This window comes from Ursus americanus, chromosome 32, assembly GCF_024610735.1.
Source record: "Ursus americanus isolate L20-20 chromosome 32, mUrsAme1.1.p, whole genome shotgun sequence".
NCBI lineage: Eukaryota > Metazoa > Chordata > Mammalia > Carnivora > Ursidae > Ursus > Ursus americanus.
The window spans coordinates 28,712,351-28,778,494 of record NC_142158.1 but is presented as its reverse complement, the minus strand read 5'-3'; the positions used below and the strand labels follow the sequence as shown (position 1 = coordinate 28,778,494).

The window sequence follows — 66,144 nt, the reverse complement described above, 5'->3', positions numbered from 1 at the left end:
CTTGTTCCACAAGCCACCCTAACATTTAAATGTTTTAACAGAAATGTATTGTTTCTCGCAACTGCACGTTGATTGGGTAGCTTGGCTTCAGTTAGTGTTGGCTGGGGCACTGGGGTGGCTGGATGTTCCAGCCTCATCACTTGGCAAGCAGTTGACACTGGCTTCCAGCTGGAGCTCAGCCACTGCTGGCACCTGGGCCTCAGGTCTCTCAGTGGCTACTCGGGCTTCCTCACAGCATGGTGACTGGGTCCCCCCAGAGGCAGGTGCCAGGCGCCAAAAGTGGAGGCTGCAGATCTCATACGACCCAACCTCAGAAGTTACACATTCACTCCTGCCACATTCTGTTGGTCAAAACAGGTCACGGGGCCAACCCGCACTCAAGGGAAGGGGAAATAGACTGGACATCCTAATGGGAGGAGTGACAAAGAATCTGCTGCCATCTTTAATCCCCTATGCTCCACTGCATTCTGTCACTCACCTTTATTACACTGTATTTTTAAGACTTGCTCCTGCTTCTGTCTCTGTTCCAGCCTCTGTCTCGGAGCTCAGAAACTGGCAACACACTCAAGTATTTCATTTGGTTCACAATGTGCTTTTATGATTCTTTTGACTTAGTTACAACACCCAGAAATGGAGAAATTTTATAGAAAAATTGGGAGTTGTTGTTCTTCTGGAAAAAAAAAAAGCTTTAAATAAGGCAATGCTAGCTCTGAATTCCTACATGGCAACACCCGACCAGGAGCTGCTGCCTCTCCAGACAACCTTGCACTTGGCAGGGTACCTGGGTGGCTCAGTTGGTTAAGCACCTGCCTTTGGTTCAGGTCATGATCTCAGGGTCCTGGGCAAGTCGGGCTCCTTGCTTATCGGGGAGTCTGCTTCTCCTTCTGCCTCCCCCCGCCCCATTCATGCTCACTCTCTCTTTCTCAATAAATAAATAATATATTTTAAAAAAATCAAAACAAAACCTTGCAATTGGCACATCACTTGCCTGGCCATGGCAGAAATGTGCGTTTGCCACCTTTAATTTTAGCTCCTTGAAGGCAGAGTTTGGGGCATCTCAGATGCTGGGCACTCTCATTTCCAGGTAAGGTTCCTTTTTAAAAAAAATTAATTTATTTTTAAAGATTTTATTTATTTATTTGTCGGGGGAGAGAGAGAGAGAGAGTGAACACAAGCAGGGGGAGAGGCAGGCAGAGGGAGAGGGAGAAGCAGGCTCCTCGCTGAGCAGGGAGCCTGACGTGGGACTCAATTCCAGGACCCTGGGATCATGACCTGAGCTGAAGGCAGAGCTGAGCCACCCAGGCACCCCTACATGCAGATTTTTTACTTTACAGTACTATAAATGTGTTTTCTCTTCTTATGTTTTTCTTAATAACATTTTCTTTTGTCTGGCTTACCTTATTGTATGAATACAGTACATAATACACATAACATACAAAATATGCATTAATCAACTGTGTATATGTGGATTTTCCACTGTGCGGTGTGTCGGCAACCCTAACCCGCGCGTTGGTCAAGGGTCAACTGTATTGCCAAATTTCTCTTCAAATTTCTCATAGCTGTTTACATTTCAATCCAAAATGTGGGAGTTCCTATTGTTCCACAATTTTGCCATCCTTGGCTTTATCAGGGCTATTTTATTTTATTTTCAAAGGTTTTATTTTTAAGTAATCTCTACACCCAATGTGGGGCTCAAACTCATAACCCTGTGATCAAGAGTCACAAGCTCCACTGACTGAGCCAGCCAGGAGCCCTTATCAGAGTTATTTTAATTTTGCTGAGTTAGTATGTATAAAATAGTATCTCATGGTTTTGATTTGCATTTGTTCATTACGAATGAAGTTGAGCATCTTTTCATATATTTATTGGCCATTTGGGTTTCCTTTTTGGTGACTTGCCTATTCATAGCTTTTGCTCATTTTCTCCTGCCTTGTCCTTTTCCTAGTGACCTGCAAGAGTTCTTTATAAACCGTGGATACCAAACCTTCGTTAATGGTAGAGGTTGTAAATATTCTCCAAATCTGTGGCTTGTATTTTTATTTTGTTGTGATGTCTCTTATCTTGTGAAAGTTAAAAAAAAATGAAAGATATAGTCATGTGTCTATATTTCCTTTTATTGTTTGTGCTCTTTGTATCTTGTTTAAGAAATCCTTCCCTGCTATGATATCATCAGTATATTTTACAGTTTCTTCAAACAGTTTTAAATTTTGTTTTTCACATATTTAAGCCACCTAAAATTGGTTTTAGGGAGTGTTGTAGTGTAGGGATCTACTTTTTTTTCACTTGGACAGCCAATGAACGAAAGGCAATGTAACGGGTAGTCCAACCTTTGTTTACTGATGTATGTCACTTTCGTCATCTACCGAGTTCTCCGATCTTTGAAGGCGTGAGTCTAAGAAGTTCTGCTCTGCAGCAGGGGTCTATTTACTGGCGCATGTGCCAGGACCACACTGCTTTGGTCACTCTGGCTTTATGGTACAGTCGTGATATATGATAAAGCTGCCCTTTCATATTTTTCCACTTCAGACTCGTGTTGGCTTTTCTTGGCCATTTACTTCTTTATAAGAATTTTAAGAACAGTTTCTCTCTCTCTCTCTTTAAGGATTTTATTTATGTATTTGACAGGGAGAGGGAAAGAGAGCACAAGCAGGGGGAGCAGCAGAGGCGGAGGGAGAAGCAGACTCCCCACTGAGCAGAGAGCCCAACATGGGGCTCCGCCCCAGGACCCTGGGATCACGATCTGAGCTGAAGGCAAACACTTAACCAACTGAGCCACCCAGGCATCTCCTAAGAACAGTTTTTTAAGTTCCATAAAATATATTGTTGGGGTTTTGATTAGAATCGTACTGACATTTATAGATTTGAGAAAAATTTCCAGCTTTATATTGAATTTTTCTCCTCTTGAGCATGGAATATCTCTCCATTCTTTTTTGTCTTCTCTTCAAAATGTTCTCCAATAAGGTTTTATAATTTTCTCCATAAAGATCATACACATATTTTGTTATATTTATTTCTAAGTATTCTATAGTGTTTGTTGCTCTTACAAATGGTATTTTCTTCAAACAAAATCTTTATTTATTGCCATGGTATAAGCAAATTGATGTTTGCATATCCATCTCACCCCCCAAAAAGAATGTATTGTTTATGGGTTCTTGTAAATTTTCTTTGTCACTAATTAATTCTCTATGTATAGTGACGGCTTTATTTCTTCTTTTTCTTATTGTACCAGACCAGCTAGCACAAGTTCAATAGAAACAGTAAAAACTAGGGGACACCTGGCTGGCTCAGTCGGAAGAGTGTGTGACCCTTGATTTCAGTCATTAGTTTGAGCCCCATGTTGGGTGTAGAGATTGCTTAAACAAATAAAACTTTAAAAAAGAATTAAATGTTTTTATATACAACTGATGAATCATTGAACACTTACCTCTGAAACTAATAATATGCTATATGTTAATTAATTGAATTATTAAATTAATTCATTAATTTTAAATCCATTAAATTTAAAAAATTAAAAATGAAAAAAAAAAAGAAACAGTAAAATCTAGTATTCCTGTCTTGACTTTGGAAGTTATTTTCTAATCTTAGTTAGCTAGATTTTTAAAAGATTTTATTTATTCATTTGAGAGACAAAGAGAGACAGAGAGAGCACAAGCAGGGGGAGAGGCAAAGGGAGAGGGAGAAGGAGACTTCCCACTGAGCAGACGATCCCAGGGCCTGGAGCTCATGACCGGAGGTGAACGTAGATGCCCAACCATCTGAGCCACCCAGGCACCCAGTTAGCTAGATTAAAAAACATAATAAAATGAATTTCTGTTAAACTGTATCCAATGTGTTCTCTGTACCATTGGGACAATCTTTTTTTTCCTTTTACTATGACAAATTGTAAATATCATTAATAGATTTTTAAAGTACACCGTCCTTGTGTTCCTGCAATAAAGCCTGCTTGGTCATGCGTACACACACATACACACACAGACTTGCACAAACTCCGCCAGATTCAGTTTGCTGATATCTTATTTAAGATTTTAGTTGGTTTTTTTTTTTTAAGATTTTATTTGTTTGAAAGAGAGAACGGAGCAGTGTGGAGGGGCAGAGGGAGAGAGTCTCTGCTGAGTAGAAAGCCCCAATGCAGGCTGATCCCAGGACCCAGAGATCATGACCTGAGCCGAAGGCAGAGGCTTAACTGACTGAGCCACCCAGGCGCCCCTAGGATTTTAGTTTTATAAGTGTGATTGTCCTTCTTTTTCTGTTGTCTGCTACAGTTTGTATAAGCAAATAAACAAATGGTTTTTAAGAGTTGGCAGAATAGGGACACCTGGCTGGCTCAGTCTGTGGAACATGAGACTCTTGGTCTTGAGGTCGTGAGTTCAAGCTTCACGTTAGGTGTAGAGCTTACTGAAAAAAAATAGTTGGCAGAATAACACATCTATAAAACCATCTAGATAGGTGTGTGTGTGTGTGTTTTAACTTGTCATTCCATTTATTAGAATTTATAGATCCATTCAGGTTTTAGTTAATAGAACCAGTTCTCTCCCAGGCCCCTTCTAGCAACCGTTGCCATGGTCAGCTTATTCTCTGGCTTTCAGTTTTCTCTTTGTTTCTAGCACTTGGGATTTTATTTTCCTTTTGAGAACTCAGTCATGTTTCCTCCCCCCCCCCTCATATTTTGTCCAGTATTTCCAGGTGATGGTGCATTTAGATTTTCTAAGTCCTCCATCTTGCTCGATTCTGAAGCTGTTCCCATTTTATGGATAAGAAAGCTAGGGCTCAGAGTGAATTTAACAGCCTGATGAAGATCGCACCACTAATACTTTTAACCTACTAATTGAACCTACATATTATGGTTCTGGATCCTGTGCTGTTGCCACATTATTCCATGCTGCCTTCTGAAGCCAATGAGGCAAGACCAGAAAGGGGCATTGCAAAGTTAAAGGGAAGGACGGTCTCACAGGCAAGATGGAGGAGGCCTGAGATGAAGGTGGAACTGTGGAGATGGACAAAGCTAGGAAATACGGAGGAAGTAATGGTGTTAAGAAAATGGCATATGAGACTCCTGAGCCGCAGCTGTTGGAGGGAGAATCATGGCCTCACACCATCCTCTCTGAGATCCTGCAATATGTAGCCCTCTACGCCAGATCCTGGCACGCATGCATCCATTAAACCAATATTTGGATCCAGTTCCCAGTTCCCTGTGTATGACAAGAGTAAGCATCTGCAGTCAGGATCCCTGCCTTCAGGGAACTTATATCCTCCAGGGAGTCAGACTTCCATCAGATAATGAACAAATGTTGAACTGCAACTGTGCCAAGTGCCTCGGGAAAGGCACACCTTGGTGTGGGAACCCAGAAGAGGGGTATCTGACTCAGGAAGGAAAGGCAGGGTACTTTCCTGAGGATGTGGCAGAGACGCTGAGATCTGAAGAATGAAGAGGAGCTAGCTAAAAGAGAAATGGGACAAAGAGCCTTTCAGGCCGACGGCCTGGCTCTCTGCAGGAGGAAGCGGGAAGCAGACTGCAAGTGGAGCCCTCCCACTGGGAGAGTGGTGGGAGAAGAATCTGGAAAGATCGGCAGAGCCACATCTGACAGGGCTTAGAGGCCAGGTTAAGGACTTGGGTCCTTAACCTAAGATCAATGGGAAACCATTGAATGGGTTTAAGCAGGGTGCCTGAAACAATCAGATTTGCATTTCAAAAAGGCCTCTAACTCAGGTGTGCGGCGGGCAACGTAGTGGAGAAGGCCTCCAACCTTCAAGCTCTCCAACTACCGCAGTGACTCAGAGGAGAGCCAGATGGTCCATATGGTGGCCGGACCAGGGAAATGGAGGGATGGAGAAGAGGGACAGACTTGAGAGATACTGTAGTGGATACAACTGATCGGAGTAGAGGTGGATTCAGTACTGAGATGCTCGCCACACACACCTCTGCATCACATCCTTCAAAGGCAGGGGCCACATCATACGCCTGTTTGTAATACCCAGGTCCCAGAGCAGCCCCCGTTAGGTGGTGGACTCAATAGTACTTCCTGAAAAGGTGAAACTGACCAGCGGTCTCCCAAGTGATCCTTTTACATCGAAGGTTCTTTCATTCCTTCTTGCGCGTGTCGGTGATCAGCCTCTCCCTCCGATACATCTGTAGGGAGAACTCTGCCAAATTCTAAAGAGTATACCTTGCGGGTATGCAAGAACTAAGGCCTACCTTATCCTTTAACATGAATAGTAACAATAATCTTACTGTTAGCGTTGCCCAAGGGAGGAACTCCCCCAACAGAACTTTCTAAAAGGGTGAATGGTAACACCACCCTCCTCAGGGCCAGGCTGGGGCCGGAGGCGCCATCTGGAGGGGATGCTTCGGTGGAACTCCCTGCTGACCATTCAAAACCAGTTGCCCAGCACGAGAAGAGGACATTAAGCAAAAAATTTTGTGGACATGAAGTGCTTGTCTTGGAGCTTGACAACACGGGGGAAAGATACAAACTGAAGAACAGATGAGTGGTCTCCCCGGCGACATTTGTACCTGAAGGCGGTCCTAAGTTTTTCTGCGATGGCTCTTGTGGGTATTGTCTCACACGGTGCTCTCACCCCCGCGCTCAGACGCATGATCTGCTATGGTCTGGGGACTGAGAAGCCTGAGCAAGGGAAAAGTGGGAGATGGATGGGTAAGGGAAAGAGAGGCTCCTTTCCTCCTCACCCCTGCACCAAAGACTTTCTTCTTCCCTTTTCATCCATCCTGGCCCGGTCCCACCTCCTCTGTGAGGCCCTTCTCAACCGCCCTAAAGCTTCCCAGTGATCCCCCCCCCTCCAGAGGCGTGGAGCCGCTTCTGCATGGGGGGCCTTGCCGTTCACCCTGAGGACGGAGCTAATATTTACCGCACTGCTTCTCTGCTTCGGTGCACATCAGAATCACCGGGAGCGTTTGTTAAAACACAATGCTCCCCCTTCAGAGTTTCATGCGTAAGGTCCCGCCCTTTAGGTGGCAGGGTGAAGATTTACTCCCAGGTCTCCCTGACTCTAGTAACCTTTCTTTCTCTACCTTGCTCCTTTGCATAGTTAGTTATTCTGCATGTATCTAGTTCAACAAAATAATCAAGTTATTTTTTGTATACTTTGTATCTCTTGCTTTGCCTAACCTATATCTGTAGGCTTAACTGACAGCAGACTGAAGGATTTGGGGGAAATAACCCAGGGAAGCTCCCGGTGCAACAGAATCTGAGCTGCCCCCCACCCCACAACACCTCCTTCTCCCAGCACTAGGGAAGGAGAACACCTGGTCCAGGAGGGTAGTTGTTTCTCCTTCCTGCGCGGGTAAGGGAGACGCCTAGGGCAACCGTTTGGTATGTCTGCCACATGATGTCTCCGAAATAAACAGACACATCTTCCAAGTTCAGTCATGGAGGTAGCAGAGAGGGGACAGCGGCAGAAATGTGAGAAGTGGAGAGAAGGGGAGGGTGGGATGGTGTTGACTGGGGAGCCGAGGAGGAATAGAGGGGCCATGGGAGGGAAGATACAGGGACCAGGGGTAGCTGGCTGTTCCAGGGTTAAGGGAGAGGGCGGGGAACAGAGACAGAAGAGGCTACAGGTCGGTCAGGCCTGGAGAGAACGAGTAAAGGGAGCGGGTGACGCTCCTTGCAGCCCCTGGAACCAGAAGAGAAGCCGGGTTCATTCCGGACTCTCCAATATCCACCTCGGTATCCTTCCCGACTCCTCCGCGTCCGTTTCTCTCTCTCTCTCTGAAATTCCGGGAGCAACGCCCACCTTCCTCCCACCCCAACGTCCCGGGAGCGCCGCAGCCGCTGGATGCCTGGGGTTGGAAAGGAGGGCAGCCAGGATCAAGGGTTCTGGGGAGCGGGTATAGAAAGCGGCTCCTGCAAGGGTGAAGTGGGTGTTGTCTATTTCGGCAGGGCAAGAGGGCTCTGGGGGTGAGGTCCAGGCCGCCTGGTCTGTGGGACTTGCGTGGGCGGGAAGGTGACCCTGAGTCGGTATTGAAGGTACTAGGCATCAGGGGAAAAAACGAGAAATCCCAAGCGTGGGATGGGGTGCCCTTGGGTCTGTGGATCACACCGAGAGGCTGACTCCTCTGCCAGCGGGGCAGAGAACTGAGGGAGCCGCAGGAATTTGGGGCGGATCGGGGTGGGGGAGCGAAGGGCAACGGAAACAGGAAGTGAGGGGCAGAGAGGCTGAGGGGGGGGGGCATAGAGGGAGCATCAGTTACTCCGGGAGAGGCGAGTCTTCCTCCCCTACCCCCGCACAGCACGGGACGCGGCGCGCAGCCGAGCAGCTCTATACCCCGGACCCGAGCTTGGGGCCCGGCCCGCCCACGCAACTCGAGGCCGGGAGCTAGCGGTGGCTTCGCTTGAGGCCCCCAGCCCTCTGCTCTCGGCCGCAGCCTGACCAGGAGCAGAACTAGACCTCCTGTGCGGCCCTCCCTCCACTCAGCCCGCGGCTCGGCGGGCACTGGCTCCCGCACTCCTGGGAACTGTAGTCCCTGGCCTTGCCCGCCTTCTTTGGGAAGCGGCCGGGATGTCCAGCAGGGGGGTTGTCGCAGTCCTCTCCACGTCCCTCCCTCCTGTCTTTCCAGCTATAGAAACCGGCTTCTTGCAGTGATGAGGAATTACTCTGCTTCCAAACATCACGGTCCCCTTAGCATCTACAAACGTGCCTTACTCTCTTGAGTCACTTTCCCACTTTCCCTTTGATACTGAAACCCTGGATTTCAGCCTGGGCGATTCAGGTTTTAGGAGGCAGGTTTGAGATCTGACTTGAGACGCCCCTCAGCTCTTCACCCTGTCTCTCCCAGCTTCACAGATGTTCCCCATGATTTTCGTACATATTTGTTGACTGGGGTTCAGAAAATTGGGATTTACACACCATGAATAACCTTTGACATTTCCTCCCCATTTCCAAGGCTGATTTCCACATGATTTCCAGGCTTGTCTCCCCAATCTTTGTTTTGTTTTTGCCCTTCTCGTATACCCCTGATAAACAGAGACACAGAACTGCAGGTTTCAAAGAGGAAAAGAAGCAAATTTGTTGTTGGTAGGAGGGCATGAAGGGGAGGGTTCTTCACCTTCCCCAACATCTTGTATAGATGGGAGGTTGAGGGGGGGCAATAGAAAAGGCAGTAGATGGGGGCGCATGCCCCGCTCTGTACAATATAGAAGAATCTGATATAGATACTTTGTATAAAAGCCACTTGTCCTCATTTGTGTCCTCTTGCTGGCTAGCTGGGTTGGGGGAGCACTGGGGGACAAAGAAGCTGGGGGGGGGCCAGGACACAGGGACACCCCATGGTCCCCATCCTCTGGCTGTCCCCTTGTGGGGTCACTTTGGATCCTTGGTGGGGGCATAGCAGAGCTCCAGTGGCCGGGACACCTTCCAGAACTTCTCATTCACCAGTTCCAGGGTCAGTGAGCCATTCAGTGTCTACACAGGGGTTGGAAGAGAGAGAGGCAGGGTAAGAAAAAAGAAAGTTGGAGAATAAGGCAGAAAGTGACCAAGGGAGGAAAAAAGAAAGAGTAATAAAAGAGATGGGGCAAGGCAAAGTAGGGGCATAGGGAGTGGTGGGGGAGGAGACAGAGATGAGAGATGCATAGGGAGAGAGGAGGGTGGGCCAGTTAGAAGGTCAGGATCCATGGTTGTGTGTGGCCCCAGGCCACCCTCCCCACCTCTCCCCTCTTACAGCACTGCCCTCAGAGGCTCTCACCGTGAAAGCTCCACCCCCAGGGGCGATGTAGATGGTGTACTGCTTTTCGCTGACACCTTCCAGACTGGGCAAGGCAGGCTCCTCTGGGCCGTCACCTCCTCCGGTACCCCCACCCTCCCCACCACCCCCATCAGGTCCCGCGGCATCAGAGGCGCCCCCTCCAGGCCCTCCTGGCTCCCCGGCCTCTTGCTGCTGCCTCCGCTCAAGGGCAATGCGCAGGGCCAAGTACTTGGAAAGATGGTCCACTGTGGCATTCCCAGTTGTCTTCACATACCTGAAGCGGGAAAGAGGGCAGGTTTAGGGCACAGAAAGCCTTAAATGGACAAGGGAAGTAGGGGACTTTCCAACAGGGCCTCTGGGTTAGGATTTCTTGCTGGGTCTGGGTGAAGCCCACTTCGGGTGGAAGTCTATGTGGTCTCTGGTTTCTCAGAGGTCAGGGGAAAGACAGGGCTCTCACCTAGTCTGGCAGTATTCTCCCTTCTCCACGAGCAGGGGGTGGGGCCGGAACACGAGCTCAATTTCTCCACCTGGCTCCGGGGGACTGGGGGCCCCAGGAGGGCTTGGGGGGCCTAGGGTTCCCCCTCCCAAGGTCCCTCCCCGGTCACCAGAGTCTTCGGAACCGGCGCCCCCACCCACCCCACCAGTGCCACCTCCCCCTGTCCCTACACTGCTCCCCCCTGCGCCCCCACCACGGGGTCGCTTGGGAGCAGGGCCTGGGGCAGAGTCAGGGGCGGAGTCTGAGCTCACATCCTCTCCATCCCCCTCTCCCTCCCCAGGCTCTCCTTCCCCCCCACTCATCGTGGTGGTCTGATCTGACCCGGGCATCGGCCGCCTCACACGCTGGGCCCTGTAGAAGCAAGTGGTTGAGGTTAGAAAGCACCAAGGATAAGGGGTTTAGACTATAAACTTATGAGAGAACAAGAGATCAGGGAAATCTTACTGATGACACCTAATATTTATTAAACACTAACTACTTGCCAAGCACACTGCTAAGTATTTTGCACTGATTGCCTCACATAGTACAAATCCTAGAAGCAGGTGATTATATTCTATTTATGGTTGAGGACCGAGGCTTAGAGAGGTGAAATAACTTGTTTGCAATCACAGCCTCTCCTCATGGACTCCAAGAACCTGTAGCATAGGTTTGTAGAAATGCAGAATTTCAGGCCCAACTCCAGACGTATTGAATTAGAATTTGCATTTTTAACAAGGCCCGCAGGTAATCTGGATTCCTATTAAAGACTGAGCAATGCTAGCTTAGGAGGTCAGTTAATTCCCAGCGGTGTGAATCCAGAGTTTATGCTCAAAATCACTCCACTGCTCTAACTTCTAGAAAGTTAGAGGGCGAGCTATTTCCTTCTTAAGAATAGTAGTGCCAGGTGCTAACTAAGAAGCTGAAGTTTCTGTCTCTGATGTCCAGGCTTCGACAATCAGGCTGTGGTTAGCTATTGCGACACTAAGGCTTAGAGCTGGCAGGCAGCAAAGACAGCGCCAGGAGTCTGACCCACACATCTGTCCTGCCAGCCCAGCTACCGCCTCTCTCCCGGCCCGAACCTGTGCATGGCCTGCATGCGCAGCCCCTCCTCAATGCTGGAGCTCAGTGCCTGCTGGTTGTGCAGGCGGCTGAGGCGGATGAGCACCCGGTCTTGGTGGGCCTCGTATTCCTCCCGGCTGGGATAGATCTTAGAGATCAGGGCATCGAAGTTGGGGTCTGGCCGCAGAGACCGCTTGGATACCAGCTTCTTGCGGCAGGTAGGGCACTCCTTGTTCCTGGGGTGGGAGAGAGGAGGCCCTGAACAGTCAGTCGCCAGGGCATTGAGGCCCCAATTCTGGACCCTTCACCCCATCTCAAACACATCCCTCCTGTTACCCGCTCCGCAGGGCGGTGACAATGCAGTCCGAGCAGAATCGGTGGAGGCACTCCTTGGTGGTCATTGTATTCTTCAGCATGTCCAGGCAGATGGGGCACATGAGCTCTGAATGCAGTGACCGAGGGGAGACCGCAATCTCTGTGCCATCCATGATGGCTTCCTGGAGGCATCGGTGAGTGGAGATGTGATGGTGGGTTGGGGGGAAAGGGGTTTTAGAAATAAGTGGTCCATGGAATGGGAATTTTGAAAAATACAGTGAAATAGCAGAATCTGGGGACCCCATGTTGGCCACTTGAGGAAGATGGTAATTCTGAGAGGAGCTTTGACTTGGGAGAGAATGGAAAACAGAAAGGATTAGCGCCCATTAACTAGAAGTAGGAGCTTCACAACAGGAGGATCTGAGGTGTGGCGAGAGGTCTGGGGGTGGGGGTGACACAGATTTGGAGTTTGGGGAGGACTGTTTCAACAGAATTTCTGAAAGTGTGGTCCAGGTTCGACCTGTATCAGAATCCCCTAGGGTACTTACTTAAAATGCAGACTCTGGGACCCCATCTCATTATCGTATCAGAATGTTGGGGGGTGGGGGAAGACGGAGAGGCTCCATTTTTAATAAACTTGGGAGGAAAGTCTTATGTGCACTTAGGAAGGAACAGTGAGCTGAGGAACAGTGAAGGTAATTTCTGTCTGTTTACTATCTTTCAGAGGAAGGCAGTCATACTTGCCCTAAGGCTGTGGCACTAGCTGATGTGAGGATTAAATGAGATAAATGTGAAGTGCTTGGAAAAGATTAAGGTGATTCAAAGGTAGGGCCGAGGGAGTCTGTGACATGGGGCAGGGTCCGCAGAATAGGGCAAAAAATGGAAAAGAGGCGGTGGGATGGGGTCTGTGGATTGAAAGGTTTGGGGAAGGAGAGTAAGCTGTGAAGGGAGGGTCCCTGTCACCTGCGGGGTCCGGTGGAGCTCATACAGACTCAGTTCCCACGTTTTGCTGGCATTCTGGGCATTCGCCGGCGTCGTCATGGTGACCGGGCACGGACCCCCACTAGGGCTCCGCAGCGGTGGAGGAGGAGGAGAGGTAGGCTGGGGAGAGGGAGAAGGGGGAAGGGGTGTTAGGGGGGCCGCCCTCGCGCAGACCCCGCCCCTCCGGTGGCTCCCCCCACCCCCCTCGCGCCGCGCTGCCCCTCACCCGGCTCCAGCCGTCCGCGCCCCCGTTGCCGCAGCGCCTCTCCCTGGGCCCGGGCTCCCAGCCCCAGTTCGCTCGGTCCGCAGCTGCTGCTCAGACAGCAGCTCCCGCCGCCGCCGCCGCCATGGCCCGGGCGCTGGGGCTCTACGTCACTTCCGTCTGTCCCTCCACTACACCCCCCCACCCCCGCCAGCGGAGACGTCACCCGCCGCTCGGGGCTCGGGTGGAACGCGACGTGGGCGCCCGGGTACCCCGCCTTCGGGACGCGCCTGTAGAGCCGGCGTCTCCGGAGTCCCGAGCTACGTGGGGACCCCTGGGTCCCAATCCCCGGGCCGGCACCGTCGCGCTGCCAACCTTAGCCACAGTTCCCTTCCCGAGGTCCCCACCCGGGGCCTCCGCTCCGGAGGGCGGGGCCTGGGATCTTTTGGACCCCGGGAGGGGACAGAAGGGTTGGAAAAGGGGCCACCTCCCCCACTCCGCGTCCCCTAGCGGCTCTGGGGAACAGCTGCCCCCCTCCCCACAACTTCTCCGTAACCCCAGCCCGGCATTCGGGGAGGGGAGGAGAAGGGAGGGGGGAAGGCTGCAAAGGATCCTCGGCCGCTTCAGTCTTCCAGTCCTGTGAATGCAACTAAATCCGGATGAGCCCGGGATTCCCCTTACCACCCTGGGGACTTGCTCCACCCTCCGCTTTGGCTCTCCCTTGACCCTCCGACCCGCTCTCCCCTCGAGGTTTGGGGGCGGCGGCTCGGGACGTCCAGACTCAACTCTCGGCCAGAGCCATAGACTCGAGAATTGCGTTTGGACAATCAAGAGCCGCGGCCCGGGGCGGGGGAGGGAGGCGCACGGGAGGAACGGGGGAATGGAGACACCACGCGGAAGCAGGGACACACACACACAAGATGGGGCCCCTATAGGGGAGGGGGTGTGCGTCTGTGGGTGGGTGGGGGCACAAGGGGCAGAATGTCTGGAGTGGGAAGCGGGCAGGAGCCTCCTCCAGGACTTTCCAGTAAAGGAAGGGGACGGGGAGGAAAGAGAAGAGGAAGGGGCAGAGCGATCCCCCATTGAGGGCAGGGGATGAGATGGGGGGGGGGCGGAGGTAGTGGTGGAAAGAGACCGTGGTGGGCGTCCTGTCTCCTCCAGCCTGAGCTGGGGTTCCCGGACTTGGGCTGCAGCTGCCAGGGGGTAGCCTGTTTCTGGGACAAGGCAGCAGTGGGTCCCCTCGCCCCCTCCCCCAGTTCCCCCCTACTTCCCTGTCCTCTCCTTCAGTCCGTGGCCAGTCCTTATGTGGGCTCCAGAGTCGATTAGCGCGGACCCCCTCCCCTTCCTCCTCCTCCTCCCAGCCCCCTCCCTTCTGCTCTCCTCCAGCCCCTTTCATCGGCTGGTCCATTCCCCTAATCCTGGCCCCCTCCCCTAATCCCCCCACCCGACCCCAGGCCGGCTGCAGCTATTGTAAGGTGGAGAGAAAGGGGAGGGGGGATTCAGAGAAGGGAGAGGGGTGGGGGAGGGCCACCTGTTCCAAGACCCCCTCCCAAGGCCAGACTGGACACTGGGATGGGGCCATGAACAAACCACCCTTGGGGACCGTAAGGACCCAGGGAACTGGGGGGAGGGGATTGGGGCTGCAGGACCAGTGGAAGGGGGTGGGGCAGAGACCCCCTCCCTCTAAAAAGACCCAGAGTGTCACGCATACACAGTGACACACACTCTCTCCTCTCACACCCGGCGGCGGGGGTTGCCCTGGGAGACCAGGCAGTGAAAGGGAACAATCCTTCGGGAAAGGGAAAGGAGGGGGAGGTGGGAAAGGGTCTGAGGGCTTAGACACAAGAAGAACCGGAGGTGGCAGGGAAGAGGATTTGGAATTTATTAGGGTCACAAGCACCCCTGCCTCCCATATTCAGCATTCCAGAGCCATACACTGCCACCCCTTTTGTAGCCTGGGAACTCAGAGTCCTCATCAGCAGGAGGCCCGGTGGAGTGGTGGGGGAGTGAGCAGAGTCCAGGGTCCGTGAGGCAGTTACATGAAAAGACCTCCTGGGAGGGGCAGAAACATTTGGACAGATGCATAGGTGGAGACAAATGGGCTGGGGGGGGGCGCCCACTTCGGTCCCTCGCCCATGGGAACTTCTGCTCTTCCCGCAGTGGCTCCAGACTCCCTTCACTTGCATTCTCCTATCATCTGGGTTCCACTTCTCTGCCCTCTCCCTCCCCATGATGGCCTCATACCAGTGACTTCCACTGAGGCCCCTGTGATGTATCCACTGTCTTCAGATGCCAAGAATGCAACCACATCTGCCACATCTATGGGAATGATGGGGAGAAGGCAGAATTCTACTCACTCTCATGGACCCAAAGTCATCACCTCCCACCAGAACCCCTCCTCACCAACACACACACTCCATCCACCAATCCTAGTGAAATCCTCTCAGATACCACAGACTTGGGGATCTCTTCATTCAGGCCCCCTCCTCCCTAGGGCCTCCTCCTCACTCAGTGCTCACCCTCAGGATCCCCCATATGTCCCATCGGGATCATTCCAATCACCTGTAAGAAAATACTCATAAATGGGTGAAAGTTTCTTTTATGGAATTTTTTTTTTTGTAGGCTGAGTCTGTGACCCTTTTTCCTTTTGCCTCCTTTCCTTGTACACTTATTGAATATCTACTATTTGCCAGGCCCTGTGCCCAGATTCTCTCTGAAGCCCAGAGAGATTGTGTATCTGAATGATTCTGCCCTCTACCCACAGCCTCCTACCTTGTCCAGCACTTGCTGTGGCACTTTCTGTGTCATGGGTGTTGTAATGAACCCCGGGAGGACAGAGTTACAGCGGATCCCATGTCTGTGGAAGGGAGAGTGGCTGCTGACTCTGGAGAGCACTGAGCACTGACCTGCCCCCCTCCCCCAGACCTCCCACATGCTTCAGCAAATCCCTCTGTATCCCCAGGGGTGTCTGACCAACCGTCCAAGCTCCCGAGCCGCAGTCTGAGTCAGCCCAATCACTCCAGCCTTGGATGCTGCGTAGTTTGTCTGTCCCATGTTCCCCACCTATAGGTGAGTCAGAGATTTGGGATGAGTCAGGAGTCCCAAGGAGGGGCTCTCCTTTCTATGTCCAACTAGCTGGCTAACCTCATCCCAACTCAATCTGACCTTCCCTGTGATGCTACTGATGTTGATGATGGACCCATGGCAACCACTGGACACCAGGGCTTGGGCTGCAGCCTGAGTGACTAGAAAGATGCCCTGGTGAGGAAAGAGTAACAAGGCAGAAAGGATTAGCTGGGGTGACAGTCTTCTTCCAGCTCCCTCCCCCAGGCTGGCAGAGCCAGAAGTCACAGGTTCAGAGGTCGCCACCTTGAGATTGACAGCTATGACTCTGTCCCAGTCATCCTCAGACATGTGGAGCAGAAACTCATCCCTGGTGATCCCCGCACAGGACACAACGACAGATGGCGGGCGAGAAAAGCAGGCCTACGGAAGGGGGCGGTTACACACCAAAACCCAAGTAGAGCCCGGGCAGTGGAGGCAATGTCGGCTCTTTAAAGAGGGCGAGGTCCTGTCGCGTTCACCTGTACTTGTTCCAGCAGGCACCTGACCGCCCCGGCTTCAGACACGTCAGCCTGGAAGGCGGCGTGGGCCCCGCCGGGCGCCACCTCCTCGCTCCCCTGCCCGCCCAGCAGGCACACCGTCTCGCATGCCGCCGCCCTATCCAAGTCGCAAGCGGCCACGGTGGCCCCCTCTCTGGCCAGGCGCACACTGACGGCCCGGCCGATGCCGCTACCTGCGCCTGAGGTGAAAGAGAACACGCGGGAGGGGGGACACGGGAGGAGTGGGCAAGGGTCAGACGTCAACAGGGTGCAAAGTTAGTAAAATATGGACCGGGGACCAGAGGTCACAGCGCCTGTAGACGCCGAGGGCGCGCCCCCGACAGCACTCCGGCATCCCAACCCGCCCGGGGATGGTATCCCCTCAACCTGTGACCAGGGCCAGCGCGGAGCGGAGCCTGAGCTGAGACGCCATGTCCGGCGGTGGGCGGGCAGGCACACAGCACTGAGCCAATCCTAGCGCAGAGGGGGCGTGGCAGGAGCAAAGCCGCGCCAATCTAAGCTAGGCCAGCGTTGGGCCATCCGCAGCCACCAGCACAGGCTGACCTCCCACCATGGGGGCAGGGCCAGTCACCACCACTTGGGGGCCTGGGGAGTGGGAAGATGAGGGGCCCCCATTCTTCCAAAAAAGACAAAGACCGCGTATGGGGTGGATGATCCGACGACTTTATTTCCGGTCACCACCCCTACCCCTCGATTCAAACAGTGATATCAAAAGAATAGAAAAAAGAAATCAGGCCAGGAGATTAGCAACCCACCTCCCCCCTCAATCACTCCCCAATCAGGACACACGATTGATGTTTAATTGATGTATATCCCCGACTCTTCCAGCTCTGACTTCCACCAACAGGTGGGAGGGGGAGGGGGGCCTTGGAAGAAACCTGTGTGTGGTAGCTTGGTCCTCTGAAAACAGGTTCGGTAGGGTACACGGCATAGGCTGTCATCACCCCCTCTCTTTTCCAGCCTTCTTCATGGCCCCATTTAGCCCCCAAACCCAACAACATGGTCAGCACATGACTAACACTATGGTCCCTCTGACTTCTCACTCTCACTTCTGCAGCTCCTGTAAGACTGCAAAATCTTAATGGCCCTAATGCCAAAGTCACCACTTCCCTAGGATACAACTTCCTTTGGCAGATGTACCTGGCCAGGGCCCCCAACCTCCACAGACCCCTGACCTGGAGGACTTAAGAGGCTAGAGGTTTGGGGCTGGGGTGGGGGCCATTTACCCCACCTCTCACTCGAGGTGGGCTATCAGCACCATCATGACAACTCCCCCCAGCAGTCCCAGCACCTCCAGAAGTGACTGCAATGGTGATGCCTCCCTCAACAGCTCAGGCAACACGGACACCGTTGCTACGTAGATAAAGCCACCTGCAGTGAATGGCAGAACCCAGCCAGGACCTGTACCACCGGCAACTTCACTGCCCACTGCCCCTCCTTCAGTTAGGAGGGCACAGGCTGTGCCTGCCAGCGCCCCTATTGCCGTCAGTAGTTGCAGACGCATCGCCTGGTGGGCAGAAAAGACAGAAAGGTACTCAACAACATCTAAAGATGGTCAGTGGTTAGGCATGTCTCGTGGCGTATAGGTATATATGGGCAGGATGCATGTCTTTGGGGACTAAAGGCTAAGGCAAAAACAAGAGGATCTAGAATAGACGCTTTCTGAAAAATCTTAAAATATCAAAAAGGTCCTTCCTACAGACCTTCTGATTGAGTAGATTACAGTGACAGACCCTCATAAACCATTCAGATGGTTTGTGGACCATAGTTCAAGAAATATTCAGCCACAGGGCAAAGAAACAGAATTTCTTCCCCCTCATTTCTGGACGAGTTGTTGTTCGTAACAGTACAGCTTGTTGGGAACTAAGGAGAGGTGATTGTGGGTTTTGGGCGGGTGAGCAGGAAGTAGAGTTTGAGGCAATCATGTCTGATGCACATCATCACCAACCTGCTTTTTGCTGCACCCAGACTGGACCAGGATGGCAAAGTCCCCAACTTCATGGGGCACTTCGTGTAGCAGGACAGTCATTGTGGTCAGGATCCCTAGCCCCCGACCTCCTCTAAATGAAGCACCAATGGCCAGACCATCTGTGAAGTTGTGTGCCAGGTCAGCAGCCAGATTCAGGTATCCTGATACACGTAGGTCTTGTACAAGTGGAAAGGAAGACAAAATGATTACAGACATCTATCACTCCTAATTCCAGCCCTGGTCAGCCACTATCACATCTCCCCTCAGAGATCACTTCATACCCAGCCCCTTCAGATTTCCCAGACACCTGCCATTACCCACAGTGCACATTCCATGTGAAACATGATATCCCTTGCCCAAGTTTATCAATAACCCAGGCCCTCACCTGAACCTGTTTTTTCTTCTTCAGAATTCTGAGGTCTCACCGGGCCATCTTTGAGCCCTGTGCTTCCTCCTTTCCTCTTCCGAGGCCCACCTGCTTCCTTTTCTTCTTCCTCTGAGCTCTGTTTCTCCTTTGAAGGACGCTCTGAGGGTAGAAGTTGGTAAGAGTGGAGAACAGAGATCTCCAAAAATGTCCTCAAAAGGGAAGTCCCCTCCCACCCAAGAGCCATAGCATGAGGGGATTCTGAGGCAGGCAAGGTGCTTTTTAAGAAAACTTGTTCCTGGACTTACCCTGTTTTCCATGCCCATGACTTCCCCGTGTGTGACCATGAGCATGTCCATGCCCATGTCCATGACTGTGTCCATGTCCTCCTTTCACATGTCTCACAAATTTCTCCACCACAAGAAAGGCAACAATTCCACTGAGGACCCACAATCCCACAGACAGAATGGGGCCCTGGCCTGGAAATAAAGGCACTGAGACATTAAGGGAGATGTGGATTCCAGACTCCTCTTCCCCAAGTGCGGGAGGAGAATAGGGAGGGAAAGACCTTCCCCAACATCCCAACACATCTCCATCTACCCCTTCCTCACCACTGTGAGAGTGTCCATGTCCAGGCTGCTCCAGATGGTGGTGAGAATGAGGTTCTAGAAAAAGGGTGAGGAAAGGTCAAATGAGAGAATACCCTGCCCAAGTGGCATGCATTTGGTGGAATATTGGAAAGTCAGGGATGACAAAGGGGAAAGAACCCTTTTGCTCAAAAAATAAAACATAGTAAGATTTGCAGTAGTGGCCAAAGATCACTTACCCAGGGCATGAGGGATGAGGTGCAGAAAGGCATCTCCCAAGAGCCCACCTGAAGCAAAACTGAGCAAGATCTGGAGCAGAGAGCGATGCCGGGGGGAGTTTGATTCCACAGGAATAAGGAAGAGGACAAAAAATGGAGCTGCAGAGATCAGAACTGTGGCCCCCAGTGCCTGGTGAGGGGAGAGTCAGGGGTCAAGAGGTGCGGGGTTTCCCAACAATCCAGAACCGGCCCCTCTCTCCCCCATCCCCTGGGGACTCACATAGGCCCAGAGAGTGACAGTGTCCAGGTCCTGCTTGATGCCTGGAGCCCCAGACTCCCCAAAGCCTCCATGGCTGTGCTCATGGTCATGTCCATGCCCTCTGTGGTAGAGGTTCTCATGTGATTGGCCATGGCTATGGCCATGGTGCAAATCCTCATGTGAATGTCCATGTTCGTGACCGTGGGTATGCCCGTGCCAGATGCTCTCGTGAGTGTGGCCATGGCCATGGGCATGGCTGTGTCCATGGTGGAAATCCTCATGTGAGCGCCTGTGGCTGTGGCCATGGAAGTCCTCGTGCAGGTCCTCGTGCAGGTCGCCATGACCCCCGTGTCCGGCCACTAGCAGCCCCAAGGCCGCCCAGGTCAGCAGTCCCACGGCCACCCAGTGGGGGGCCCCCAGGCCTCTGGCCATCACGCTGACCAGAGGGACAGAGACAGTGACTCCACTTGACCCTCAACTCTACACCTATGAGGGGTCAGCTTTACTCCGTTCGTGCCCTCCGTCCACTTCTATGGGCCGCTACCCAATTCTGCTCTGTCCCCACCCACATTGTTCCCAAGACTCGGTCTCTTTATCTCAACCCCCCTCCCGGATATAGGGCCCCCGGGACACCACTCTAGGCTTTGAGCCTCTACTTTACGGACTCTCTGGGCCCTAGTCTCTATGATCCACTAGGTAGTGGAAAAGGCCTGGAAAGGACGGTAGGGTAAGGCAGGGAGTTCTCACCGGCTTCGGGATCCTCTCCTTTCCCGGTTTGCTCGGACGTGGCAGTCCCCGCCTCTGGCTCCCGCGAGAACAGGAAATTCCGTTCCACCTCTGTCCGGATACCTTTACCAATATGGCGGCACTCTGGTGGCGGCCCAGCCGCCCTGCTCTGGCGCGCATGCGCGGGTGTGGAGGTTATTTGAGGGGAGGCTGGGCGAGGCCGGCTAACAGGGCCGAGGAGACCGCCTCCTCCGTTTCCAACTAGACGAGGGGGCGGGAACTAGCGCCGAGACTTCCCGTCTATACCAAGATGGCTGCCATATCGGCGCTGTCATTTTGGTACAGAGCACATCGAAGCGCTTAATTCGACCCGGTTCAGGCCAGAGTCTTTTTCTCTGGGGCTTCCTCGTGCTCAGCTAGTCCCCTGGTCAATATTTGGGAATCCCTGGTACCTCTTCGGTATCCTTGCACTCAGCCAAGAATCATGTCTTGGGCTGCTCGCCCGCCCTTCCTCCCCCAGCGGCATGCCGCAGGGCAGTGTGGGCCGGTGGGGGTGCGAAAAGAAATGCATTGTGGGGTCGCCTCCCGGTGGCGGCGGCGACGGCCCTGGCTGGATCCCGCAGCGGCGGCGGCGGCGGCAGCAGCCGGAGAACAACAAACCCCGGAGCCGGAGCCGGGGGAGGCTGGACGGGACGGGATGGGCGACAGCGGGCGGGGTGAGTGTCCTAGCGGACGGACAAGCGAACCAGTGACCGCGTTATCTGCGACCCCTCCCCCCGTCCCCTGGCGCTCTTTCCCTGGCGCTCCCGCCCCCTTGTTTGTAAACATGCGTCCCCTCCCTCCCGAGGGCCTTAGCGCCCTCCCCCCCGGGGCGGGGCGGGGAGGGGGAGCTTCCGCCCTCCTAGCTTTGGCTGTTTGAGGTCCTACAATCTGGAGGTCCCGGGCGTGGGACACGAGTCCTCGAGTTTGGGACTCTGGATGGTTGAAGGCAGATCCTGCGTCCTAGGAGGGGTCTCTTCCGCCTCTTTTCCTTGTACAGTCCGGCTACAAGCTGGGAATGGAGGGGCCGTCAGTTCCACCCCACGTGCTGCCCCACCCACATAAGACATGTCTGGCTTTGGGTGACCAAATGCATTGCTTGGAATTCTCCCTCGCCTGAACTAGCCTGTCTTTTGTCAACCCCCTCCTCTCAGCGCAATTAGGAGTTAAACCGTGTTTGACAACAGGGTCTTTCTGGACATGAGGATGAGTGGGGTGGGTTGGAGTGGGGTGCGGCGGGGGATTAGAGAGAATTAAAGTCTCCAGTTGGATGATCTAAGACTCATTTTCTCTTTTTGTCTTTCTGTCTGTGTGTCTCTGTGCCTGTATGTACCCCTCCCTCAGACTCCCGAAGCCCAGACAGTTCCTCCCCGAATCCCCTTCCCCAGGGGGCCCCTCCGCCTTCTCCTCCTGGGCTACCCTTACCACCTTCAGCAGCCTCATCCCTTGGAGGCTCCGGGGCCCCACCCCCACCCCCGATGCCACCCCCCCCACTGGGCTCCCCATTCCCGGTCATCAGCTCTTCCATGGGGTCCCCTGGTCTGCCCCCTCCAGCTCCCCCAGGATTCTCCGGGCCTGTCAGCAGTCCCCAGGTGAGAGGTCATGGCTCACTGACTGCCTCTCCACTTTCATTTCCTTGTTTTCCTTGTGACCCCAGATCCTTGTGTGAACTTCCCCATGGCCCACTGACCTTCCAGTCCTCTAATCCTGGCAGGCCTGTGGTCCTTGTGAGACCCCTTGCCCTTTCTGAGGTGACTGATATTTCAGTGCATGCTTCCTCCCCAGCTCTATAAAAGAACCCTGATATTCTGATGTCCCTTTCATCTATCAGTTATTTTTGCCCTTTTTGTCCCATCCGCCATCCTGAGATACATGCCCTTCAGGGCCCCTGTATTGCACAGTTTCAGGGAAAACTGTATGTCTAATCTCTTTGGGGTTGTGCTCCAGGGGTGGCCCTTCACATAGACTGCAGTGTAAATCATGTCCTCTGTAATGTGCAATGCAGGGCCCTGCCTCGGTGGTAGGGGATGATTTCCATGATCTCTGAGAGATTCTCCTTCCCAATGAGTCTCCCTGTGACTTCCCTATTTCCCCCATCCCAGATTAACTCAACAGTGTCGCTCCCTGGGGGTGGGTCTGGCCCCCCTGAAGATGTGAAGCCACCAGTCTTAGGGGTCCGGGGCCTGCACTGTCCACCCCCTCCAGGTGGCCCTGGGGCTGGCAAACGGCTCTGTGCAATCTGCGGGGACCGAAGCTCAGGTATGGGGCTTAGAGGATCACCAGAGAGAAAGAAAGAGTCTGGCATTTACCATCACCTGTGGGATTCCCAGGGACTCACAGGGTTGCATTGGAGCAGGTGGGTGGGGGGAAGCCTGGTGATAGGTAAGGAACCTGAAGCTCGGATATGGGATGGGGGATGGTCAGAGGAAAGAGGGGGCTGGTATAATAGGGTTTTTGAACAGTGAGGAGCGTGGGACTGGATCATCCCTTGTGTCCAGGTTCCCCATCTCTGGATTTGGCAAACACACAATGGATTTAAGCTAAGTTTGCTGGGGGCAAGTTGGCAAGAGACTTAATGGTGAGGGATCTCTGTGCAGCCTTGTTGTTGCTATTCCCCTCGCCTTGTAGGCAAACACTATGGGGTTTACAGCTGTGAGGGCTGCAAAGGCTTCTTCAAGCGCACCATCCGTAAGGACCTGACGTACTCGTGCCGGGACAACAAGGACTGCACTGTGGACAAGCGCCAGCGAAACCGCTGTCAGTACTGCCGCTATCAGAAGTGCCTGGCCACCGGCATGAAGAGGGAGGGTAAGGGCTGCGTCAGCCAGGCTTCCTGGTCTACGCTGTGGGAGAGGAGGGAGGAGGTGGAGGGAGACTGCAGGAAACCACAGACTACACCTCTCAGGACTGGACTGTTCTCTCTCCTCCTCCAGAGGGCGATATTTGATTTCTCTCTTCCCTCATCAGCTCTTGTCCCTGGTATCCTGCTCAGTTCTCTTGAGTTTCCTTCTTAATGGGGGTGCTTTTCTGTGGACTGCCCGGATGACCCCTCCCTCCCTAGTGCTAGGGTAGGATGACCTTTCCTTACCCACGATGGGCTTCTCTTTCTCCCCTTAAGTTACCTGAATAGTCCCTCCTCTTTGACCCGATGGTTGCTTATCTGTGGTCCCTCCTGCAAAGTCTGGGACTCCACTCTTTTAAGTTACAGACTTTACTGAAGATCTCAGGGCTGCCTTCGCTTTTCTTTATCTTATTTTCTTAACTCTGATTCTGAAATTCTTAGATACTTTGTGGTGTCTTAGTCAAGTCGCTCATTTTAGAGAAGATGAGCCTGAGGACTGGTTTTCCCAAGGTCATGTAACAAAGGAGGGGCAGGGCTGGGACCAGAACCCATCCTTGAAGACCCAGGCCAGTGATCCTTTCACTGCCTCTCTGTTGAATCAGGAGAGCATCAGATTTGCAGTGAGGCACACTTGGGTTTAGATGGATGACTTGACGTATTATGTGAACTTGGGCAAGCTGTCTAACTTCTCCAAGCCCTAAATTGTTCATTGTTAATAACAGGGATAAGAGCTCACAGGATTCTTACAATAATTGAGGAAATGTTGAAATGTATTTTCACATTTCTTACCATGTAGTTGGTCCTCAGTTTAAACGTTAGCTTTCTCCCTCATCCTTTACCCTCCCTTCCCCTCCTCTTCTTGGTTTATTTTTTAGCCCTTTTATAACTCCTGATTCCAGACTGCCCCTAGTCCACCATTGCTAGTGACTCCCCCAACTCCTATAAATATCTCCTAAGGGCCGTGAGAACCCTGATAAGACCCTAGGGACATTTCACATCCCCTCATGGCTGATTGTTGACTTTCCCCTTTTTCTTTTCCTCGTTTTCCCATCCCCAGCGGTACAGGAGGAGCGTCAGCGGGGGAAGGACAAGGACGGGGATGGGGAGGGGGCTGGGGGAGCCCCCGAGGAGATGCCTGTGGACAGGATCCTGGAGGCAGAGCTTGCTGTGGAGCAGAAGAGTGACCAGGGCGTTGAGGGTCCTGGGGGAACCGGGGGTAGCGGCAGCAGCGTGAGTGATGGGGTCAATCCAGTCTCTTTCCTGATGGGGGTTGGGGGATGGGAGTCTAGGTTGTTTCTATTTCCCTCTCCACTCCCTTTCCCTCCCAACCCCCCCTAACACTGCCTGGGACTGGAAGTACTGCCAAACAAGGTCTGTCAAACATCTGAGGTGGGTGTGATAGTTTTTTCTGTCCCCATCCCAAAACAACCCAGTGGCAGAACCACAGAGAAGTCCTAAATACGTAATTGTTTTCACGAATGCCAGAGGAGAAGCCTGACTTACATGGATTGGTTCAGATGGTTTGAAGGGAGACTCCTTTAAGCAGGTGGTGTCAGAAACCTCTTGCAAGGGGGGGCTTCCACTGTACCTCTAGACCTTCCATAACTCTTACCCCTCCTCCCCTGCAGCCAAATGACCCCGTGACTAACATCTGTCAGGCAGCTGACAAACAACTATTCACGCTTGTTGAGTGGGCGAAGAGGATCCCACACTTTTCCTCCTTGCCTCTGGATGACCAGGTCATTTTGCTACGGGCAGGTCAGTGACCTTGGATCCCCTTGAGCTCTTGACATATGACCCCTGCTTGACCTTCTGACCTTCAGTGACCCAGTGCATACTTACATACCAAGGGGGCCAAGTTCATTGACCTCACCAATTCTTTTTCTCTTCTCCTGATATGCTTTGAATCCCATGGTCTGATCTCTGGCTCCCGACCCTTGCTGCCCCCAACCCAGGCTGGAATGAGCTCCTCATTGCTTCCTTCTCCCACCGATCCATTGATGTCCGAGATGGTATCCTCCTCGCCACAGGTCTTCATGTGCACCGCAACTCAGCCCATTCTGCAGGCGTGGGAGCCATCTTTGATCGGTCAGTGGCCCTCGGCTGGGCTGGCCTGTAGGTAGAGGGGGTGGGGCTATAGGCTGGTCCGTGTCCAAGGCTGGCTGAGCTGTGACCTTTGAGTGACCTGCAGGTCCCTCTCCAGGGTGCTGACAGAGCTAGTGTCCAAAATGCGTGACATGAGGATGGACAAGACAGAGCTTGGCTGCCTGAGGGCAATCATTCTGTTCAATCCAGGTAAGAGGAGGATCACCCCTGTCTCTCAAGACCAAGGCAACCTTGGAGCCTCCTCTTCTCCAGAGACTCCTAAGTTACCCAGCTATCCCCCTCAACCCGGAAATCTCCCAGCTGACCAAGAAAAACCCACATCCACTGATACATTCCCCTTTGACCCCGTTCCATAACTTGCCCTGCTTCCCTTGCCAGGCATCTGGTAAAGGGCCAGTAGGTGGGGCCCAAAAGGGACATTGTGTGGGCCACATTTCCACATTTGTGCTGACTTGATTTGTCGTCTTCTTCCTCCTCTTTTCCCTGCCATCCCAGATGCCAAGGGCCTCTCCAACCCTAGTGAGGTGGAGGTTCTGCGGGAGAAAGTGTACGCATCACTGGAGACCTATTGCAAGCAGAAGTACCCTGAGCAGCAGGGACGGTGAGAAGGAGCTGTGGGGGTGAGGGGTTGTGGGGTGCTGTGAGGGTGTGTCCAGGGCCCATGTGGTTCCAGGTTCCAGCTGTCTTCTCCCACCTCTACCTCAGGTTTGCCAAGTTGCTGCTACGTCTTCCTGCCCTCAGGTCCATCGGCCTTAAGTGTCTAGAGCATCTGTTTTTCTTCAAGCTCATTGGAGACACCCCCATTGACACCTTCCTCATGGAGATGCTTGAGGCTCCCCACCAGCTGGCCTGAGCCCAGACCCAAACGTGGTTCTCCTCACACCTGAGGAGTACACATCTGAGGGGGACTCCAGCCTTGAGGCATGGTGGGGAGGGGCCATGCCCTAGAATCTTGGTGGGGCGAGGAGTCCAGGGCAGAGCTGAGACCTCCGAGGGGATCCATAAACCCTCCAGGAGGTTTGCGTGATATCCCAAGTCAGAGGGGACCCCAGATCCTTGTGAGGGCTGGACCTCTCCTTCAGTGGCCTCGAGTCTCTGAATTTGTCTGGGTCTGCCATGATTTGGGGTGATTTCTCACCCTCTGCCTGGAACGATCTCTCCCTCCCCCAGCACAAAGCACTGGCCTTGCTCACAGGACCTTGCTTCCTTCTCATCTTGCCTCACTTAGCTACCCATGTGAAGAGAGAAAATGGGAATTCGCCCAGAGATGGATATTGGGGGGCAGGCCCCCCAAACTGACGGACATGGGAATAGCGGTCTGACAGGCCTTCCTTGAGGCCTTGACAGCCTTGACAGTAGCCCAGCAGGTGGGGGCTACTCTGGAAGAGGGAGGGGCCCTGTCACTCTCTCCTGTCCAGAGTCCCTCTCACACTTCACCTCCTGCTGCAGACTGAAAAATAAAAAGATGGTGGTGGTTAAGGGGTGGGTGGAGATGTAGGAACCCATCTGCTATTTTTAATTTCCTCTGAGGATAGAGACTTGCAGTTAGACTCAAAGAAGTACTGTACTTTCCCAGGTTGACTAAGAAATGCCAGTGGTGGAGGTGGTGTTTGGGAAAGGCTGGGCCCTGAGGTGGTCTGTCCCTGGAGCCCTTCAAGCACTGGCCTTCCCAACCCCCTCCCCCATCCCTTCTTGTCTTATTAGGGGAAGGGGCCTGGGATGTGATGGCAGGGTGGGGCAGGGGCTGGTTTGATGAGTAGTCCTCCGGCCCTTCCCTTCACAGCCTTCCCCCAGACCTGGGCACACACAGTGTAGCCTGGGGGACACAGGACCCTGGCCTGAGAATTGAGGGGGGATGGTCAGCCTGCAGAGATGGGGTGCTGGGGCTGCATGATTTTTGCCCTGCAGCTCTTCTCTCTGGGGTTCCTTTCCCTTCTCTTTCACTCACACATAAAATAGCTTTCAAATTAAAATCGCTGTTTTCTGGACTGAGGTGACTGTATTGGGGGGGCAGGACTGCGTCGGCTGCGTGTGGGGGGGTATCCGGTTGGGAGCTCGGGACACGCTCCCTTGACGCCGCCGCCGAGGTTCCCTGGGGCCCGAGAGGCGGGTACAGGGTGGGGGACACAAGGCACGCTTTGTCGGGGAGGGGGGGAGAGGGTGTGCCAGGCTGGGGGCGGGGCTGGCCGGAGGAGGAAGAGGGGGGCGGCTGATTCTCAAAGGCGCCTTGTTCGCTTGCGCCCTCCTAGCGCCAGCGGGCGGCGGCGCCTCGGCTCGTTCCCGTGTTCTCCGGCCGCGCCGCGGGCTCCGGGCACACCCGGCGCCGTGCCCGTCCGTGGGGGCACACCGGGCGCTTCGCGCGGCGCCCTCCTCAGGCGATGCCCGCCCGGAGGCGACCTCTCGTCCCTGAGTGACCCTTTTTCCCCGCACTCTTCCAACTAGCTCGACGGCCCCCTCATGTCTCCGCTGGGTCCCTTGCAACTTGGGCTCCCGGACTCCCTGACCTTGTCCTCCCGTTTTCATCTCCTTGGACCTGATTATTCTGTGTGGGTCGGGCTGTCCGGTCTCGCTCTTTCTATCCCCACGCCGGATCCCTCTGCCTCCCCTCTAACCACCTGCCCCCGCCCCTTGCAGCCATCGGGTAGCAGGTCCCCAGTCACTATCTATAGCCTAGTCTATAAATACCCCCGCCCCAGGCCGGCTCTGTAATTACACTGGGCGGGGCGAGGGGAAGCAATTATGGAGACCTGATAGGGGGGAGATAGAGACACCCCCCCCCAGGCCCGCCTCTCCCCTCCCACTGTGCCCTAAGTCCCGCCCAGGACTGCTGAAAAGGGCCTCTGGGCCCCAGGTGGGAGGGAGTTGAGGTGGGGGCTTGGACTGGACCTCTGGGTCCTAGAAAAGGAAAGGGCAAGGGAAGAGGTATTAGGGTTCCCGAAAAGGTAATCGGGTACAGGCCATTCAGTCTCTGCAAGGAGCAAGGGAGAGCAGTCTGAGGGTCAGCGAAGGAGGGCTCCCGTCCCCCCACCCCCAACCAGGTGGAGATCGAGGGTGGGGTTTCTCCTCGGTGGCTGTGGGCGGGCGGCTGGAGAGCGGGGGCTGGGCGGGGGGCGGGGGCGGGGTGGGGGCTCTGGGCCGCCGGGGTGGCGGGGGACACACAGGAGCAGCGGCCACCGAGGAAGGAGCAGCGCCAGAGCCCCGACGGCGCCTGGTTGCATGGATCCGGGCCGCTGAGAGCTGTCGCTACCCGACAGCCTCTGACCTCCGCGGGACCCCAGCGTCCGAGGCTCAAAGCCTGCTCATTCTCTCCTGTCAGCCTTGGGGCGTTCTACGCCTCTGGCCGCCCATAGGTCCCTGGGACCCGGCGTTCGGGTCGCCAGCCATGGAGCGGTGCAGCCGCTGCCATCGCCTCCTCCTGCTGGTACCGCTGGTGCTGGGGCTGAGCGCGGTCCCCGCCACGGCAGGTAAGAGGAGTCCAGACGCCTGCGTCCTCAGAGTCAGGCTGCAGCTCTCAGTACCCCCTGCGTAGGGGGCAGCTGATGCCTGGGACAGAGCTTCTAAGTCCAAGAAGGGGATTTTGGGGGCTAAGGGTCCAGGCTGGAGGGCAGGTCACCTGGGTCCCTTGGAACCAAGGTAGGGATCTCTTTGCCTCCTTGAAGTGACTGGGAGAGGGCAGGTAAGGCTGAAAGGTGGAGGCTCACCTTGAAGAGTGGGACTAGATGCTGGGGTACTCCAGGGAGAGCCGAAGGTGGCCAGGGCTGGTGTAGTCCAGCAGATGCTGGGGTGGAGAGGTAGATGCCAGTGTTGATGGGTGAGGATTGTGTGTATTCTGGGCTTTCTATCTATATGAGAGGGGAGCATCTGTGGGTCAGTGCAGAGCCTAGTAAGTAGAGAAAGAAGGGACACCTGGACTATTTGTCCCACTGGCTTCCCAGACAGGATCCCCTTCCCCCTCCCTGTGCCCTCGATGCTGCCACGCGGCTGGCTCTGGGGAGCACTGGGGCTGGCTGCCAACAGGACGGCCGCTGGACAGGCTGGGATCAGGTGTCTGAGGCCGGAGCCAACTCTTTGCATTCCTGCCCCACCCCTCCCCCTCTGGCCAGCGGGGCTCCCCTGGGACCCTGGTGTCCACAACCCCAATCTTTTCCTTCTTTTCCCCAGGATCCAGAAGTCCTGGCGCTTAGGAAAGGGGTTTGATGTTGGACAGGAGGGGGCTGGGAGTACCTGGGTCCTGGGCAGGCAGGAGCAAGCTTCCCACTACTGGCAACCCCGAAAGCTGATTTGCATATAACTCCACTATTCATTTCTTCTCCGTTCTGGAGAAAAAATGGTCAGAATTGCAGCATAAAGGATTTGGATTAGATTACAGAAAGAAGAACTTCCGAGATGTGAGGAACATGAGGCTGAGGGAAAGAAATAGAAGTGTGTGATGCCTGTGGACTCTTGGAGCCTTTCTGAGGGAGGAAAGGAATCCTCTAGCATGGATGCGGGGGATGGCTGAGATGACTGTCTCTTATTTTGGGGCCAAGGGCTAGAGATGGGACTCTATAGGGAAATGGGCTAGTGTGGGATTCGTAAGAGTAAAAAAATGGGGCATTTGGAGGCCAAAGGTAAAGTGGTGGGGGTGATGGGGCTACCAGTGAGGAGCCTGTGGGGCAGACCCAGGCCAGAGTCAGTGGGCACATATGTGGCCTGAGGTGGGCAGATGGGTGGGCAGACCTGTAGGTAGGTCATCCATAGGATGGAACTATACTCCTGTGGGGTTTGGTGAAGGGCGGGGGCTTCTGAGGTCTCCTTGGCCTGGGGTCTCTGTGAGTCTCTGTGTCTCTGTCTCACTCACCCTTCCTTTCTCAAAGCAGCCCTTGTGTGTTGGTGTTTGCGGAGCTGCCACACTCAGGGGCCAGGCTAGGGCGAGGGGGGTGGTGAAGGGGAGGGCAAGGCCGTGGTTTTCCCGGCTCCTGGACTCAAAGGGCCTTTTCTCTGCCTGTCTGCCCCACCTCACCCGCCCCACCCAGCTCTACTCTTCCGATCACTCTGGCCTCTGCCCTGCCCCATGCTTCTATGAAAATTTTGCTGGACTTTCTTTGGGATTTTTCCAATCTGGAGCTGATGGCATGAGGAGTGTGTGTACCAGGGAGGAAATGAAGGAAAGGTGACCTTTGTCTTCCAGGGAGTTTGAGCTTGAGGAAGCTGAATTCTAGGTGGATAGCGGGGATGGCCTGGGTCTTGAATCTTTGGATCTAAGAGGTGGGGGTAGTGGGGCAGGGTTGAAGTTCCAGGTGTGGGGAGCTTGCCCGGGTTTTGGGCAAGGACTCTGATGGGATCCACAGATGTGTGGCTTGGGGCCCTGGACCTGCTCCGGCTCCTCGTGGCAGCTTCTGGCCCCCCCTCTGCCCCCCAGCCCATCTCCCGATCCAGGGGCACAGGCTCCTGGGATGGCTCTTTCTGCTGTCTCCTTCCTCAGCATTGTCAGAGTTGTCCCCACCCCCAAATGTGGGCACTGAAGCAGCTTGAAGCCCCATCCCCATAGATCTGCCTCTCTGCTCCCTCCCGAGTGGCCCCCCTGCACCGCCTGTGCCCAGGATGATCGATTGCCCAGATGTTGTTTGTGCTGGAGATACGGGAAAGAGGCCAGAGACCCAGAGACCCAGAGATATGGAACGGGAGTGAGAGAGGGAGAAAGACGGGGGAGAGAAAAGCATAGAAAGAGTGTGAGAGAGGTAGAGAAAGACAGAAGAGACAGGAAGACAGAAAGATCAGCAGATCCAGAGATAGGAAGAGTGAGAGAGACAAAAAAGGGGAGATGGTGGAGAGTAGAGAGAGATTCATAGGTTGAAAGACAGAGATAAGGAGAGACTGAGTGAATCACACTTGGAGGGAGAGGGTCAGGCTTCATGTGGAGCTGAACACAGGGCCAGTGCTGCCCTCTTCCAGGTGACTGTGGTTTCCCATCCACTCAGGGCCCTACAGGGCAAGTAAGGGAGAGGTGACCTTCGCCTTCAGGAAGCTTGAGCTCTAGGAAGCTGAGTTCCAGACTCCAAATACCCCCATATCTTGGCCCTCCTGAAGGTGTGTCCCTTCTCCTGATCCTCATGGACTCTCCCAGGTGCACCCCCTGTGGACCTGCTCCGGGCCCTGAGGTTCCCCTCCCTTCCTGATGGCGTCCGGAGGGCGAGAGGCATCTGTCCGGCTGATGTGGCCTACCGAGTGTCCCGACCCGCCCAGCTCAGTGCACCCACCCGCCAGCTCTTCCCAGGTATGAGTGACATGGTGGAGTAGTGAGAGCTGGGGGAGGTCACGGGGTGGGGTCTAGAATCAGACACCGGAAGGGAAGGGTTTTATGGCTCTTTTTGCCTCTCATTCCACCTGGTTGTGTCTCTCTCGGGTACCAGGAGGTTTTCCCAAAGATTTCTCATTGCTGACTGCTGTCCGGACCCGCCCTGGCCTCCAGGCTCCCCTCCTGACTCTCTACAGTGCCCAGGGTGTCCAACAGCTGGGCCTGGAGCTTGGCCGACCGTTCCGCTTCCTGTATGAGGACCAGACTGGACGGCCTCGACCCCCGGCTCAGCCAGTCTTCCGAGGCCTCAGCCTAGCAGATGGCAAGTAAGTCAGTTCGCTCCTCTGGTCTGCCTGGACTGCCCTCAGGAGCTCCCCTCTGGCCACTGGCCCCAGAACCCCCACTCTCTGAACTAGGAAGCCCTGCCAACCCTTTTGGCCACACCTCACCTGCCTACTGCCTGAACTTCAGACACTTCTGGCCCAGAGTTTGGGCTTTAGAATTTAAATCCTTGCGTGTAGTACTACCCTGTACCTTGGCAAGTTAACTTTTTTAAGCCTCAGTTTCTATGGCTATAATATAGGGATGATAGAATCACGACAATCAAATGAGAAAGGTATGGCCTGGTGCCTGATGCATTGTAAACACTCAGTAAATAGCTTCGATGATTCCTACTGCTATTATCATTGGCTCCAACCCTCCCATCAACTGCTCTCCAGCCCTGTTGACTCCCCCCACCCCCTCAGTCAGTCACGTGAACCACTCCCCCCATGACCAGGTGGCACCGTGTGGCTGTGGCTGTGAAGGGCCAGTCTGTCACCCTCATAGTTGACTGCAAGAAGCGGGTCACCCGGCCTCTCCCCCGAAGTGCTCGTCCACTGTTGGACACCCATGGCGTGATTATCTTTGGTGCCCGTATCCTGGATGAAGAAGTGTTTGAGGTAACCAGAACATAGAACAGAGTGATTTCTGGTCCCGTATCTTGTGCCTGTTCCCCTTCTGGCCCCAGGACTCCATCTTCTTATAGCCGAACCCTTCATTTGAGCTCTCATGAATCTATTTCCATTTCCTATCCTCAAGGCTAATTTTCTTTGTAGGAGAATTAGGTGCCCACTTATATGGCAGGACAGCTGTCTTTATCAGTATTCATCAGTCCACCTGTCCATTCATCCCTTCAGTCAATCTCTCTATCTGCACTCACCCATCCGTGTACTCATCTAACACCCACCGTCCATTATGCACTCACTTACCAATCAAGCATTCAGGTTTGTATCCACCCACTTGCCCATCTTCCTCTGCCCAGCCACTTTCTTCTCACTCATCCATCAATCTATCCATCTTTAACCTATCCATTTATTCACTCATTCATCCAGCCACCCAACCCATCTACCCATGCATATGAGGATGCATGTATTCATCCATCCCCTCATTCACCCACCCATCTCCTCACCCACCCACTCTCCATCCAAACATTCATTCATTCACATATTCACTTCCATCCATCTATCTACCAATCTGTTTCCTCTACTCCATACCTTCATTTATCTACCCACCAATCCTCCCATTCATTCATTCACCATCCACCAACCCTCCCATTCAGTCAGTCATGCATTTGAGCCCCCATTCATTTATCCATCCATCCACCCATCCACCTTTCATCCATCCACCCACCCAGCCAGTCAATATTCTCTGAATGTGCTGTCCCAGTGTCAAGGGGAACACAGCAGATTAATATAAGGTCTCTATTATTCTCAGGAGCTCCCAATTCCTCTTTGAAGATAAGACAATAACCCCAAACTATAATACAAGACAGGGTGTGCTAAGTTCCATGTGTGGGCACAAATAAATGCCCTTGGAATTCAAATGTGGCTTCCCTCTCCCCCATTTCTAGAGGTCCTGAGAATTCTCATCATCACTGCCATTGGAAGGTCAAAGCAACTAAAGCTGGGCCACTGTTTCCAGAAGCCTTTGTGGAAAGGTTCATGCATTACCACAAAGAGCAGAGGTAGACAAACAGTGTTGGATTTAGAGTTGGAATGTTTGAATTCTAGTCCTGAGTCTACCATTGCAAGTGACCTTGGGCCAGTCATTGCCTCTTCGAGCTTTCCTGAATGGAATATTTGAACAAAAGACATAAATATCCTTGTTCTACTGATTTTCCAGTTGTAGTGAAGGTCCAATGGGATAATGGATAAGAAGGTCCTTTGAAAACTGAAAAGGACTGTGTACATGGGAGGGCTGATAATGACCTTCTCCCATTAGGTCATTTTACCTAGGATTGGTTCTCATCCTGTGTCCCAGACTCGACCCTCTATCTCTCTCTGAAACCCTCTCTGCCTCCCTCCACTGTTGTTCCTTCCCCATGTCTTTGCAGGGTGACATCCAGGAGCTTGTCATTGTCCCAGGGGTGCAAGCTGCCTACGAATCCTGTGAACAGAAGGAGCTGGAGTGTGAGGGAGCTTGGAGGGAGAGACCTCAAAAACAACAGTCTCACAGAGCCCAGAGATCTCCAAAGCAGCAGCCATCAAGACTTCATAGGCCACAAAACCAGGAACCTCAGCGACAGGTGAGGGAGCTGGGCAAACCCCAAACCACAGCACACTCCAGGAAGGGAAGGTACCCAGACACCTCCCCAGGGGAATTCCCCCAATGTTCCAGAGCTCCCTATCCTACTTGGGGCTCCTGTTCTCCCCTCCACTAGAGCCACTCCCCAACCATGCCTCCCTCTCTCAACCATCACTCCCTCCTCCCAGTCCTCATTCATCAACCTTTTTATTTTCAATTAAAAATAAAAAGAGTCATTATGAAAGACTTCATGGCTGGGATCTGTGTCCCCTGCTCATGTCTCCTTTCCTCTGCCAGTCTTTCTCGAACTATGTCCTTGGGTTTCCCATCCCTTCCTTGAATTAAGAGATTGGGGGGCAGTGTGTATGTGTGGGATAAGATGCAGGGACAGAGGATGTAGCAGAGTAGGAGAGAGACAGAACCAGGAAGAAAAGTTGAAATGGTAAGACCTAGGAGGAGAAATGGGGAGGAGCAGGAGACGGAGAAAATCCCAGAAGAGTGCTGAGTCTATGGAATTCTGTGTTGGGGCCCAGTCTCTGGCCCCCTGCTGTGGAGGTGCAGAATAAAGGGCTGGGTGGCAGGGGGAGGAAGGGAAAGAAGACTGTGGATTGGGTGGGGTCCAGATGGTTAGGGTGACATATATGATCTGGGGTCAGTGGTCTGAAGGTCGGATGGTCAATCTCTTAATTATGTGTGCTTCTGTCCCACATGTGGGACCCACGTCCCCACTTCTCCCCATCTCTCTCAATCCCCAACCCCTCTTTTCATCCCCAACTCCTACCCCATTTCCAAACTCCCGCACCATCCCCTCCTCTCCCTCTCCTCACCCTTTTACCCTTACCTCTTCCTACTATTCCCACTGCCCCTTCCCGAACCCCAGCCCGCTGAGTCTTTCTACTATGACTACGAGACCCCCTATTACGATGCGATGACTGCAGGGACGACCCCTGATTATCAGGTAAACTTGAGGGACCCCTTAGTTTCTTTCCTTCCTCCCACCACCCCTTGCAAACATCTCTTATGTCACCTTCCTCCCCTCTTAACATGTGGGCAGAGACATCATATATTTAGATTATGGGAGTGTCCTCACTGCCCCCTCCCATGTCTCTCTGCTACAGAGGCCACCGAGCCCCAACCGCAGGGCTCCCCCTCTCCCCAGGGGGCATCGGACCCCTCCCAGAAAGCCTACCCCACCTGCCAAGAGGTCAGCAGCCCGGCAGGCGCCCCCTTCACCAGGCCGGAGGCCCTCTCGAATTGGAGGTTCCGGCCCAGCAGGGGGCCTGCCTCCCCCCTTCCGACGCCCAGCAAGGAGGGCAGCTCCCCCCACTGCCCGGGCCCCCCCCAGGACCAGAGGAAGCGGTTACCGGCAGGTAGAGCCGGGGCATCCAGATCTGTGCCCCCAAACCTCTATGACCTCGGAGATTTACTCTCCCCAAACTGTCCCCCCTCCAAAGGGGCTGCAAGATCTGAGATTACCCCCACCCCCCTCCCAGGACAGACAGACACTGCCCACAGTGGGGACAAGGTGCTGCTTTGCCTCCCCTCCCACTAACCTCTCTCCTTCCTTTCCACCCTATGTTACTCTTCTCCCCCTTCTCCTTGGGGTTAGGACCCCACCCCAGGTGAAGAGGAAGGAATCCTGGAATCAAGCCCCTTGCCACCCCCTGAGGAGGTAACTCCATCCCCCACCCTCACCCCAGCTGGGGCCAGTGGGCATCTGTGGCCCACTCCCCTTGCCCCATGTCATCTTGGTGAATCAGCTCTTCCTCTGGCCGGAGGTCTCTTTGTCATATCCATTTGTGATCTTTCAGTCACTCCAGACCTATTGGCCTGCTTGTCTTCCTAAGTGCAGCCATTTTTCTTCAGTGTCCATGTCTCCTTCCATTATTCTCTGATTCTGGAACAACCTCTTCCCCATGTTGGTGTCAAAGGTTTTCATCATATTTCTGTTCCCAGGAGTCTTCTGTCCGTGCTATCACTTTTTCTGTTCTCTCTTTTTCCATCCATTTTTTTGGTTATTCTCTGGACTCCTTTGTCTACGATTATCTCCACAGACTGTCTACTCTGTGTCCAGCCCTCCGGCCACCCTTCTTCCTTCTTTAATTCATCATTTCTTCCCACCAGTCCCATTTTTGGGGCATCCCTCCTCATTTTGGGCCTTTGATGGCCCTGCCCTTTCTATACAACCACTTCCCTTGCTCTTCTTGGGAGAAAAACTCCAATCCCAGTTATCCTCGAATCCTTTGGGCCAGAAGTTGCCACACCAAGGGGTCCAGGGAAAACCTCCTCTCAGCCCTAATGCCCCCATCTACCCCTCTCCCTCCCCATCCCCGGGAAGGAGCAGACAGATCTCCAGGTCCCCTCCACAGCCGACAGGTTCCTGACAGAGGAATATGGGGAGGGTGGCACAGACCCCCCAGCAGGGCCCTACGATTACACCTATGGCTATGGGGACGATTATCGTGAGGAGACGGAGCTTGGCCCTGCCCTGTCTGCGGAGACAGCCCCCTCGGGATCCGTAAGTGAAAGGAGCTCCTCCTCCATTCTTGACCTTCAGTGGGAGCTGTAAGAATTGCTTCCTATTGTTTCTGATTATTGTCTATTGGCTGCAAGCTACTTCCCATTGATGATTTGCCTTTTTCTGTTCACGTAAGATGTATATGTTGCTTGAAAGGATGACTTTCTGCTTTCCCTTGCCCTGTGACACTTCATGGATCCTTCTGGTCAGGGCAATTGGGATTGTCTTTTCTTTTTAAATGGGTGGCCACTTTCTGTCTTTCTTGGCCACTTTCTATCTCAAGCTATATTTCATTAAGCTTTTGGCCAATAATCCCCTACTTTTTGTCCATTGTCAGTCTGTCTCCATCATTTCTTCTTGGTAAAAACAATTTCTTATTCATGTTGCTGCTGAATGATCTAACTTCCTATGTCATGTTTTCTAACCTACAGGTCACTGCCTGTCTGTCCTTTCCTGTCTTCCTTGGCCATGGCACCCATCTTGGTGACTGTCACAATTTGTACTGGAAGGGACTTATTTGTGTTTTGGCTCTAATTTTTCATGCTGTCTTGTAACAATTTCCTTTGCTAATAAGCCACTTCCTGTGTGTCTCAGGTCATCTAAATCATAAAGTTTCCATTGTGGGCCTAGATATTTATCATTGCTACTTCCTGTGTGTACTAGCCTTGATGTTTGTGTTTTCTGAAAGAATTGCCTCTTGTTGTCAAATCCCCTTTCCAGGAGTCACTTTTTGTCTGTTTTGTGAGCGTCTTCTTTCTCTTAGTCATGGTAGCCATGTTGTTGTTGAAGGTCCACTTCCTGGATCTTCTTTTCTTGGCTGCTTCCTGTCTGTCCAACCACTTCCTGTTTGTCCAGTTCATTTTCTAGCCATCTTGGCCATGTTTAATTTTTCTTGGCCCTGGCATCATTCTTGCTTCCAAGTGTTTGTCCCTTTGAAATGTCTCCCTTAATTGTTTCTCATGTCTTCAACCACTCCCTCTCAGTTGGGAAATTTCCTGTCTACTCCATTCATCTTTTGCTTGCCTTGCAATTAGAGCTGCCTCCTCTACCCTGCTGCCTCATCCCACAATTTCCTTCTCTAATATTGCCACCCTTGACCCTATGCTGCCTTTCCCTTCTGCTGCTTTCTGGAAATTTGGGGTCGATCTGAGATATGGGAGAGTTTGGAAATTCGTCATTGCTGTTTGGTCAGGATGGAGGTGGAGGGGTGCATTCTGAAGATCTTTGTTGGGAGAGTTGGGGGTAGGGTGGGGAATGATTTCCATTCTTCCCATCCTTATCTTAGTTCTGGCCTCAGTGTTGGGAGTGGGCATCTGAGAAGTGTGGAAAAGAAGGAACTGGTGGGCTTGGAGTATAAATGAGGGCCAGAGGAAGGGCGTAGTGTCCTTGCTGGGAGAAACTGGGGGTCTGCTCTGGGGCTTGAGCAATAGCCCAAGAACTGTATTTTTCCAAAAACCAGTTACGAGGCCTGACTTTGGGATATCAGTGGGGACTTCCCTCCAATTCTACTTTGAGTATGGATGTTTAACCTCTGGAGAGTATTTAACTTGTGAACCCCTTGAAATTCTAAGAAAAATTCTGTGTGTAAGGGCATATACTTTTTCTTTCCTGGAAGAGACTTCTTGGATCATATCAGATTCTCATATGGATCCATGCCCTCCCTTCAAACCCCAATAAAAATCAATCCACTATCTTAGAGAGATGCTTATTTGGATTGCAGTAAGGGTGAGGTAGTTGATAGTTTCTTAAAGTTCTAAGGATTCCTGGAGTCACAGGGAGTTTGGGGAATAGGGTAGAGTCCTCCAGAAGAGGGTTTGGGAAGGTTGGGGGGGGATTTGAATTCCAGGAAAGGTGTGAAGACCTTCCTGAAAGAGGTTGTCAGGGAGATGAGGAAGTTTGTTTGCTAAGATGGGGCAGGGAGTTGGAAGGTGGAGAGCCCTGAGGTCTCTTTGGAGGGCTTGGGAGATCTGTGAAGAGGGATTCTTAGGGGAGGGCTGGGAGATTTTACAGGTAGGGTTGGGGAGGTCTCTAGAGTATCTGAGACTGAAGGAAGGTGGGAATTGGGATGGGGGCAGTCCTGGTGTCCTGGCTGCTCACAGGCCCCACTGGGGGTTACATGTGTGTCTCCTTCAGGCTGCCCGTGGACCCCGGGGACTGAAGGGAGAGAAGGGGGAGCCTGCGGTGCTGGAACCTGTAAGTCACTGTTGGTCACTGAGCTGAAGGGGGGGGGAAGAAGAAAAGGAGGTGGGGGTGCTAGCCCTGTAGCCTCTGACTTTTAACCTTTGGCTCTACAGGGTATGCTAGTGGAGGGGCCTCCTGGCCCAGAAGGCCCTGCGGTAAGTGTAGCTGTGACCCATTAGCCTCCATTCTTTTCTCAGAGACCCTTCTTACACACTCGTCTATGCCTTCTCACACACTCGTCTCTGCCTTACTCACATATGCCCATGCCTCCTTCTCAGAACTCTGGAGAATCCTTCCGAAGCTTCCCAGATCCTCAAATCTCTTTTGTAGAGACAACCCCTCAGCCACATACCCCTCTTCTATCTGAATGCCCACACCTGACCTACTCCTTTTTTGTTCCTCAGGGGCTGATTGGTCCCCCTGGCATCCAGGGCAACCCAGGTCCAGTTGGAGACCCTGGCGAGAGGGTAAGGGAGTAGCGCGTGTGTGTGTGGCGGGGGCTGGGGAGAGGACTGCAGAGAAGCATCTAGTACCCAACAGGGGCACTAAGCTCAGTAATTCCTCATTAGCTGGCTGATGAATGAACAAGGGGCTGGTGTGCTCCCCAACACCCAGAAAGGAGGACAGGCTCTGGTTGGGGAGGGGAGTAATCTGGTGTCTCACCCTCATTTTTCTGTATGGGGGTGGGAGGATTCAGGAAAGATGTAGGGAAGTCTGTATTTATTCTGTAGAGGGCTTCAAAATGATGCCAGGACCCTAACATTCCCTAACTGTCATCTATCCTCATTTTCTCCCTATTCCAGGGCCCCCCTGGCCGAGCAGGGCTCCCTGGATCGGATGGGGCCCCTGGCCCTCCTGGCACATCTCTCATGCTCCCAGTGAGTTGTCCTCTGGACTTTGGAATGGGAAGGGCAGGGGAACTGTGTTTTGTCACCAAGAACCAAAAGACCAGGAAAGCTAAGGCGGAGTCACTAAAGACCATCAACACAAAGAGATTGATCTTTGAGGTGGATGGACTAGGGCCTCATTAGATGACCTAGAACCAAACATGGATCATCTAAACCTGGGCAGAAAATCCTACATTTCAGGGACTCTAGAACAAAAGGAGAGTTTTTCTGGAGGAAGAGGCCAGAGAGTGGGGAAGGAAAACAGGAGTAGTTTCTGAAAACCTCTACATGATTATCTGAAAACCTTCCTGGGAGACACTGGAGGAGGGCATGGGCTGGGGGGTGTCTCTGAACCTGGGGGATGGGGCAGAAGTGCTGGATGAAGCCTTTGGCTGGGAGGGTCACATGGGTTTCCTGGAAGAGAATCTGGACCTTTCTTTCTCTCTACCCCTCAGTTCCGGTTTGGCAGTGGTGGGGGTGACAAGGGCCCTGTGGTGGCAGCCCAGGAGGCTCAGGCCCAGGCGATTCTGCAGCAGGCACGGGTAAGTAAGGCTGGAGGGGGTGTTGGTGAAGGGAGGGGTATGGAAGGCAAGCGAAGACTTTAGGAGGGGTTGGAAATGTAGGTTGGAGTAAATGTGGGGCAGGGTAATGTCTGGGTTGGTTTGGGGCTGAGAGGGAGGTTGGGGAAAATAAAGGCAGTAGAATGAGGATTAGGAATAGAAGGGTGAATATAGAGTGTGTACTGGGGTTGGGAGTTCTCCTGCTGCCTCTTCTTCAGCTCTGCTGTGTCCCCTGCTCCCCTAGCTGGCGCTCCGGGGACCCCCTGGCCCCATGGGATACACAGGCCGCCCTGGACCCTTGGTGAGTGAGTTGGATATTGGGGTAGGGAGTTCTTTATTCATGTGTGTGGGTACGGATAGTTCTGGAAAGGGACCAAGTTGAAAGTTATTTTGCTATGTTTGGAGAGGGCTTTGAAGTCATTGTTGGGTGTGTCCTTCAACATAGCCACTCTCTCTTCTCCGTCACAGGGACAACCTGGGAGCCCTGGCCTGAAAGGAGAATCAGGAGACCTAGGACCTCAGGTAACAAGCCCCACCCATCTGATCTCCCATCTAGTGCCTCCCTTTCTGTCTATGCCCTTTAACCCTGCCCCTTACTCTCTCTCACCAGGGCCCCAGAGGACCTCAAGGCCTCACAGGCCCTCCTGGCAAGGCTGGGAGAAGGGTGAGTGGGGATGTGGTGGGTGTGGGTGGGAGACAGGACTTAGAGTGCGGGGGACTATGCCTCTGTTTGCTCTCACACTTCCTTTGCACCGCCAGGGCCGAGCGGGTGCTGATGGAGCGCGAGGGATGCCTGGAGAACCTGGAGTGAAGGTAACAGGCATGGGTCCTTCTCTGTTGCCTGTGACTTCCAGCCCCATCTCTAAGCTCATTTGTTTTCTGGGGATGGCCAAGTTCCCAAGGTTTCCCCATGAAGTGGCACCTCCCCACTTAGGACACAGTAGGGAGGTATGGGGTGGGAAAAAGGGCTGGGACCTCACTTGGGCTGACCCTCTTCTCCTAGGGTGACCGAGGTTTTGATGGACTCCCAGGGCTACCTGGGGAGAAGGGGCACCGGGTGAGTATATTGGGGGTAATGCATTGTGATGAGGTGTAGACCTTCTGTGGAGGGGTGGAGAGGTAGGGAGCTCAAGGCAAGGGAAGGAGGCTGAGGGTCCCAGCAGGAGCTCAATGGATGAAACCGATTTGTTAATTGAATAGGGTCAGTGTCTGCCTGTGCTAGGGGCTCTGAGGCCCTAAGTCTTACCTGTTCCCTCTTTTTCCAGGGTGATACTGGTTCCCAGGGCCTTCCTGGTCCCCCTGGTGAGGATGGAGAGCGGGTAAGTATTGTGGCCAGGGCAGGGGCCCCATATGGGAGAGGCATGGAGGACGAGGCTGATTTACTGTGTCCTCCTCCTTCAGGGAGATGACGGGGAGATTGGGCCTCGGGGACTGCCTGGAGAGTCGGTGAGTGTCCAGAGGGTTGAGGGTGGGGCTATGGGGATGCCAGAGGAGGGATATGGACACAAAAGGGACACATTATCTCTTGCCTATTATGTCATATCTACCCCTCACCTGATTGCAGGGACCTCGAGGTCTCCTTGGCCCCAAAGGCCCACCTGGTATTCCTGGACCCCCGGTATGTGACTATCCCTGACTTCTGACCCTGACCTCACCCCCTGACCTTTCCAACTCTCCACCCTTCCTAGCTGCCTCTCCTCCCCCACCTCCATTTCCTCCTCCCTGGCCCTACTTAGCTCTGCTCCAGGCTTTAATCCCAGGTGCCCTTACGGGGTCCTATGGTACAATGCACCAAAGGCTCTGAGCATAGCTTTAAAAAAATCCTCAAGGAAAACAAAACAAAAACCCATAAACCCACAGACCCATAGACCCACGCCCTGTGGATCTGGGCTGGCTATGTTTGCTTAGGTTTAGGATGGATTGGAGGTCTGACCAATGTGAGGCTGCCCCGTCCCACCCTCTGGAATGGCCGGACCTCCCAGAAACCACAGGTCCTTCCAGGACCCAGGACTCACCTTCCAGCCATGCTTACGCCCCTCTCATGTTTCAGGGAGTCCGAGGCATGGATGGTCCCCATGGTCCCAAAGGGAGCTTGGTGAGTAACAGGCATGGGGACACCACCCGAACCTTAGCCAGTGTTTCCTTGGTGACCATTTTGACCGACTGCCTGCTTCCGATTCTTGTGCTCCTACTATCTCAGCTAGGACTCAGCTCTCCGCCCTAAGTTTGTTCTGTTGCCATCTTTTTTTTTACTTCTGCCTGGTTGCTTGTTTCTAGGGACCCCAGGGAGAGCCAGGACCTCCTGGACAACAGGGCACTCCTGGAACCCAGGTGAGTTGTCCTGTCTAACCCCTCCCCATCATTAACAACTTCCCCTGGGCTCCCACAGTGGGTCAGACCCTGGATGGAAATTAATGGTCTCAAGCTCCACCACTCATGTTCTGAATGGGATGCTGGCTATAGGAGAGAGCAGCCCACTCTTGTGGGGCCCCTGTGACTTTTCTTTCTCTCTGTGTAGGGTCTCCCTGGGCCCCAGGGTGCCATTGGGCCTCATGGAGAGAAGGTAAATGACTAAGTAATTGGGGGACAGGGGATATGCTGGGGGGGGGTTGTAAGGAGAGGCTTGAATGTGCGGCTAGGACTTCAGCCATGGTCTGATCTGATCCCTCTTGTGACCCTGCGCCTACTCATCTTCCTGCAGGGCCCTCAAGGGAAACCGGGGCTCCCTGGCATGCCTGGCTCAGATGGACCTCCGGTGAGTGGGTCCCCACCTCTTAATCCAAATTCTACTTGACCCTCCACCCCAGTGAATGGCCTCCAAGTGCCCTTTAGTGACTATCCACACAGGGTGTCCCTCACACTGGGAGGTCACTGGTGGTGCTTGCCTCTGGTCAGTTGGCTTCATTAGGGCCACAAGGGGAAGTGGGGTTAAGAAGTGAAGGGAGGGGTGCAGGGAAGGTAACAGTGGCCAGTGGTCACATCTTCCTTCCCCTATCCTCAGGGTCACCCTGGAAAGGAAGGTCCCCCTGGAACCAAAGGAAACCAGGTGAGCTCTTATATACCTGCTTTCACCCCTGAGGCAGTTTCCACCCTGACTCTGGGGCCTCAAAGTCCTTGGAATTTCCTTGTCTTATCGTTCACGTGGCTCTGAAGTATTCTCAGTCCCATGCCCTGTATCCCTATCCAGACTCCAATGTAGTCTCTATTGTTTCTTCCACCCCCTGAGGCCTCCACAGTCACACCCTGAGACCCCTTTTTAGATACTTTTCTTTCTTCTCCCAGGGTCCATCTGGACCTCAGGGTCCTCTAGGATACCCAGGACCTCGAGGTGTCAAGGTAATGGACAGCCAGGCTGGGAGATAAAGGACTGTGATTGGGGGAGCCAGCTGGGGTCTCAGGAGTTTGATCCTTCCAATCCAACCTCCATCCCTGATCTCTCTCTGTCTCTGTCTCCCTTCTAATTCTAGGGTGTGGATGGAATTCGTGGTCTGAAGGGTCATAAGGGTGAAAAGGTGAGAGATGTGTCTCTAGCTTCCCAGCACCTCCATCCTGCCCCACACCACCCCTTCTGCCCAGCTCTCACCCCATTTCCTTCCCTCCAGCCTGCCCTGCGCTGCTCTCCAGCGCTGAAATCCACCCTTCCACCCATGTTTTCTGAAATGCTCCATTTTACCTCCTGACCCCCCATCATCTCTGGTGACCTCTCACCCCCATCTTTTTCAGGGCGAGGATGGTTTTCCCGGGTTCAAAGGGGACATGGGCGTGAAAGGTGACAGGGTGAGTTGAAACCCACACACTGTCCCCCCAACCCTAAGTCCTGATGTTCTTCCATTTTGGGGCCCCCAGTCACCAGCCTATTTCCTGAAACCCCAGACTCGCCATGTCCAGTGCTCTTCTCCCTGGGAGCCTGACCCTAGCAGGATGACAACCTGCACAGTCTGCGTCCCACCAGCCTGATAGCCACAATGCTCTCCCTGTCCCTGTGGGGCTCCCTGTCCTGCAGTAGCTTCTGGGACCCTACTCAGCCTCACCGGGGCCCACCTCTCCTCTTGGGGCCCAGCCGATACCCCCAGTCCTTGACGCTCACCTCTTCAACCATCTTACCCAGGGAGAGGTTGGAGTTCCTGGCTCCAGGGGAGAAGATGGTCCCGAGGGGCCGAAGGGACGCACTGGACCCACTGGAGACCCTGGCCCCCCTGGGCTCATGGGTGAAAAGGTGACAGGGGACGTGGAAGGGATGAGGGCCTGGGCACTGGGATCAGGATGGGCTTGGGGGTATCGACAGCTGGAGTCAATGATTTGAAGACTGCTATATGTTAATTATGCTCCTCTCTGTAGAAGTGACCTTCTGGCCACTGACAGTTGGGGGTGGGGGTGGGGATATATAACAAATCAAGGAAAAGTCCCTGTCATGAGAATTTACATGGCATAGAAGTGGGGACAAGGCATGAGGCTGGCATAAGGAATGTAGGTACAAGGTAGAGTGAAAATGTGTCCAGACTCAGAGCAGCAGGAGTTCCAAGAAGGGAGAGTCAAAGAGGAGGTGAGCGCAGACCTGCAGAGCTAACTCTCAGTAAGCCCTCACCGAGGGCCAATATGGCGCCTGCTTGTCATAAGCCCCGTGTTGCAGAGAACTTCACTGAGGCACCAGAAGGTGAAGATGCTTGTTTGTAACACAGCCAGTAAGGGGCATAGCCTGTGTTTGAGCCCAGGCAGGCTGCAGAATCCCTGCTCCTAACCTCTGCTTCACAGCTATCTGGGCAAGGCGGGTCCTGAAGCATCAGGAGGAAGGGGGTGCATGCCAGGGGGGTTTGGGGTGGCGCAGACATGGGTGGGAGGTGGAGGTGGTCCTGAGTGTGGTGTGTGCAAACCTGCAAGGGGATTGGTCTTGGTGGCACAGAAAGGTATGCTGGGGAAGGGGAGCTGAGGTTGACGGGTAGACAGGGGCTAGATCATGGTCCTGAGGAACTTGATGGAGCTGCAGATTTAGATGTAGAGGAGGCGAGATCCCAGCACCAGAGTTGGGGAAAATCCATTGTCAGGAAGGAGAGATGACAAAAGCCGGGCAGCCTGTGGAGTAGGAGATGAGGGGCGAGGGGCTGGAGGTTTGCTGGGGAGGTTTGCTGGGTGGGGGCTGGCTCCCATCTCTGGGGCTTGGGGTCTCCAGGGATGGTGTGTCTGTGACTCCTCTTGCTCCTAACTGCTCCCTGTTTCTCCACAGGGCAAGCTGGGTGTTCCTGGTCTGCCTGGCTACCCTGGACGCCAGGGTCCCAAGGTGATATGATGCCCCACTTGTGCCCCCTCCTCCTCTTCCCTTCTCTGACCCCTGATCCCAGGAAGCACAGACTGACGGAGCAATGGGTGACCCTAGAACGAATTTAGCCTAGCCCCATTCTACAGATTGGGGAACAGAGGGCCAGGGAGCAGTGGGGGGGGGTTGTCCAAGGCCACCTAGTTATTGGGAGAGCCCATACTTCCCATTCTGCTGCCTCCATCACCTCTCCTGACCCCCATTGGCTCTTCTGGGCCCTCCCTTTTCATGATGTCTCAATTTTCTCCTTCTCCATCCTCACCAGGGGTCCCTGGGATTTCCCGGTTTTCCTGGTGCCAGTGGAGAGAAGGGAGCCCGGGTAAGCTGCGGGAAGGGAGAGGGTGTGGAGGGCAAGGCTTCCATGTGGGTGGAATCATGCCCTGGGTGATGTATTGTTTCTCCTTCCTTCCTACCAGGGCCTGTCGGGGAAATCAGGGCCTAGGGGAGAGCGGGGCCCCACGGTGAGTGCAGGGGACAGACCTGTGGCTCAAGATCCAAAGAGGTGCATTTGGTTTTTTCTGACAACTCCCCTCCCCTCTCTCTAGGGTCCACGGGGTCAGCGGGGACCCCGAGGTGCCACTGGGAAGTCTGGTGCTAAGGTTAGTGATCTTGGCAGGGCTCCATCTACCATCTGCCCCTTAGCCCAGTTCCCTGTTGACTCCTCTGACCCCCAGCAGAGCTAGAAGGCAGCACCTTTTGCCCTCTGACTCTCTTTCCCCCCATAGGGAACATCAGGTGGTGATGGTCCCCATGGGCCCCCCGGAGAAAGGGTGAGTACAGCTTGAGTCTCCTGTTCCCCAATGCTCCCCAGGGAACCTGAATGGAGCTCTCACCCTCTCACTCTGGGTGGTGGGGCGGGGGAGCTGCACCCCCTGCCCATTCTCCTCATTCAACCCCAGCTCTGTCTCTAGGGTCTCCCTGGACCTCAAGGCCCCAATGGATTTCCTGGCCCCAAAGGACCTCCGGTAAGCTGACCTCTGACCTGCTTGGATTCTGTGAATCCTTCTTCTCCATCCTCCTTCCCAGCCCAGAGTTCACCTGACACCTGAACCCCTTCTAGGGTCCCCCTGGGAAGGATGGGCTACCAGGACACCCAGGCCAGAGAGGAGAAGTGGTAAGTAATGCCCCTGTCCCCCTCAGATCTTCAAATTCCAGGGCTGTCTAGAAGGCCCACCAGGGTGGTTCTCTGGCAGAGTAATCATCCTGGTGCCCCTCAGACCCGTGGCCAAGGACTCCGTGGTCACTCTGCCCTTCCTCCAGGAACCTGGGGTCCGTCCCACAGTGTCCATGCCTGACATGCTCTGACTGCTCTCTCCTCTTCCTCTCTCAGGGTTTCCAAGGGAAGACTGGCCCCCCTGGCCCTCCAGGGGTGGTGGGACCTCAGGTATGTCTGCCCCCTGGGGAGAGTGGACCCCAGACTCTGGAGTTAGTTTGTCTGCCTCTCTTCTCCCTTTTCCCAATCACATGCCCCAGCCCCTGCTTTGCCTGACCTGGACGCTGGGGCTGGGATTTGGAGCAGGGATCCCAACTTCAGTCTGGTTCCTGGGCCAGTTCTCATCTCGTGTCCCAAAGGGGCAGCTCCCCAGTGGGGATGCAGGGTGGTGCGGTTACTCCAAACAGGGGAATTACATGCTGGCGCAGTGGCCTAGGAGAGCCCCAGGAATTCCCCACTAGCTTTGGGGCAGGGATGAAGGGGGTCCAGAGGGGTCATTTTAGGGTGGCCAGGGTGGCCTCTTTGGGCAGGGAGGGGGGCAGAGGATCTGAGCTTGGAGTCTTTCTGTCTCTTTCTCAGGGAGCAGCAGGAGAAACCGGGCCCATGGGGGAGAGAGGTCACCCTGGCCCCCCAGGCCCCCCGGGAGAGCAGGGACTGACTGGAACAGCTGGGAAGGAAGGAACGAAGGTCAGTAAAGGGCCAGGCAGAGGGGAACTTGGGAGACCAGGGTTGGGGTGCTGAAGGGAACAGATAGTTGGGGAATTGAGAAAGGCCAGAGACTTCTCTGTCCAATTTGGGAGCATGGCTATGGCTCATCACGTTTCATTTCATCTTAGGGTGACCCTGGTCCCCCAGGGGCTCCAGGGAAGGATGGACCTGCTGGTCTGAGGGGCTTCCCAGGAGAGAGAGGCCTCCCTGGCACTGCCGTGAGTGTGATCCCAGTCTCCCAACCGGACTCCCTGAAACAAGTCACCAGGCATCCTGGCGTTGCTCAGCTTCACCCCCACTCCCATTTCTCAGAGCCTGTCTCCCCTCCCCTCCTCTCATCCTTCCCTACATGTCTCTTGGATCCTCATTCTTGTAATGTCCCACCTTCCCATCTCACATCTGTTGCTCCAAATCTCTGGTTCACAGGGTGGATCCGGTTTGAAGGGAAACGAAGGTCCGGCCGGTCCCCCTGGCCCTGCAGTGAGTCTGGGGGTCCTGGGGGCAGGAGGGAGGAACCAGAAAAGAGTGGGTGAGGAGGGATGAAGAGTGGCATCTGGGTCTAGGCAAGGTTGTGGGACTGGGCAGAGGGGGTCTAGGATCAGCCCTAGGGTATCCAATGTTGGGTTATTCTCCTGGGAACCACAGTCAGAGCTCCTCTGGTGTGGGTGGGCTGTGGTGTCCTCCTTGGGGGTCTGACTCCATTTCCTGTCTCAGGGCTCCCCTGGAGAGCGAGGTGCAGCAGGATCGGGGGGACCCATTGGCCCCCCAGGGCGCCCAGGCCCACAGGGTCCCCCTGGAGCCGCAGGAGAGAAAGGTGTCCCGGTGAGTTGGGGTCCCCAGGGAGAGACACTGGGGAAGGGTCTGTGAGCTGTGAGCTGCTGGGCTATGGAGGGTTTTCTGTGAGGGTGTTTGAGGGTGAGGGCCATCTCTGAGTCATGACTCCATTCTTCTTTTCCTACAGGGTGAGAAGGGCCCCATTGGTCCAACTGGCCGAGATGGGGTGCAGGGTCCTGTGGGGCTTCCTGGTCCTGCTGGACCCCCAGGCGTGGCAGGAGAGGATGGAGACAAGGTGTGGGAACCTATAGACCCTGGGCCCAATCTTTCCAGATGAGATCACTGATCTGGGCATGCCTCCAGCCCCCATCCCTGTCTTATCCTCCCTGCCCCACCCAGGTCCTTTCTCTAATATCTCATCTGCCTTGTCCCCGCAGGGTGAGGTGGGAGACCCTGGACAGAAGGGCACTAAAGGGAATAAGGGTGAACATGTAAGTGACGGTGACTTTTGACTTCTGACCTCTGGCCTTTAGCCTTGTTTCCACCTGGTCTCTCTCCCTGTCTTGGTGTCTCTGACTCTCCTTTCCCCCCCAGGGTCCTCCTGGACCTCCTGGACCCCTTGGTCCTGTGGGGCAGCCCGGAGCAGCGGTGAGTGACTGATGCCCCATCTGCCCCCGCCTCCCAAGGGCGCTGGCGACTTCTAGTCTGCCCTCAGTCCCCTTCGCCCTTGGGGTTGAGCGTGGGAGTGGAGCCTCTGGGCCTGGTGCCCAGGTTGGTGTGGGGTTTATGAATAGGACCTCCTGACCTATGACCATCTCTGTGTCCTTGTCCCTGCCCTCCCTCCACCTCAGGGAGCAGATGGGGAACCTGGAGCTCGGGGACCCCAGGGACACTTTGGAGCCAAAGGTGATGAAGGAACGAGAGGATTCAATGGGCCCCCAGGACCCATTGGCCTACAGGTGAGCTGGGGGAGTAGAGGCAGGGGCTGAGAGGTGGGGTCAGGGTGGATCTGATGACCAGCCCCTGCCGCTGAGGACTGGGGGGAATGTGGGATCGGAGGGAAGGGCACTGGAGGCTCCATCTACCTGGAGCTGTGCTCTGGTGGGTTGGTCATCTGGGTCTGTGCTGTGTCTCCCTGCACAGGGTCTGCCAGGCCCCTTGGGTGAGAAGGGAGAAACAGGAGATGTGGGCCCTATGGTGAGTGTGACCCCACTGACAGTGTGTGATCCTCTGGCCCCAACCCCACCTATTAGTCTCCCCCTATCTAGCACCCCAGCATCGCCTGCTGTCTGCATGCTGCTTCCTGGTAGGGCTGCCCCCCTCCCCTAGCACCCCCCGTCAAGGATGTCTGCCTCACCCAATACTCTGCCATTCCTGTGTGCCTAATGCTCTTTCTTTCTTTTCCCTTCCCCATCTCTGTTCTATCTGTTTTCCCCAGGGACCACCTGGCCCCCCAGGACCTCGAGGCCCAGCTGGACCCAATGGAGCTGATGTGAGTCCTCTCAGCCTTTTTCCCTTCAGATCACTGTGGCCAGTCCTGTCTCCCTTTCCCCAGACTATAAACTCTAGTCTCATCTTAGGTGCCATGAGAATTCACTGCCCCCGGAAGGCCTCCCACTGTCTCACTGCTGTGACCTCAGGGTGCTTGTTCAGGCTCTGTCCCTGGAATGGCACCTGCTCCCTTAAGTAATGACTCCTACTTCTGTTCCTCTTCCAGGGTCCGCAAGGTCCCCCGGGAGGTGTTGGGAACCTGGGTCCCCCTGGAGAGAAGGTAACTGGGAAGGGGGTGAATGAATGGACTTGTCTTGCGGCGGGGGGGGGGGTATGAGGGTTGGGCTTCTGCCAGTTTTGGTTGGGGGAGATGCAAAAGAGAATGAGATGTGGGAAATATTAGGATTTTGGGGGGAAAGGAGGTTTTTGACCCCAATCTTCTTGCAGGGTGAGCCAGGAGAGTCAGGATCTCCAGGGGTCCAGGGAGAGCCAGGTGTCAAGGTGAGTGAAATCTCTGAGGCCTTGCTCCCTAATCCCCATCACCCTCCTCAACCCCAGCCCCTTGTTGCTGTGACCTCTCGGAGTTGGAGCTCCTCCACAGCCCAGAGCCTGTGCTCCTAATACTCTGTGAGGCTGGACCCCTGGGTCTGAGTGAGCCCCACGCTCTTTCTTTGAATGGAAGAGGGACCAGAGGACTTCTTACAGGCTTGACTTTCTGCGTGCATCCTGCTGTCACTGAGGGGGTGGAGGGGAGCCTGAAGGTGTCTTGGAAGCAGGGGCTGCATCCTTGATCTTCAAGACCCCTTTGGGACCATCTGTACCCTCTACTCATCCTTCAGGGCCCACGTGGGGAGCGTGGGGAGAAAGGAGAGTCGGGGCAACCAGGAGAGGCAGGACCACCAGGGCCTAAAGGCCCCACCGGTGATGATGGTCCCAAAGGGAACCCTGTGAGTTTTGGGGGAGGGGCTGGAAGGAGGGCCTTGTGAATGAGAGACCTGGGAATGTGGGTGTGTATGAGTGGGAGGATCTTGGAATAGGGGGAACCCAAGAATGGGTTGATGCTTGGGTGGAAGGCTCTAGGAATGAAGTCTCCTGGGAGGGATGTATGGGGTCTGAAATTCCCAGAGAGAAAGTGAGAGACGCCTTCTAATTAATTCCGTGAAAGCATCAGAAAGCATAAAGTGCATGAGGTGGGGAAAAGAGAGTGCAGGAGACTACCTTCCCAGCGTGTGCAGGTGGGCACTGCCTGCAGAGAGGGAGAGTGTGACATGTGCCCTGGGGGTCTGTGTTGGCTCTGGGTAGGCTTAGGGGGTTGTGACCTTGACCCTGTTCTCTACATTAGGGTCCTGTTGGTTTTCCTGGTGATCCTGGCCCTCCTGGAGAAGGTGGCCCTCGGGTGAGTCTTCCCTAGGGAGGGGAAGGGGCATAGAGGGTGGGCTCCTGTATAGGGCCTTTGTGCGGCTGATGGGCTTGAGTGTGGGAAGCTGGGGGTATGGCAGGGCAGGCAGAGGGATGGGAGGATTGGCAGTTTTGGGGGTGATGCCGGCTAGGTTGGGACAACCCCTGACCTTGCTTCATCCCTGCAGGGCCAAGATGGTGTGAAGGGTGACCAAGGAGAGGACGGCGAGCCAGGACAGCCTGTGAGTGACCAGTGAACCCTCCCCTCCACCACTGAGCCCAACCCTTTGGGCCCATTACCCCCTTTTTATGCCCCACTGCTGAAGGGTCCTTTGGCTGGAAGCTAAACACTCACCCACCCCTATTCCTCCTTCCATAGGGATCCCCTGGTCCCACTGGGGAGAATGGACCCCCTGGACCACTTGGAAAGCGGGTAAGTGAGGTGGACATCTGGGACCTTGAGGGGCAGTCCTTGGGTGGGTGGATAGAGGATGCAGCAGTGGCAGATGGGATGGGCAGGAAGGTGCCTGGGGTTGGGATGCATGTGTGTGAAACTTTGTAAGTGTGCCGTGTATAAATGAGCGTGTCTGTTCCTGAGTTTTGCTATGTATGTTCTTGCGGGGGGGGGTTGGTACTCATCAACTGATCAGAATGGACACTGGAGGAAGGGGCTAGCTTTCCCGGAGGGCCCCTGCTAGGCCAAGGATCAACCCTGTAGTTGCAGGGGTAGAAGGTGAGGCACCAGATGGCGTGTGGGCAGGTGGCTCTTCGCCGAATACGCAGAACTCCTCAGTATTTTAACAGCTCGTACAGCTGTGCCAGCTCCTCTGTGAATGAGCTTCTGGGACTCTGGTGGCGCATGCACAAGTTTGTGTGCGTGTGTGTGTGTGTGTGTGTGCGCGCGCACACGCACATGTACATGGTCGCTGGAGCCAGGAGGACAGCAGGGGGAAAGCCGCTGAGCTCGGGCGACTCACTACCTCATTGACTTTTCCTTCCTGTCTCCATCTGCAGGGTCCGGCCGGCACGCCTGGTCCTGAGGGGCGGCAAGGGGAGAAGGGAGCCAAGGTGAGGGAGAGGCCATCCTGGATGCTGGAACATTCCCTCCATCTCCAGGCACCTCTGGTTCCTCAGATTCCTCTGTCCAGATGTCTACCCCATGTTGAGCCTCTTGTCTCTAGGGGGGTTCCCTATACTTATTTCTGTTCCTGCTCCAGGGGCTCCTGGGGTTTGGCCCCTCCTCTCTGCCTCATCCTGTCCACCTTGGAACCCTTACTGCCACCCCTACTCCTTTCCTCTGCCTTTTAAGACTCAGTCCTTGTATGTGTTTCAGGGGGATCCTGGTGCTGTGGGTGCCCCAGGGAAGACAGGCCCTGTGGGTCCAGCAGGCCCAGCAGGGAAACCTGGTCCTGATGGTCTAAGGGGACTCCCGGGCTCAGTGGTGAGTCATGGAGTAGAGAGGCTTGGCTGGGGGTAGGAGGGGTCAGGGGCCTTTGGAGGGGTGCCTGTGTGGGGACAGTTCTCCTGATCTCTGACTCCTGAATCTGCAGGGTCAGCAAGGCCGTCCTGGGGCCACAGGCCAGGCGGGGCCTCCAGGTCCTGTGGTGAGTGACTCTGGATTGGGTGGGGCGGGTGGGGGTGAGGATGGTGGTGCCCTTGGGCAGTGGGCATCCAGCTGACACCCTGGAGGAAGTGGGAAATGGCGGTGGGGAGAGCTTGGTCCTACCTTTCCGTGGAGAGAGTGACTTCCTGTCTCCCCACAGGGACCCCCGGGGCTTCCTGGCCTCCGAGGTGATGTTGGAGCCAAGGGCGAGAAGGTGAGTGACAGACATGCGGCCAGGTATTTCCCCTCACCCTCACCCCAGAAGCCTATGGGGACCCTGAGTGCCCGCCACTATGCTTCAGGCCTCCAGCACTGAGTCTTTGGGGGTCCTTACTCAGTGAGGGCTGTTTACAGGCCCTGCTCTATCCTCAGACCCTGTGCCCAGGTCTCCCTTGTCTTCTGGGCTCTGACCCCTGTGGGCTCCTTCTTCTGCATCCATGTATCTCCACTCTGCCTCCCCCTGACCACCTGTCCCTTCTCCAGGGTCACCCAGGTCTCATCGGACTGATTGGGCCCCCTGGGGAACAGGGAGAGAAGGGTGATCGGGGACTTCCTGGCCCTCAGGGCTCTGCTGGACAGAAGGGAGAGACGGTGAGGACATGGTCCTGGAAGCTCTGGGAGGATGAGCTTGGGGATTCGTGTTGGGGGTGGGTAGGGCGGAGGTGGAGGCTCAGCTGGGGGATGAGGGAGGGGGTGGGAGGAGGACCCAGTTGAACCATGCCCCTCTCCTTCCTAGGGTATCCCAGGAGCGTCTGGCCCTATCGGTCCTGGAGGGCCTCCTGGCCTCCCTGTGAGTACCCCATCTGTTCCTCACTAAATCCCCTAAACCCCACTGCTCCCCGCTCCATAATCCCCCAATGGCTTCCATGGCAACCACTAGCCTAAGCAGAATAGGCCCCAGTGTCCTCCATGTGTCCTTACACCTGCAGTGTTTCCTCCCCCATCCTTCTAGGGCCTCCTGAATGTCCCCATGTGCCCTCAAGCCTGCCCCTCCTGTGGGAAAGCCAGGGTCCTGTGAACTTGTGACTTTGCCTCTCCATTCCTCTACGTCCCAACCGTCCCCTGTGGTGACCATCTCTTTCTTGTTCCTCATTTCACAGGGACCTGCTGGCCCCAAAGGAGCCAAAGGAGCCACAGTGAGTGACCCCCAGCCAGCTCTGAGCTCTGACCTCTTCCCCCAGCCGGACTTGACACTTTCTTTCCAGGGCAAACATGCTCCCTCTGGTGGAGCTCCTCATTCCCAGCCCAGAGACTGACTTGACCTTTCTGTGGCCTTGATTGCATACGTGACCCCTTGACTCCTCCATGACCTCATTTACTCCTTTGGCAGGGCCCAGCTGGACCCAAGGGAGAGAAGGGCGTCCAGGGTCCTCCAGGACACCCGGTGAGTTACAAGTCAGGGCCTGCTTCTCTGCCTCTGCTTCTCTGTCTCGGTGTTTCTGGGCTCCCCCCCCCCCATCAACCTTGTCTCTCACCCTCTCCATCCGTCCCTCCACCCAGGGCCCTCCAGGTGAGGTGATCCAGCCCCTGCCCATCCAGATGCCCAAGAAGACTCGGCGCTCGGTGGATGGAAGCCGCCTGATGCAGGAGGAGGAGGCCATACCGACTGGGGGCGCTCCGGGCAGTGCTGGGGGGCTGGAGGAGATCTTCGGCTCCCTGGACTCCCTGCGGGAAGAGATTGAGCAGATGAGGCGGCCGACGGGGACCCAGGACAGCCCCGCTCGCACCTGCCAGGACCTGAAACTCTGCCACCCGGAGCTGCCTGACGGTCAGTGCCAGCCTCAGGAAACAGCTAACAACTGAATGGAGAGCAGAATGCACACAGGGACTTCTTGGGGAAGGTGTGGGTGGGGGTGAGGGTCCAGGGGCTTGGAAGGGCAGCTCTTTACCAACTAGGTCAGACGTAGTTCAACATGTAACAACTGGTCTGGTGCTACCAGCGCGCACCGGCTCGTGATCAGCCCGCGGCCCGCAGCAAGTGACATACACACGTGTACGCGCGTGCTTGCGTTTACACAGACGGGCATGCGTGCCGATCCACGACCACATATTGTACCGACACGAGGGTGTCAGTGCTCCTGCCTCCTCCGTTGGGAGCCTGGGGGTACTGCCGCAGGGAGGGGTGCCACAGGCCGGCAGGGGTGTAAGGTGATGCTGGAGTGTGAAGTAGGGTGGGCAGCGTCGTGGGGTTCTAGGGGACAGTGGGACCTGGAGACTGAGGGCATGGTGGGGAGGGGTGGTGGGGAGGGTGGGGGGTTGGAGCAGCGGGGTGGGGAGTGGGAAGGGGGGCAAGGAGCGTCTTGGGGGGGCCCTGACCCTTCCCTCTCCCTCACCCAACAGGAGAATACTGGGTCGATCCCAACCAGGGCTGTGCTCGGGACGCCTTCCGGGTTTTCTGCAACTTTACAGCCGGAGGGGAAACGTGTGTAACGCCCAGGGATGATGTCACGCAAGTGAGAGCTGGCCCTGACCCCCTGACTTCCCTCCCCTGCCCCACGGTGCAGCCTTAGTGGCTTCTGGGTTTCTGTGACAGGCGCCCTGGCCCTACAGAGCCTGCTGCCCCTTCTTTCCTTGACTCTTCCCTTCTCACCACCAGCCCGCTGCCGCTCCCTCTGTCTCCTTCCCTTGACAATCCCGGACAAAGCTGGCCCTTTGTTTACCCTCAGGCAGTCCCTGGCTCCCCGTCCGGCCCCTCATTTCTCCCGCCGCCCTTTCTGCCCGCCCATTCCCTGCCCGGGCCCTGGGCGCAGTGCCCCCGCTTCTGTAGATGCTCTGCAAGCCGGGTTCTGCGTGCTCCTCACGGCAGGCCTCTCTCCTGCCAGTTCTCTTACGTGGACTCCGAAGGCTCCCCGGTAGGTGTGGTCCAGCTCACCTTCCTGCGGCTGCTCAGCGTCTCAGCCCACCAGGACGTCTCCTACCCCTGCTCTGGGGTGGCCCAGGATGGTCCCCTGAAGCTCCGGGGGGCCAATGAGGATGAGCTGAGCCTGGAGACCAGCCCCTACGTCAAGGAATTCAGAGATGGCTGTCAGGTGGGAAGCAGGACGCGCTGGGTGGGGGTGCCTCGCCAAGCCCGGCTGCAGGAAGACCCTCTGGGCGGAGGCACCGGGAAGAGCAGGAGGAGCCCAGCTTCTTGGTGTCTGATATACCTAAGGGAGCCCCGACGGGGCGAGGAGGGTGGGAAGGGTGGAAGGTGGGGTGCGCCTCTGTGCACACGCCAGCATCACCCAGCGTGAGTCCTGCAGGCTCGTGCACACATTCACACAGGTTGCGCGACAGAGGCGCACAGGGGTGCAAATCATCCCCCCACCCATGAACGCACAGGAGCGCACAGACCCCCCCCCCCAGTCTGTACATACACCCCCAGCATTGCCTGGACGGGGTCACCCAGGGAATCATGTCAGATATTATCACGCAGTTACACCACAGACACGCGTTTACACATCCCTGTGGAGCCACGCAGACCCACACAACCCCCACAGGTAGATAATCTCAAAGACAAACCCAAAGCTGCCTAGACTGGCTCGTGAGCATACGTGCGTGTGTGCGCACACGTGCACACGTACACGCATGTCCAGTCTTCCTAGCTTTCCCAATCCTGACTCTCTGGAAGAAATGTGAGGAAGAAAATCTAGCAAGGGTTGGGAGAAATTGCATCTCAGGGCGCTCAGAGGAGAGGCGTGCTGGGGCTGAGGCTAGGGGATGTGTGGGGTGTGTGCGCGCCTCCGCCACGCTCACTGCTCCCTCTCTCCCGTCTTGCCCTCAAGACACAGCAAGGCCGGACGGTGCTGGAGGTGCGGACACCTGTGCTGGAGCAGCTACCAGTGCTGGACGCCTCCTTCTCAGACCTGGGGGCCCCCCCTCGGCGGGGAGGGGTGCTGCTGGGGCCTGTCTGCTTCATGGGCTAGGACCTTCTCTGTCTGACCCTGTCCGCCAAAACCAGGCCCTCCTGGAATCCCACGGCATCAGCTCTGTGCCACTTCCCAAGAGGGTTCCTCACCATCTAGGGGACTTTGGGCCAGGGCACCGAGCGCTCCCAGTCAGGGGCAGCCCAGGGGAGGGGTGAAGCGTGTGCCGGGCGCCCCAGGGGAGGGGTGGCATCTGGGGCTTTTGGCCCTCCCACCTGGAGCCTGTGACCTGTTAGACAGCCGGGACCCTTATTTAAAACTCACCTCTCAATCACCCCCAAACAAGTGGAAGAGAAGAGAAAGGACACTGTGTATTTTGTATTTAAAAGTAATTATATTAATTATTTAAAGAGTGGAAAACAAAGAACAAAAAAGATAAAGAGAGAAATGCCAGCAAAAATCAGCAGACTTTGGAGACAGGGCTCTCCAGGGGTGAGCCCCGGCACCCTCCTCCTTGCCTCAGGGCTTTCCTCAGTGACTATGGGGGGACGTTTTCAGGCCAAACCCCACCTCCCTCACAGCCCGCCTGTAGCACCCACTGTGAATGTTGGAATATATGGTCTCCCTTGCCTCAGGGTCTGACTCTCTCTGCCCAAGGTGGGGCTTTCTCTGCTCTACTCCCGGGTGTTTGGCTCCCTGACCCACACACCGGCTGTCTCTCACTTGGTCTGGGGCTTGCAGGAACTGCCTGTGACTTGGGGAGCAGGCCGCACCCCGGGGGGGGGCAGGGGACGAAAGTGTGAGGGGTGAGAGGAGGGCCTGTATTCAGCACTGTTGAAATATGGAAATTCGTCCTTATTAGCTGGTCAATCGCCATGGCTCTGAGACCCCAAAGATCCCACTGCCATCCTGGCTACCCTGGTCCCCCCCCCCCCCCCGAGCACCCCCTCACCTTCCCTGATCCCGCAACGAAAGGGTTAGCGTGTGGCATCTGGATGGAAGGGACTCCCAGGACCTCGTCTAGCCCTAGACCGGTGTCCTTTCTGACTGATGGTTAAATAATGTGATCGTCTTCTCCCGGGGCACGTGTGTGTGGTGCTTGTGTTATTTCAAAAGGACCCCGACCCGACCTGTACCCCCTTTGCTGGCTGAGCCTTTACCAGAAAGGGAAGGCTTAATCTCTTTCCCCAGGGGACCTGTCCTTTCGTGGTATCAGGGCCCAGAAAGAGTTCATAAAAGCTGGCTGACAAGTCCAGACTCACAAACTGATCTCCCAGGGACATCAGGGGGGAGCCCAGGGTCCTGTCTGACACAGGTGCGGGATTGTTTCTGGGTGGGGGTGTGCCTATCTTCCTTGTGTCCAGGTCAAACACGACCTCCCCGCACCCCCAGTCCCCATCTTTAGGGACCTCAGGGCTGAAAGGGAGCCTTACATGGTCTAGTCTAAACTCTTTGCAAATGAGGAGACTGAGGCTCGCGTCCAAGACAACATTTCCTGCCCCTGGGCCTCTGGTCACCTCACCCTTCCGGTCAAGTGTGCCAAGGCCCTGGCTGCGGGTATGGTCGAAGGCCACCCACGCCTGCGAGTATTACCGGCTCTGCCGTTCCAGGCTTCCCTCTGTGTCAAGTGCACAGCCCTCACGCCATCGCGTGCTGTGCCGCCCCCACTTACTCCCCCCCCCCCCCCGCCAGGCCCTTCTGAGGGCTTGTTCAGTAGCCCTGTGCCCCCTGGGTCTGGGTAGAGCCCTTCTGTTCAGGGCAGCCGCTCAGCCAGGCATCCCTAGCTGGTCTCGCCTCTCCTGGGGCTTCCCACCCTCACACAGCATTTCCCGGCTCCCCCTCGTCCTGGCAGCAGAATAAAACTATTCCAGGGCCTCCTCCCAGTCGGGACGCCCCTTCCTCGCTGGACGCGTGGCTGCGGGTGTCCGAGCGCGCGTGGGCCCGTGTGTGCGTGCCGGCGGCCGCAAACCCCTAGGGGCGGGCCCGGGAGGGACCCCGAGTCCCGGGAGGCAGCGCCCCACCCCTCCCGGCCGATCCCCGCCGGTGCAGCCTTGATTGTCCCCGAGGACAGAACTCCAATCTCTGAAACCCTAGAGTGATGGAGCTAGCTCATTGTCGGTCCAAGGAAGCTCTCTTATGGGGTCTAGAAGCCCAGCCTGGCGTCGACGGTGGGCAGGAAAACAGTTTGCAGGTGGGAAAGAAAAAAACCCCAAACAACAAAACCCCTCCTCCGCGCATCTCTCTGCCTCTGCTGCCCCCTGGTGCCGGCGCCAAGACCTCGGCCCGCCAAAGGGCAAGCGGAATAACGCATTCCTAACACGCTGCCCCTCCCTTCGTCACCCGCTGAACTCCCACTCTCCCACCCAAGAGGAGGCCGAATGGAGGGGAAGCTCCCCGATCTCGTCTTTTCGGGGTCGGGTGGTGGATGGGTTTTTGGGGTCACTCACGTCCTCGGTCTCAATCTCCAAGTCCCGAAGGTTTCGGGCAACCCCCTCCCCTTCCTCCTGGGCCTCAGCTCAAGGGAAGATTAGACCTAAATAGATCCTTGCCCACACCCACTCCCAGCCAAACTGGGCCAGAGCTGAGGCCTCTCCGGGCTCCCTCTGCAATTGGAGCCAAACCCTCAGAGGGTGTCCCCAGAGCACAAAGGGGAGTGTCCTCAAAGTTCACTTTTGGTCAGATGCTCTGAGCTTAGACGGCTTTTCTCCATGGAAACAATGCCATACATTCACTCAAATAACATTTCTACACGGCAGTTGGGTCCCGGGCCAATCCACAAAAGCCCGTTTAGCTAGAATGCCAGCCAACCCCAGACAACAGTTTTACGAGCGATTCTGTGCCAAGTTGCGCCGAGGATGCCAGCACCACAGCCCTCTCCTTGCAGCAGGACTTCTGCCTCCCCTGGAGCGAGGGCCTGGCTCAAAGGAAATGTGGGAGGATTGGGAGGGCAGGGCTCCAGAGGTGGGAGTTTTGGGATGGCGCTGGGTGTGGGTAGCGCAGGGGCCCTGGTAGCTAAACATGTGGCTGTGGGCAGTGGAGGCTTCTGGATGGGGTGGGGAGTAGATAAAGAGGAGAGAGGCAGAGATTTTGGGGAGCTACTTTGGGTTTGATTGGGTCAGAACACAAACTCTTGCAGGAAGGGCTGTGTTCTGAAACTCTTGACTGCCTCTCTAACAAGTTTAACTTGAAGCCAGTAAGGAGGAGGGAGTCATTGATGATGTTTGGAAAGATAAGTGATAAGACAGAGTCTTGCATTATCAAGGCCCCGCCCAGGTTGGATGAGGCTGTGAAGGACCTGGACACAGGCCCACAGCCAACCAACCACAGGGGGGTAGTGAGATTTAGCACCAAGGCTGCGGGGATGGGTGTTCTAGCCCTTCACACTCCTGGAGCTGCATCTTGGCCTTGCGCTGAGATTTTAGGCATCGTAACTTATGGTCAAAAAACAACTTGTAAAATTCGGACCACTTGGATCGCTGTACCTGGGAGCACTACATATCCCAGAAGGCCTCCCCCGCCCTGGCTGTGTTGCATGCTGGGATTTGTAGTTTCTGAGTGGATCTGTGTAGGGGTGGGGACCCAGTTTTGTGGGTACGTAGCCCCTATTCCTGCAAGTTTGGTGTGGTCAGCAGGGAGTGTTAGGGCCATATCCTGATTTTTTCTCTGACCAGCAGTGCAGTTCACAGGCCATAGTAATTTTGCCAGCTCAAACCTGCGCAGGTGAGCAGAAATCACCCCTGGGTGCTTACAGTTGGCTTTATTTTATTTTATTATTTTATTTTTCTCACTTTCAGGGTGGTTTCATGGGAACTGGTATTACTGGCTGACTGCCATCTCAGTTGGGAAGACCTGTCCCAGTAGTCCCTGAATGAAGACCAGGGACATCCATGGGGACACCTCCTTTAGGGGTACCCTCAAGCGGCCAAGATGGTAGAATAAGCTTCAGTGAGAGCCAGCCCACCGCACTGCCGCACTGCCTGCCCTCAGGGAACAGGGGCGTGACAATCCATTTGTTTACTTTGCTCTGGCTTCTCTTTCTAGTAGTAACATCTTTTTAAAAGACTTTATTTTTTTGAGAGAGAGAGAGTGCAAGAGAGCACGAGAGAAAGCGTTCGAGAGAGAAAGCGAGAGAGAGAGCCAGCACAAGTGGGAGGGAAGAGGCAGAGGGAGAGGGAGAAGCGACTCCTTGCTGAGCCAGGAGCCCTATGCGGGGCTCGATCCAGAACCCTGGGATCACAACTGATGGAGCCGCCCAGGCCCCCCTCTATTAGCAACATCTTACTTCCAGGTGGAAGGCCTTTTGAATCCCATGAAATAGGTACGTGGATTTCTAAAGCATAACGGATAAAAACCACATCGGATACTGTGGCAGCCCGTGTAAAGGTCATGTTCCAGGTCTTGCCACTTCGCGTCTACAGGGCTGGGACTCCACAGAGCCTTGGGCCAAAGTATGTGGGTCTCGGTGATAGATTCCTATGTTATGTTCCTGTCTCCCCTCGGGCTGGGCCACCTTGGTGGCTGCACAGTGGGTCAGTTCTTCTCACTAACTCAGGGACACACCTATACCACCGGTGCTGGTAGAGGTTTCTTGTAGCTCTGCAACTTCCCACTTGTATTTTTCATACCTTAATATTTTCCCACTTTTCAGAATTGAAAATCTATAGAAGCAAACAAAACTAAAGCTAAGAAATGTGTTTCAGAGATATTCGAATTTGGGAGAAGATGGGAAATAGCATTGCATTTGATTGGAACCCGGGTGGCAGAGGGAGTCAGACAGAAAACTCTGCTGTGGCAGCTGGTCTAGGCGGGGTAGGGCTGAGCAGACTTAGGGCAGAAGGGCATACTGATTGATGCTAGCTGGCGGATCTCTCCTCGCTCCTAACCAGGGCTTCTCCTGTGTTTAACTTGCCAGTGCTGTTCTGCTTCTAACGGGGCTGCTTCTTTGCTATGAGCGTCAGTTTTCTCATCTGCAAAATGGGAAAGCACTTGCTCTATCAAGGAATAATCCCCCTGTTAGTGACAACCTTTCTGCTGGAAAGAGAAGGGAGGGGAACTGGCCACCCTGCCCTGGTTAAGTGTCCTTGCCTTGACCACTGCTGACGCACTGGGGTCTGGGGCACACTGCTCCCCTTTAAACTTCTGATCTTAGTGCTATCAAGACCCTGTACTTCTAAAGTTTCTTTTCTTTCCTTTTCTTTTCTGTTCTTTTTAAAAATTTCCAAAGCGTTCCCCACCCAACGTGGGGCTTGAACTCATGACCCTGAGGTCAAGAGTCATATACTCTACTGACTGAACCAGCCAGGTGCCCCTAAATTTTCTTTTTGTTACAAACATAAAATCTGATTCAGAACAGCTTAAGACCAAAAAGCAGTTTATGATAAAAATATCGGGGTACTCAGGATTTAAAGGAAGGGTTGACTTCATAGGGAAGAGCAAGGGCAGTTCTGAGACCTGAGGGGTTCATAGACTTTGTCCCTGAGTGTGGCCACAAACACCGCTCCATCAGTCCACTTTCAACCTCTGTGTCTCTGGGCTCTGTGGTTCAGGTTCCTGGAGCCCCAGTCCTGGTGAGCTGTCCGCCTGAGAACCAAATTTCTGCAGCTGGTGGCCCAGTGTGACAACAGATAATTTGTATGAAGCCCTAGGGGGGTGTAAGAGAGGTGTTGGGGGCACTCTTCCCACATAAGGTGGGATAACTGAGAAGACACCCCAAGAAGTGCTTGCTACCTTTCCCTCTATACAGACCCCTTCTGTAAATTTGACCAGCCCGTTCATGACCACGTTGGCACTCCCTGACTCACCCTCTCCCCAAGGACCAACCCAAAGTCACGTTCAGTGGTTGTAGCTACAGTGTCATGAGCTGTCTAATCCCAGAGTTCAGCATCTCTGCTGTTTGCATTTTGCTGCTTTTCTCTTCAGCACATAAACACCCATAACCATGATACCCAGGGCTGCATATGACTCCTGTAGGCCCTACGCACATTTGCCTTTCTGGACCCTTTCTTCAAAAATAATTCAGAACTGTATTTTATGACTGTGTTGGTATACAGATAAATATATTCATATTATGTACTTATATTAATTAAGATATTTTCTTTAATCTAAAAGCTCATTTTCTATTTTAAAAGAAATGTAAACATTTTCATGAACCCCCAAAAGTACTGTGGACCCTACGCCCTGTGTCTACTGCACCAAATGGATAAGTGGGTCCTGACTGTGTCTTCATTGAAGATTTTATGCTTTATTAATAAAAAAATCCCTCTTCCTGTTTACTGAATTTTATCTTGATCAGGATGTTTTGTCTAATGTTAAAAAAACCAGCTTTTTTCTCATTTGCTTTATCTGGTTTCTATGTGATGCCTAGCATCTATTTTTAGAACTTTTTTTTAAAGGGAAATTTCAAACATACGAACATAGAGAGAATGGTAAAATGAATCTTCTGCTATCCATCAGCCATGAGTTGATAAAAATTTTCAACTCATGGCCAATCTTGTTTCGTTTCTACCTCACAGACTCGTTTCTCCTTATCTGGATTATTTTGAAGCCGTCCCAGATATCCTATGATCCCATCTGTGAACTTTTCAGTAGGTAGCACTGAGATAAGGACTCTTACAAATATGATCACAATTCTATTGTCACATCTAAAAATTAATAATCATTCTTGTCATCAAATAACGACTCAGTGTTCAGATGTCCAAGACTGTGTGTATTTGTTCAAATCATGATCCAAATGGAGCAGATAAAACTCTTTGAAGTCTTTAAAAACTTACTCTCTGGGGCACCTGGGAGGCTGAGTTGGTTAAGCATCTGACTCTTCATCTCAGCTCAGGTCTCGATCTCAGGGTTGTGAATTCAAGCCCTGCATTGGGCTCCACACTGGGCATGGAGCCTACGTAAGACAAAACAAACAAAACAAAATATTATTTCCCTAAGTTATTTTTGCTTACTTTTTTATTATGGAAAAATACAAACATATAAAAGGGGCTTATTATTTCTGTTTTTAAAAGCATAAGTATTACTTTTTTCAGTTTTCATTTTGAATACTATAAATATCAATAACATAAGACATACAAGGAAAGGCTTTTGGGGTTCTCAGTAATTTTTAAAAGTATAAGAGAGTCTTGAGTTGGGAGAGGAAACATTGAAAATCACTAGTCTGAAAGAACTCTTAAAAATTACTCATGCCCTGTGCACACCCTTAGAGATGTGGATTCAGTTCATCTGGCATGGGGCCTGGACAAAGGTACTTTTGTAAATGTTCCCTGGTTGATTCCAAAGTGCAGCCTGGGTTATGAACCTCTGCTCAGAGACCCGTAGGAAATAGGCAAAGGGACAGAGTAAGAAAGGCAACCAAACGCCCTAGGGCCTGAGAGGGCCTCCTGGGATCTCCTGCATCCAGTAGAAATGCCTGCAAGAGCAGGCACAGAACACCCAAATACCAGTGGCTAAAAACAAATCGGAATTAATTTTTCTCATATAACAAGAAATCTGAGGAAGACAGTTGGTGGTGTTGGTTTGACCGCTTCTCAATGCTATAGGAGCCCAGACGGTATCTTTGTACTCCACCATCTCACAATCCCCTTCCTTCTGTGTACTTGTCCCCTCGTGTCCCCAAAGTGGCTGCTACAGCTCACTATCACGTCAACAGTCAAGATGGAAGAAGTAAGTCATAGTGACAGCCACATCTGTTTCTTCAGCAAACTTCTGCTTTTGGGTCACACAGCCATCCTTAATTGCAAGGAAGTCTGGGAAGGAGAAAGAGGGGTCGCAGTGAGTGTGGTGTGGGGTCAGCCAAACCACAGTGTCTGCCATACACTAGTTGGACCGGTATGGGGGAAGTCAATATCCAACTTCCTTCCCTGGGTAGGACTTGGGCAGCTGAACAATGGTGTTAATTTTAGACTGAGTTAGCCATTAAGTCAGCAAAGTATGGGACCACGGGGTGAATTCTGACATATTTTCTTTGGCTAAAGTATAAGCACTTTTTTTTTTTTTGGTTATAGCTGCTGCTGTTCTGTTTCTGCCACTGTCAAACGTGACATTCGTCAACTAAGAAAAGATGTGTTAGAAATACCTGACACCATTTAGCTGTCAACATGCCCAATACTGCATTGTTGTGTTTTTAAGAGCAACTTTATGGTATTGCCAGTATTTTGGCGATACTAAGGCTCGTATCTGGCCCACGTGGATGCAATGTGGGAAACTGAAAAGTGTAACTGCCACTGAGGTGTGGTATTGATTTATTCCTACAAGTAAGTCTATGCCAGTTTTCTTTCTTTCTTCTTTCTTTCTTTCTTTCTTTCTTTCTTTCTTTCTTTCTTTCTTTCTTTTATTTATTTATTTGACAGAGAAAGACAGTGAGAGAGGGAACACAAGCAGGGGCAGAAGGAGAGGGAGAAGCAGGCTTCCCGCTGAGTAGGGAGCCCGACGCGGGGCTCGATCCCAGGACCGTGGGATCATGACCTGAGCCGAAGGCAGACGCTTAACGACTGAGCCACCCAGGTGCCCCTATGCCAGGTCCTTTCTGAAATCATTAGAGATGGCCCCACACTCACCCCGTGCCCAGTGCCTGGGATCCTTCTCCATCCCATTTCTGGGGCTCACAGAACCTCACTTGCTCCTTACTAACCAGCACCACGGACGTGTGTGATGTTGGACAAGGCACCGTGAAAAGCGTGATTACCAAGAAGATAAACAGCTTGCATGCTAGCTGTTAGTGAGAGCCCTGTACCAGGACTGGAGGAAACCAGTCCGTCATTTTTACCGTATCTGATGCTTGAGGGTGGAGCGCCATTTATTTTGGCGAGTCTACTCTTGTTAAGTTTGGCTGAGAACCAGAGATGCTGTATATATACTGCATAGGGTTAGGTTGCGCTGGGAGAAACAGAAAATCCTGAAAGCCGTAGTGGCTTAACCAAGACAGATGTTTCTTTCTTTCTCATGCCACCGCAAGGCAGGTATGGCCTTTAACAGTGTCAGGGTTCAGATTCCTTCTATCTTGTTCCGCCAGCCTCAACATGGCCCTTTCTGCTCAGGTCCAATCTGACTGCTTGAGTTCCAGCTTTCATGTCTACATTCCAGTCAGCAGAAAGGGGGAAAGGGGAAGAAGACCCATCCCCCTTTTTATAAGGGCACTTTCTAGAAGTTGCACACAACAGTTCTGCATACAGCTCATTGGACAGAATTTATGTGTGACTGTACATAACTGGAGAGGAGGATGGGAAACCAGTACTTATTCTGGAAGCCCATGTGCCCTTGTAAAATGGAAAATTCTATTAAGGAGTCAGGGATTATGGACATTGGGGAACAATTAGTTTTTTCTGCCATGCCATGTCTCTAAACAATTTCTTG

General features: G+C 54.2%; 5 protein-coding genes and 1 long non-coding RNA gene across 13 annotated transcripts; 3 read left to right on the top strand and 3 right to left on the bottom strand.

The window, feature by feature from the left end:
• Positions 1–7,304: 7,304 nt before the first annotated feature.
• On the top strand, positions 7,305–12,444 carry LOC123790932 (uncharacterized). The gene is made up of 3 exons (XR_006779254.2): positions 7,305–7,418; positions 11,579–11,740; positions 12,271–12,444. It is a non-coding gene; the product is annotated as an uncharacterized LOC123790932 (long non-coding RNA).
• On the bottom strand, positions 8,998–13,520 carry RING1 (ring finger protein 1). The gene is made up of 7 exons (XM_045795522.2): positions 12,754–13,520; positions 12,510–12,647; positions 11,568–11,728; positions 11,252–11,467; positions 10,155–10,544; positions 9,698–9,971; positions 8,998–9,417 (listed from the first exon to the last, which is right to left on the bottom strand). Exons 2-7 carry the CDS (start codon positions 12,585–12,587, stop codon positions 9,316–9,318), a joined length of 1,221 nt encoding a protein of 406 aa, XP_045651478.1. The 5' UTR covers positions 12,588–12,647; positions 12,754–13,520; the 3' UTR covers positions 8,998–9,315.
• A 1,067-nt stretch (positions 13,521–14,587) lies between these two features.
• HSD17B8 (hydroxysteroid 17-beta dehydrogenase 8) lies at positions 14,588–16,811 on the bottom strand. Of its 3 annotated transcripts, XM_045795529.2 has the most exons (9): positions 16,719–16,811; positions 16,314–16,531; positions 16,099–16,215; positions 15,895–15,987; positions 15,707–15,792; positions 15,502–15,586; positions 15,249–15,291; positions 14,974–15,048; positions 14,588–14,781 (listed from the first exon to the last, which is right to left on the bottom strand). In XM_045795529.2, exons 1-9 carry the CDS (start codon positions 16,762–16,764, stop codon positions 14,765–14,767), a joined length of 780 nt encoding a protein of 259 aa, XP_045651485.1. In that variant the 5' UTR covers positions 16,765–16,811; the 3' UTR covers positions 14,588–14,764. The 3 variants fall into 3 exon arrangements, with proteins under 3 accessions (XP_045651485.1, XP_045651484.1, XP_087714261.1); XM_045795528.2 differs by lacking the exon at positions 15,249–15,291; XM_087858135.1 differs by lacking the exon at positions 14,588–14,781 and having other exon boundaries at positions 14,788–15,048.
• A 181-nt stretch (positions 16,812–16,992) lies between these two features.
• SLC39A7 (solute carrier family 39 member 7) lies at positions 16,993–20,624 on the bottom strand. Its single transcript, XM_045795526.2, has 8 exons — positions 20,497–20,624; positions 19,771–20,185; positions 19,512–19,680; positions 19,297–19,350; positions 18,994–19,164; positions 18,707–18,847; positions 18,301–18,497; positions 16,993–17,859 (listed from the first exon to the last, which is right to left on the bottom strand). Exons 2-8 carry the CDS (start codon positions 20,179–20,181, stop codon positions 17,587–17,589), a joined length of 1,416 nt encoding a protein of 471 aa, XP_045651482.1. The 5' UTR covers positions 20,182–20,185; positions 20,497–20,624; the 3' UTR covers positions 16,993–17,586.
• Positions 20,625–20,747: 123 nt separating this feature from the next.
• On the top strand, positions 20,748–27,450 carry RXRB (retinoid X receptor beta). Of its 3 annotated transcripts, none has more exons than XM_087858134.1 (10): positions 20,748–21,191; positions 21,859–22,265; positions 22,617–22,773; positions 23,143–23,322; positions 24,414–24,586; positions 24,985–25,114; positions 25,312–25,444; positions 25,548–25,651; positions 25,958–26,063; positions 26,168–27,450. In XM_087858134.1, exons 1-10 carry the CDS (start codon positions 20,960–20,962, stop codon positions 26,313–26,315), a joined length of 1,770 nt encoding a protein of 589 aa, XP_087714260.1. In that variant the 5' UTR covers positions 20,748–20,959; the 3' UTR covers positions 26,316–27,450. The 3 variants fall into 3 exon arrangements, with proteins under 3 accessions (XP_087714260.1, XP_045651481.1, XP_045651480.1); XM_045795525.2 differs by having other exon boundaries at positions 20,752–21,191; positions 21,859–22,106; positions 25,560–25,651; XM_045795524.2 differs by having other exon boundaries at positions 20,752–21,191; positions 21,859–22,106.
• Positions 27,451–28,277: 827 nt separating this feature from the next.
• On the top strand, positions 28,278–57,424 carry COL11A2 (collagen type XI alpha 2 chain). Of its 4 annotated transcripts, XM_045795530.2 has the most exons (67): positions 28,278–28,500; positions 28,779–28,926; positions 31,569–31,718; positions 31,855–32,065; positions 32,518–32,680; positions 34,114–34,305; positions 35,185–35,262; positions 35,914–35,976; positions 36,643–36,822; positions 38,956–39,015; positions 39,117–39,158; positions 39,408–39,470; positions 39,807–39,881; positions 40,346–40,432; positions 40,695–40,751; positions 40,919–40,972; positions 41,061–41,114; positions 41,210–41,263; positions 41,454–41,507; positions 41,716–41,769; positions 41,852–41,896; positions 42,015–42,068; positions 42,501–42,545; positions 42,728–42,781; positions 42,969–43,013; positions 43,152–43,205; positions 43,452–43,496; positions 43,733–43,786; positions 43,918–43,962; positions 44,174–44,227; positions 44,559–44,666; positions 45,672–45,725; positions 46,027–46,080; positions 46,178–46,222; positions 46,307–46,360; positions 46,487–46,531; positions 46,673–46,726; positions 46,822–46,875; positions 47,092–47,145; positions 47,554–47,661; positions 47,811–47,900; positions 48,109–48,162; positions 48,397–48,504; positions 48,644–48,751; positions 48,894–48,947; positions 49,051–49,104; positions 49,308–49,415; positions 49,600–49,653; positions 49,895–49,948; positions 50,174–50,227; positions 50,395–50,448; positions 50,787–50,894; positions 51,290–51,343; positions 51,534–51,587; positions 51,725–51,778; positions 52,360–52,413; positions 52,679–52,786; positions 52,896–52,949; positions 53,109–53,162; positions 53,432–53,539; positions 53,685–53,738; positions 54,049–54,084; positions 54,279–54,332; positions 54,449–54,716; positions 55,289–55,401; positions 55,771–55,977; positions 56,713–57,424. In XM_045795530.2, the coding sequence occupies exons 2-67, from the start codon at positions 28,845–28,847 to the stop codon at positions 56,851–56,853; spliced, it is 5,211 nt and encodes a 1,736-aa protein (XP_045651486.1). In that variant the 5' UTR covers positions 28,278–28,500; positions 28,779–28,844; the 3' UTR covers positions 56,854–57,424. The 4 variants fall into 4 exon arrangements, with proteins under 4 accessions (XP_045651486.1, XP_087714259.1, XP_045651488.1 ...); XM_087858133.1 differs by lacking the exon at positions 36,643–36,822; XM_045795532.2 differs by lacking the exons at positions 35,914–35,976; positions 36,643–36,822.
• The last annotated feature ends 8,720 nt before the right edge of the window (positions 57,425–66,144 follow it).

Excerpts from the sequence above, each read along its gene's own strand:
- RING1 (XM_045795522.2), bottom strand. The coding sequence starts at position 12,587 with ATGACGACGCCGGCGAATGCCCAGAATGCCAGCAAAACGTGGGAACTG. Across the intron at positions 11,729-12,509 it reads AGCTCCACCGGACCCCGCAG|GAAGCCATCATGGATGGCAC; the intron begins GTGACAGGGACC and ends CGATGCCTCCAG. Across the intron at positions 10,545-11,251 it reads CGCATGCAGGCCATGCACAG|GGCCCAGCGTGTGAGGCGGC; the intron begins GTTCGGGCCGGG and ends TTGCTTCTACAG.
- SLC39A7 (XM_045795526.2), bottom strand. The coding sequence starts at position 20,181 with ATGGCCAGAGGCCTGGGGGCCCCCCACTGGGTGGCCGTGGGACTGCTG. Across the intron at positions 19,351-19,511 it reads CCTCATCCCTCATGCCCTGG|AACCTCATTCTCACCACCAT; the intron begins GTAAGTGATCTT and ends CCCTTTTTCTAG. Across the intron at positions 18,848-18,993 it reads TCATGGGCATGGAAAACAGG|AGCGTCCTTCAAAGGAGAAA; the intron begins GTAAGTCCAGGA and ends TTCTACCCTCAG.
- COL11A2 (XM_045795530.2), top strand. The coding sequence starts at position 28,845 with ATGGAGCGGTGCAGCCGCTGCCATCGCCTCCTCCTGCTGGTACCGCTG. Across the intron at positions 36,823-38,955 it reads AGACAGCCCCCTCGGGATCC|GCTGCCCGTGGACCCCGGGG; the intron begins GTAAGTGAAAGG and ends TGTCTCCTTCAG. Across the intron at positions 49,654-49,894 it reads CAGGAGATGTGGGCCCTATG|GGACCACCTGGCCCCCCAGG; the intron begins GTGAGTGTGACC and ends TGTTTTCCCCAG.
- HSD17B8 (XM_045795528.2), bottom strand. The coding sequence starts at position 16,764 with ATGGCGTCTCAGCTCAGGCTCCGCTCCGCGCTGGCCCTGGTCACAG. Across the intron at positions 15,587-15,706 it reads GCGGCTCGGGAGCTTGGACG|ACATGGGATCCGCTGTAACT; the intron begins GTTGGTCAGACA and ends TCCCTTCCACAG. Across the intron at positions 14,782-14,973 it reads GGCCTCAGTGGAAGTCACTG|GAGGTCTTTTCATGTAACTG; the intron begins GTATGAGGCCAT and ends TGCCCCTCCCAG.
- RXRB (XM_087858134.1), top strand. The coding sequence starts at position 20,960 with ATGTCTTGGGCTGCTCGCCCGCCCTTCCTCCCCCAGCGGCATGCCGCA. Across the intron at positions 23,323-24,413 it reads CACCGGCATGAAGAGGGAGG|CGGTACAGGAGGAGCGTCAG; the intron begins GTAAGGGCTGCG and ends TCCCATCCCCAG. Across the intron at positions 25,445-25,547 it reads GTGGGAGCCATCTTTGATCG|GTCCCTCTCCAGGGTGCTGA; the intron begins GTCAGTGGCCCT and ends AGTGACCTGCAG.